This window comes from Schistocerca serialis, chromosome 5 (genome assembly GCF_023864345.2).
Source record: "Schistocerca serialis cubense isolate TAMUIC-IGC-003099 chromosome 5, iqSchSeri2.2, whole genome shotgun sequence".
In the NCBI taxonomy this organism is placed as follows: domain Eukaryota; kingdom Metazoa; phylum Arthropoda; class Insecta; order Orthoptera; family Acrididae; genus Schistocerca; species Schistocerca serialis.
In genome coordinates, this window is record NC_064642.1 from 313,764,169 (window position 1) to 313,836,257 (window position 72,089).

General features: G+C 41.2%; 1 protein-coding gene across 1 annotated transcript; it reads left to right on the top strand.

Annotated features, from left to right (window-relative positions):
• Positions 1–5,037: 5,037 nt before the first annotated feature.
• On the top strand, positions 5,038–44,210 carry LOC126481918 (uncharacterized). The gene is made up of 2 exons (XM_050105877.1): positions 5,038–5,604; positions 42,750–44,210. Exons 1-2 carry the CDS (start codon positions 5,038–5,040, stop codon positions 43,812–43,814), a joined length of 1,632 nt encoding a protein of 543 aa, XP_049961834.1. The 3' UTR covers positions 43,815–44,210.
• Positions 44,211–72,089: the final 27,879 nt, after the last annotated feature.

A 72,089-nucleotide genomic window follows, 5' to 3' on the forward strand; every position in this document is an offset into this window, starting at 1 on the left:
CTTAAGTATTCATCACTGTAGGCTTCCCCAACATTTGGTGTGTCTCTGTGAAGGTTTTCTCAAATATCACACAAAATTTAATGCAGATGTTTTGCTCCTCTAACTCTGCCATATTGAAATTCACAAACTGTGGCATACAATGTTCTACTCAATATAGCATTGATCAATAACTAGACTGAGTGAGGCGGCGCAGTGGTTAGCTCACTGGACTTGCATTCAGGATGATGACAGTTCAAACCCGTGTCTGGCCATCCTGATTTAGGTTTTCCGTGATTTCTCTAAGTTGCTTCAGGCAAATGCCAGGATGATTCCTTTGAAAGGGCGTGGCTGATTTCCTTCCCCATCCTTCCCTAATCTGATGGGATCGATGACCTCACTGTTTGGTCCCCTCCACCAAACCACCCAATCAACAAACAATAACTAACAGACATACAATAATGAACCTTCTGGCAGTTACACATTAAACACAGGCGTGTGCAGAGATGACAAACTACTGTTTCAAATACCGGAATTCATTCTTGAAACTCAACTTTATTGTAATAGGTACAGATGACCACTTGCGATAAATGGGAAATCCAAGTTCAAGTCCCCGTCTGTCACAAATTTGTGTGTCATTTTAGGTTCTAAAAACCTGCATGGAATCACAAGATGTGTGAGTGTGGGAAAATAAATTAATAATCTACGAGAAGAAATAGATACGTGTGTGACATGTGGAAGTTAGGGTCTCGGAAGCATGCTCGGATCGCCTAAGCAGTGAGGTGACTGCGAAGTGGGAAATCCGGGTTTGAGTTCCTTTCTAGCACACCCTTTCATATGTTGCTTTATGTAGTACATCTATACCTATTACATTTGAGGTGAGTTTCAAGAATAAATTTCAATATTTGGAACTGTAGTTCATCATCAAATATAAACTCATATCATATGAATGAACTCTGCACTCAACTTCAAAAGCTGGTAACATGATATTCTGACATACTGGATGTAACTAAATTCCCTTGACAGGCATTGAGGACTTATAGTGGAGACCAAGGCAGTTAAGTTTAGCATAGGAACTCGTGCCTGGAAACATACCGTTTTCCTGCAACATGCAAAATACCACAACACACATTCAAACCTCCTTTGTTTTTGGCCCACTGACCAGGGTATTACATACATTACTCACAGATCACATAATGTCCTATGCCCATTTTGAGTTTGTTTAAATGCTATTCAGTTGAGTTTCTGATCTGTCCAGAAAGGATTGTACCTGCTGTTGTTTTTGTGGTCTTTGTTCATACTATACTACTGTATCCACCCAGAAAGGTTTGGGGTACCTCTGTACATGCTTGTGGTTTTTGTTCATACTGTGCTGCTGTAAGTAGTAAGCATTCGTTACAGTACAGAATGCAAGGTGTAAGAATATCTCATTTTAGTGTGGTGTTGACGATGGTGAACTACGGAATACGACCTCTTGATGTTATCATATGGTGATGCTTGGTGCAATGGGAGGACTGCTAGTCAGTTATATGTGGTGCATTTTCCACATTGGCAGACACCTTCACACTCCCTCTTTGCTATGACATGCTAGTGGGACTCGGAGACCAGGTCCATTCACAGACAGCAGGGTCAACTGTTGCTCCACAGTATTGCTGCAGATCCGAATCTGAAGAGGCTATACTCCATGTAGTGGAAGAGGATGCAACAACGAGTATCAGAAATGTAGCAGGTAGACAGAATGTGGATCACCAAACTATCTGGTGTGTTCTGCATTAGCAGCAGCTTTGCTTATACTACCTTCAGAAGGTACAGTCAATGCAGCAGCTGTATTTTGCTTCGCGAGCCAATTCTGCAGGTCATTCTTGCACCATTGTGTAAGTGAGCCCTACTTCCTGTGGGGGATCCTTTTCATGGATGAAGCCAAGATTGCCAGGGAAGGTGTTCTCGTGTGTTGACTGATGACAACACACATGCTACACACCCCCAATGGATTTCAGGAATGATACAGTTTGAACATATGGGCAGAGTTCATGGATGGACATGTGACTGGGCCATGCCTTCTTCCACCACATCTCATGGATGCCATGTACTTGTGATTCCTTGACAACATACTACATGGGCTCTTGGAAGATGTTCCACTACAAGTGTGTCAAAACACGTGGCTCCAGCATGATGGTGCACCACCTCATTTTTCAAGTGCAGTCTAACATCATCTGGACCAACAATCTGGGCAACAGTGGATACGTCATGGTGGCCCAATTGCATGGTTTGCACGTTCTCTCAACTTGAATCCACTAGAATACTACTTGTGGAGTCACATGAAATCCTCGACTTACAAAACCTCTGTGGTATCTGAGGAAGACCTACTGACTGGGGTCATGGCTGCGATGGATGCTGGAGGACCAGGGATTCGTGATTATGTGTACTAAAAAATGGCAAGGAGGTATGGTATCTGTGTTGACATTGGTGGTTGTGAGATCAAGCTCTGCTTGTAGCTGGACTTAGACAAAAAGCAGCAGGAGTCAGACGGCAACATTTGTTGTGGTATTTTGCGTCTAGTGGGAAAACAGTTTGTTTCTGGACATGAGTTCCTATGCTAAACTTATCTTAGTCCCCACTCAGTGAGTTCCTAGAACTGTCTTGGTCCCCACTCAGTGCTACACCTATGGCATGACTACCACAAATCTGGAGTAGTTTCTTCTTCCAAATATGTCCCTAGTCTTCCTGATCCTGCTGTATAATTTTCTACTTTTACTCCACTTTGAGGCTCCTCTCCATTCAATACTGGCAGCTGGATAGCGTTCTGTTACATGTTCTCGAGGCAAAATTAATCAATCCTTGCTGAACACACACTTTGCTTTCAATCACTGTGGGTGGTGTAAAAATGGTATCAGGAGGTCAGTGACCTTCCACTGCTGGGACAGGTCATGGCAGTGAAGCCATGTGTAAGTTTTTGGAAGCGCCATTAAATTAAGTTTCTCTAAGTTGTATAGAATTTGAGTAGTAAGATGGACATGATATAATGATAAAAGGGAAATATCAAGTTTGGATGTTTTCCATGAACGTGAAACTGCCTGTTTTGTTGGCGTATCAATATGGTCTGTCCAACACATCCATAAAGAATGGTGTACAACTTGCACCCATGTATGTGGTCATAAGAAGGTCCTCACCAACAGGGACAGGAGACAAGTGTTATATCCTGTCAATGACAGTTGGGTTCACCTGACAGAAATTGTTACTCTCAGTGACTGACCCGTCAATCAGTTTCAGAATGAACATTACGAAGGGAACTGCACGCTAAGGGGCACTTGGGGTCAGGTTCCTCACAAAAGGCCATTGATCACAGAAAAGGGCCATTGTTCACAGCAGCAGATAACTGAGCTGTAGGCCTACATCTTCATTTGGGCAAACAACACTGAAACTGAACAATAACAGACTGGAGGTTTGTAATATGAACTAGTGAGTAGTGATTTTCCCTCTTTTCAATTGATGCAGGGGGCATGCAGGGAATCTAATGCAATCGACGGTCCAATGAGGCATTTAACCCACAGTAGGTATCTGGAAGGTGTACTTCAGTCAGGAAATGGTTCTACAATGTTTTGGGGGTGGTTTCCGTACCATGACTTGGGCCACTCATTCAGGTTACTGTGAGCATGAACCGGGATCTTCATTTCAACATTATTGGCGGCCAAGTATTGCTCTTCCTTCTGCATCTTCATGACGAGTACACTGTGAACAGACCAGTCTTCCAAGGTAATAATAGTTGTTTCACAGGGCTCCACGCATACACAATGGGGGCTAAGTTTTATTGTCTAACAAACATACAGAGGCACTTTGTCCGCCTCGACTGTCCCATTAAATCACTCTATCTTAATCACAAGTCTGGCATTTTTGTGTGTGTCATCACAAATGCGCAGTTCTATACTTATGCCCCTACTTATTGGATTGTGTATAATTATGAAATCATTACCTGTGCACCTTTGTATAAGCACTTCTTATCGTATTCCATTCGATCATGTTTATTTCAGTAAATAGCACGATAAAACAGTAGGCAAGTTTAACTAAAATCGGTATAATCGCAAATGTTGTTGTCTTTTTAAATTATCCATACGACGCCTGTTGCACGCAAATACTTAAAATGGCGAACAGATATATAAATTCATCGAGCAACACTGATAAACTTTTATATGTCGCGCAGAAACAGTTGTTGCTTAATAGTTTTCTTTCATCTATTAAGTGTCTGTTATTTATTGTAATATTTGGCCTGAAGCCCATACAGCCATCTCTCAGTGTTTTGAAGATTTACAGGTTGCGTTTATCAGTTAATTTCATAATTAGTTTTAAAACTGCGATATTATTTTGATGAAGAAGAGTTGGTACAGTATAGTAGTTGGTAATGGTTGATGACATCGTATTAGTTATATTAAACCGATTTACTGATTCGCATGCAGTTTTCATTCTAAAAATGTGATTGAAAACCCCTACCGTCGTCCTGTCACATTCACAACAATGATTATCTCGAACGTGTATTCGGTGAAGATGGTTACGAATCGATCCTAGATTAAATCTCATCCTTATTATGGAACTTATTGTGTTTACGTATGTTGAGCTGCGTTTTATTCACCTATCAAGTGGTTGCGCGGCATTCGCAGCATTTTAATCGTAATAGAAAAAGAAAACAGGAAAGAGTCCACATTGGAAAACCTATTCTTACGGTTAAATTAAGATGTGTGTACATTCACGCACAGAACTAAATTAGTGTGCACTGCTTGCAATAACTTTATTTTACATTTATCGAGTTATTTGCTACATTTCCACTTTATGTACCGTATTGGTACATTAGCACATTTTCAGTTTAAATGCTCTGCGGCGCGTAAATTTGAAGGTACAGGTACTCGTGCGAGTGAAAACAGTGGCTAAAACAAAAACTATTTTCTTGTATTAAATTACAGCTTCACGCAAACGCATTGTTATTTAACGTAAAATAATAGTCTCGACAACGCGCACGTAACAGACAAAAGATGAACATAACTTAGTTTCATACCACTCAACAACTGCAACATGAGTTCCTCTTCAGCTGACTGTAATAATGAAATTAGTAGCCCGTCATATAAGGTAAATGACAACGATACAGATGAGAACCGAAACGTTGATGTTTGTGATGACGATGACTGCGTTATAATCAAGGTTGTTGAAAAGACGCCCTTATATAAAATGTGTGGACATAAACTACAGACGAGAGAAGATTCAATTAACTTACAGCCTACGAAATCAAAAGAGGGCGGATTAAACAATGGATCTGAGAGCATCCGGCCTAATGATAATATCTTTCCAGCCCAACCTGGGCAGGAGCAACTTAGAAGAAATCCCAAGCGGCTAGCAAAGCAGCTGAACAACAGAAAGAGAAGACTGGAGTCGAAATATGATTTCTCGTATATACCAGCTCATAAATTTGCTCCAAAGAAAAAGAAAATTCTTAAATGTACGAAAGAAATCCATACACATATTGATAGCAGCAACCAGAACAAACTTTTAGCGGAAAGTAAGGATGCCAGAGCGCAACTCCCTTGCAACAAACAAATTAATGAGAGAACAGCTGATAACAATGAAGAACACGCGCTGAATAAGGTAATCTTCGCATTTGAACCAGTAATAACATTGAGAAATAATTTAATTTACTAACCAAAGGCTTTTCAACATATAGTTCGTATTGCGCATTGCCATATCGACAAGCTTGCAGTGAGTCATCAGTTACCGACACACGTCCATTTTTCCAATTGGTGTCCGTTTGAAAGTGTGTCTACGTTCGAATTACTCATAACTGTCGGATACTAGTTGCAGCTTGCATTGGATAACTTTCTATAGACTGAATTTCGTGTGACCAACGGTGAACTGTTTGAGAACGAAAATGTCCGCAACCATGGACCTGTATCACTTCTGAAAGCAACCATCACCTCGCAAAGGCATATTCAAAGATATGAAATTACAGCACGCACATCTCAGAGCGTTCTACCTGAATTATATTTTCTGTTACATACTGAATTCCAGATTCGTCTTTATCCAATTTAATTTTTAAGTATCTTCCATTACCTGTTAACACAAACTTCACTTTTTTTTCAAAACATTGTTTTGTTTCTGGACACCTCCACTTCTCTTTATTTCCCTTGTACCTTTTGCTCTCTATGCCATTAAGTTGTTTTTACTTGCTGTGTTTGTTTTTAGGTCTGTACACCACATTGTGCAGTTATTAGGGTTTTTTCCCATTCGATTCACATATGGAGCCACTAGTTATTCTTTACTTCCATACAAGACTAGCAGATTTTTGCTCATTGCAACTATTCACTAACCATACAGTTATCTTGTTTCTGGTGTTATGTTATTGCCTGTCTACAAAATCAACCAGCTTCTTTTTTTCTTTTGTTCTACTAAGCAAAGTTTTATAGATATATTTGCCTTTTGTCATCTTAGCTTCATTCCTTTTTGCTATTAGTAGCTAAAGAAGAAATTTTTGCCTTGGTAAGTTTGCAGAGCTCTGTTATCGTTTTGCTTTATTGTTTGCACTCCCATGTTAGCAAATTAGGGTTATACACTTTTAAGGTGTGTTAACCAGAAATTTCTTTTTCAGAAATCGAATGAAGGTTATTTCTTGCTAGAAATATTCCTAATACACATCTCATTTAAATAGTACAGTTTTAGTATAGCATAAAAGTGGAGAGATGACAAATTATAAGAAAATAATGGAGGAAAGATTGGTGGTAGTGAGCAGATGATGTCAATTGACTAGCAGATATCGAAAACTTCTATTTTAGTCCACTCTAACATCTGACTGTCATTAATGCTCTACCAGTAGGTTTGTGGTTTATGTGTCAACGGTTAGTCATATTCTACAGACACTAAAAACTGATACAATTAGCATCTCACGGAAGAAGTGTTAATTCTGTACCATTTATAGTATGTAACTCTAGTTAAGCTATTATTGTTGTGCATTCAACTATGTGAATATACTGCTAAGTTTTAAACAATGTAAAATCCAGGATACAATAACAACATTGAAATGGAATAGACTGCTAGTCACCGCATAGAATAATGATTGAGTGGCAGATAGGCACGTTTAGAAGTAGACTAAGCTATTGAACAAAGTCTTCCTTCCCTGCTCCCATTGCAGCTTCACAAACCCCTGACATGCCTCCCTCCCCTCCCCTCCCCCCCCCCCCCCCCCTGTTTCCCCAGCACATCTGCACATGCTCAATCCCATTTTCCCCATCAAGCACACAACCTCTCAGTACTGCACCTAAAAGCCCACAATCGTATCCCTTCTATGTGCCTGCACACTCCCTCAGGCAGCACTACAGCATTTCCCCACCCCTGTCCTGCTATCCCGACCCATCTCACCCCCATGTCTTCTGTACCCCACTGCCAAGATTGCTGCTCACTGCATTTGGGCTACGCTGCCTCGTGATGACAGTGGCCAGGGGTGTGTGACTTATGCATGTATGATTTTTGTTTGTTTGTTTGTTTGTGTGTGTGTGTGTGTGTGTGTGTGTGTGTGTGTGTGTGTGTGTGTGTGTGTTCAACGAAAATAATCAATTTTTGAAAACGTAATTTAACTGGATAGATAAAAAGCCTACTCACCAAGCAATAGATGGAGAATGCCCATATAAGGGTATAGAAGTTTGCAAACTTTTGGAGCCAGCGGCTCCTCCTGGCAGAAGGGTTGAAGGGAAAGGAAGAGGAGGTGAAGGAAATGTCTGATGAGGTTTAGAAATTGGGGAGTTTGGAAAGGTTGCCCAAACTCTGGGCGAGGGAAGACCTACCAGACAGAATGGGAAGGAAAGACTGATTGTTGGGAACCACACTGGACAAGATTTGAAAATCTGAAGGCTTAAAGGTAAAAGATAGGCGTTATGCAATCTAAAAGGGAGTGCAGAAAGAAATACTGAGACGAAAAAAATTGACGTAAATTAAAGTCAAGTGGGTGGTGAGAACAAAGAACATGTTGTAATGGCAGCCACCTGGGAAACGTGTCTGGGGAAGAATCCATATGGCAGGTATGGTGAAACAGGCACCGAGGCCACAACCATTGTGTTGTAGATCATGTTCTGCAACAGGATATTTTGTGTTGTTAGAATATACCTGCATCTACATTTGTACTCTACAAACCACTTTAAAGAGCTTAGCAGAGGATACTTGCTATTTTATGTATGGAGCATGGGTTAGAATGGTTGTTTAAATCTCTTTGCATGCACTGTAATTGTTTAAATGTCTCTGTGTGTGATGAAATTATTCTAACCTTGCCCTCACGATCCCTAACTGAGCAATGCATCAGGGATTGTAGTATATTCCTAGACTCATTTAAAACTGTTTTTTGAAACTTTGTTAGTAGACTTTCTTGGAATAGTTTATGTCTATATTCAGGAGTCTGCCAGTTCAGTTTCTTCGGTATTTCTGTGACACTCTCACATGGGTGAAGCAAACTGGGGACCATTCATGCAGCCCTTCTCTGTATATGTTCAATATCCTCTGTTAGTCCTATTTGGTACGGATCCCACACGCTTGAACAATATTCCAGAATGGGTCACACAAGTGATTTGGAAGCAATTTCCCTTGTAGACTGATTGCATTCCCACAGTATTCTATCAGTAGACTGTAGACTACAACCTGCTTTACCCAAAACCGAGCCTATGCAATGATCAACTTCATATCTCTACATGCTACCTATGCCCATTTATCCTAACAGATAACTTGGTGATAGTGATGTCAATGTAAAAAGCCAAACAGTGTTTACATGACATCTGATACATGACATTTGTTGTTTCACTTGTAGCTCTCCCTTTGATACTGCATATTTTACCAGCTACAGGACTGGCATAGGTGGTGGTAGGAGGGTGGGGATGGTCACAGGGGTAGGAGCCACAGGGTAGGGAAATGGGTGCTGAAGGAGCAGAGGATCTGACAAAGATACTGTGGGGATTGGTGGGATGACTAAATGCTATTTTAAGTGTGTTGGGCAAAATCTCGGACAGAATCGACTTCATTTCAGTTGCTTGGAGAGGTCTTTCCTGGGATTCATAAGCTCTGAAAAAACCCCTGGTTTGGTTTATATTTATTGATAACATCTTTGCCACGTGGACTCATGGTGAGGCTGACCTAAAATTTTTGGAATTTCTAAATACATTCTCCCAATTAAATTTCATATTGTCCTATTCTGAATCCCTTTCCGCTTCCCTTGATGGTTACCTCATCCTCACCGAGGGTCAGCTACACACTTCTGTTCACATTAAACCTACTAACAAACAATAGTACTTACATTTTGACAGATGGAATCCTTTTCTTGGAAAATGTTCCCTCCTATACAGCCCTGGCACTTGAGGCAAACACATTTATTCAGTTGCAGCAGTGCACCACCATTCTCAGTGCAGCCTCCACTGGACTTAATTATCCCACCAGCCTAGTTTAAAGGCAGATTTCCCGGGCCATTACATCCAATTCTGGTATTGTTGATTCCTTTTAAAAACTTAGGAATACACCTCTTGTCACTCATTATCCTGGTCTTGACTGCATTAATCAGCTACTTCAACAAGACTATGATTCTTAATATCGTGCCCTGAAATGAGATCCATTCTGTCCAACATTTTGCTCAGCACACCTACAATAGCTTTTAGTCGCCCTCCCAATCTCCGCAATACCGATATCAAATCCTAAATTCTGGGAAGGGAGAGGGATAGTAGGGTACCTGTGAGGGAAGATACTAGTGCAGCCTATTAGTGTGTGCAGGGTCTTGCTGGGGAAAGGACAGGCCTTAAATGCAGCACTGGGAGGCTCTTCTGTGGGATGAGGGAGGTTTAGGGGGAAAGAGAGAGGACAGAAGTAGTAGATATGGGGGAAAGGAGGTGCTTTGGCAGGATAGATGATGTCTGTAGTACTGGAGAGGGAGCATGGAAGGGGATAGGTAAGTGGGAGATGGGAACTAGTGAAGATTTAAGCCCGGGGAAGTTATGAGAATGAAGGCCACATTGTAGTGCAATTCACATGAACTTGTGTTGGTACGAAGAATCCAGATACGCAGGCTGTGAAACTGTCATTAAACTGAAGCTCACTGCACTGTGCGGCATGTTCCGCAACTAGGTGCCTCTTGGCAATTGTTTGTTGGTGGCCATTCATGTGGACAGACAGTTTGTTAGTTGTCATGTCCACATAGAAACCAGCTCATGGTTGCAGCTCAGTTGGCAGTTCATATGGGCTGCTTTAACAGTTGGCCCTGCCTGTAATGAGATAGGAGATGCCTGTAACAGGACTTGAGTGGGTAGTAGTGGCAGGATGTACGAGGTGTGTTCAGAAATTAAGGTCACTTTATATTTTTATGAAAAAATATTTATTTATTAATCAATATTCATGTTGTCCCCTTCAAAGTAATCCCTCTCAGATACAATACACTTGTGCCAACGCTTCTTCCAGTCCTTGAAGCACTTCTCATAAGCACTTTTTGGTACAGCCTTGAGTACTTCCAGCAATACAGCTTTTATTTCCTCAATCAGTGAAAATCTTCGTCCTTTCATAGGTCCCTTCAGTTTTGGGAACAGGAAAAAGTCGCAGGGGGCCAAGTCCATTGTATGTGGTGGCTGAGGCACGATTGTCATGTTGTCTTGGGCCAAAAAAAGTCTCTCAAGCAACGATGAATGAGCAGGTGCATTGTCATGATGCGTTGTCTTGGGCCAAAAAAAGTCTCTCAAGCAACGATGAATGAGCAGGTGCATTGTCATGATGCGAAAGCCATGAATTGTTTTTCCACAACTCTGGAGGTTTTTTGCATATTGCTTCTCACAAACAGTGCTGAGTGTCGAGGTAATACTCCTTATTGACCGTACGACCGTGAGGCAAAAATTTATGATGCACTACGCCACAGTAATTGAAACAAACGGCGAGCAAAGCTTTGACATTTGATCCAACTTGGCGTGCCTTTTTTCTGTCTTGGCTCTCCGGGATGTTTCCATTGGGACCATTGGTCTTTGATTTTGATGTCATAACCATAAACCCATGTATCATCACCAGTTATGGCCCTTTTGAGCAAATCAGGATCATCATTGATTTCATTCAAGAGCTCCTGAGCAACGCTCATGCAATGGTTCTTTTGATCAAAATTGAGAAGTTTTGGAACAAACTTCGCTGACACAAGTCTCAGACCCAAAACATCCGAAAAAATTGCATGACATGAGTCGATCGATATGCCAAAATCCTCAGCAACTTCTCTTACGGTAATTTCACGGTTTTCCAAAACAATTTTCTTCACAGCTTCGACATTATCATCTGTTGTTGATGTGCTGGGGCGTCCAGAGCGAGGTTCATCATTGGCGTCTTCTTGGCCATATTGGAAGAGCTTGTACCACTTGTAAACATTTTTTGTACTTAGGGCAGACTCACCATATACCCCTGAAACATTTCAAGTGTTTTAGTGCACTTGATTCCATTTTTCACACAAAATTTGATGCAAATTCTTTGCTCCATTTTTTATAATAATCGAAAATCACTGAGCACACTAAAACACTTCCATCCTTCCTGTCTGTGAAAAACAAATGAAGTAGGCTGTACACTTGAACTGTTTGGGATATGTGTACCAACATTTAAAAAAATCAATAATTAAATGTACATTGCCCATGAAATTTGAATAGCCACCTAACTTTTTGAACAGCCCTCGTATGGGACAGGTCTTTCATCTGGGTCTATTACAGGGACATGAGTCATGAGACAAGGCATTGGGAACAGTGATGAAGAAGGGATGGACAAGGATACTGTATAGATTTTGTGGGTTGTGGAATACCACGACAAAAGGGGTGGGGAGGATAGTGGGAAGAGTATTCCTCATTTTAAAGTACGGCAACAGGTATCCAAAAACCTGGTGGAAAATATGATTCAGTTGCTCTAACCCTGGGTGCTACCGAGTCATGAGCAGATTGGGTGGGTATGTAAGATGTGGTTGGTCACTGGAGAGACAAGACAAGTGAGTTCTGTTTCTGGACCAGGTTGAGAAGGTAACTTCGATCTGTGAAGGCGTACTTGGAGAGGGACTGCCTGTCACACTGGTTGTGATGACCATGGGTGACCTGGCTCTGTGCAGGGGACATTTTGGTATGGAACAGGTGGCAGGTGTGGAACTGGGGGTGTTGTTGGTGGTTGTAGTTTATGTGTGGATGGAGGTACTGATGTAACCATCCTTGAGTTGGTAAACATTGAGGAATGTGGCTTGTTGGTTGAGGAAGAGAAAGTGAAGTGGATGGGGGAGAAGGTATTGAGGTTCTGGAGGAATATGAATAGGTTGTCTTCACCCTCAGTCCAGTTCATGGAGGTATTGTCAATGAATCTGAACCAGATGATGGTTTTGGGATTTCTCTACATGGCCCATGAATAGGTTGGCATAGGACAGTGCCATGTGGGTGCCCACTGCCGTTTATTTGTAGACGATGCCATCAAAGGTGAAGTAATTGCGGGTGAGGATATAGCTGGTCATCCTGACCAGGGAGGAGGTGGTAGGTTTGGAGTCAGTGGGGCATTGGGAAAGGTAGTGCTCAATTGCAGCAAGGCCATGAGCAGTGGAGATGTTAATGTAGAGGGTGGTAGTACTGATAGTGAAAAACAGGGTGGCGTGTGATAAATGAACAGGAACTATGAAAAATTGGTGGAGAAAATGGTTTTTTTCTTTTATATAGGAGGGTAGGTTACAGGTAATAGGCTGAAGGTGTTGATCCATGAGAGCAGAGATTCTTTCTGTGGGGCCAAAGCAACCAGCCACAATGGGGTGTCTTGGGTGTTAAGTTTATGAACTTTAGGCAGCATGTAGAAGGGATCAGTGGAAACTTTAGTATCTGATGGTGATTCAGATTTCCTGCCTAGCCCAAGTAATGATAGAGAGAACACATCATAGTTTCTCAGGCTACATATGACGGTCTCAGTTTGCGCCTGCACCGGGAGCCGCAGTTGCATCAAACATGTCAGGTGGCGCTACCCCTAATGTGTGTATGCTGCTAGGTACCACGGCTTGGCTCACCCCAGTTAGTCTCTTGCAAGTCTCTGAAGCCTTAAATTATGCGCCATTGAATAGTATGGTCTTGACCTTAACTAATTTGCATTTGTAATTTGGATTGGTCCCTGGGCTGTTATATACTTTGCTACACTCGGGACTTATTTTGGATATCAGTTCACTTATGAATTTTGCAGTTATTGACCACAGAACCACCCGTTCATTCACTGGTCTCTGTGTTACCACCAGTGCTGGTGATTATAAACTGTGTTTTACCTATGCAGAGTAGGAAGAAAAGTGATGAGAAGTTTCTCACTGTGCAGTTGTTCCTGTGAAACATGGATCCTGAGTTTTCTGAAGTTGTGGCAGCAGCAGACCTTGCTGTTACAACTGCTGCAACACCGACAACAGTTGGAATCTGTCATTTCCTTGTCTCCCCTTCCGCTGTTTGCTTGCTTCAGTGATGCAAACAAGAGTTGGGAGGTTTATTTACATCATTTTGTTCTTCACTGCAAGGCAAGTCAAGTAGCTGACCTCAAATGTCAATGTGTGCTCTTACTGTCCTGTAGTTGCAAACTGTATGAAGTGGTGCAAAAATTACACCGACTCTCTGACCCTTGTAGTTTGACTTTTTCTGTTTGCTGACCTACTATTACGGTCACCAAAGTCATATTGTTGCAGCTAGGCTCAAGTTTAATCTGTGTGTGAAGCAATGTCAGCAGTCCTACACAGCATTGGCTGCGGACTTACAAGGCACGAGACACAAATGTGATCTTTCCTGTAAAAGTGTGGTACATCGTATACAGACTCCTTAATCTATGATGATAATATCAAGAAATTAGTGCAAAAGGTTTAGAGGCATTGGATCTCACCCTGAGTGATGTCTTAAAAACTGCCAAAGCTCACGAAGTAACTGTGTCAGCACAAGCTATGTTTCACGATTCTTCAGGTGTCAACGTTCTTAGTAGTGTTATTTGCCATTGTGCTCTACAATCAACTGATGACCACCAGCCAATATCATCATCTGATTTACTGAGCACCCATTCATCCAGTGGTCAGGCATCATGGGATGGGATTCAGTAGTTAATGCAGGAGATAGTGATCCCCCACCCTCATTGTCAGTAGACATGCGCAAACTAAAGCACTCGATTCACCGTCCATGTGGCCCAAAGCGAGCAGAGGCTCATGCAATATCCCCCTCCCCCCCCCCCCCCCTTTCTGTTGTCGAAAGCCCCCAAAAATGTGTGTGGCATCAAATCATGTCTAGATTCTGGTCCACAACATCACTGGTGTCACTGCCCTTTCTATGATGTCATCTGTTTTGTGTGCTGCAAACTGGAGCACCTTGCTAGTATCTGCCTCGGCCAGCATGCATCGACATTGGCTGTTAGCATACTACATCCCATCTTGCTGGCACTTATGGCAGCAGCAGGCGGGACGTAGTGTCTCATGTTGCAACTGAACATTAATAGGATGTTGGCAGATATCCAGTTGGACACAGGGGCAGCCATATTTTTGATCAAAGAGGACACATACTTGTGCATTGGCTCCCTGCAGCTGCAGTCTCCTCAATGCATGGTGGTGACATGCAGTGGTCAGATCGTAGTCCACACTAAATATAAGAATGTAGCTTGGCAACTAACATTACTAGTAGTTACTTCTTGGATGACAACTAAAATTTTTGGTTTAGACACTTTTGTCAATTTTGGTTTTCAAATTCAAGACCGGGTTAGTTTAGTTTCAACAGTAATCCCATTCACAGAGCTTGACATGTTTTGTGCACAGTTTAAGTGACTGTTTGAACCTTCATTCGGTTGTGCAACAGGATTCTAGGCCCTTGTATCCTCAAAGCAATCAGCAGGGTCTATGTTTTGTAGAGCTTCTCCAGTACCTTTTGCCATTTGCAAGCCAGTTAAAGGAAAACTAGATAGATTGCAAAGTGGGAGGTGTTATATCCCCAGTATCGTCTAGACAGTGGGCTACACCCATAGCTGTAGTTAAGAAACCTAATGGATCACTTCACATTTGTGGTGATTGTAAGTCTGCTGTTAATGCTCAAACAAATTTTGATTTGTATCCACTTCCCCAGCCAGAAGAATTGTTGGCAAACTTGGCCAGGAGCCATTATATTTCAAAGATAGGTCTGGCCAACACCTGCTTTCAATTGCCTGTAGATGAGGGGATGAAAAAGTTTTTAGTTATTAATATGCCTGCGTTCAGGAACCCTTTCTGTGAGGCAGGAAGATTTCAGGGCTCCCCTAACATTATTTCTCTATAGCAGGGACACTAAACACAAAAACTGTGATAGTAGTAGTTAAGAAAAAGCTCATAGTAACACAGATCATCCAGTTTTGCTCTGAACACATTGCCACAGCAGAAATAACAGATGACAGGATGTACAGCTCACGTCGTCTATATATGCTCAGTACTCAGATGATATAGAACCTTTCTTAGACAAAATAAGAGACATTGCATGACACTCAGAAAGAAAAGGGCTACTTATTCTAGATGATATCAATGCAAATTGCCTCTTGTGGAACTCAGATAGAACTGACGACAGAGGACAACTAGTTCTTGACATGGTAAATGAAAGCAATCTCTTCATACTGAATAGGGAGGGACAGCTACTTACCTATGACGGAGATGCTGGTGATGGCAGAAACATAGATCTTTCTTTAGGGAATGCAAAATCTCTTCTTCTAGTCAACACATGAAGGATTTTGATAGAGCCATACACAGCAACCACAACACAATCGCCCTAACGACAGACATATATGGCAATACACATAATATAGACCATGAACAGCAGCATTTACTCATAGGAAGGGCCAACTGGCAAAAAGTTGGAGATATTGTTGAGGTGTCTTCACTACACACTGTTCAAGGCAGTGTAGATTACAAAACCTATGTACTGACAGAGATCCTACAAAGAGCACAGGAAGCAACTATACCATGGTCAAAAACTGGGTGGGGACAGAAACAACAGTGGTCGACAGAACTAACAGGTTTAAGGAAGGATTCACAGGGCAAAAGAAAATAATACTAATGAACAAAGACCTCTCCTGAAGGACAGATAAGACTAGACCTGCATTGTGACGCTAACCTGAAATACCAAATAACAACTGAAGACAACAAGGTAAGACTACTGGACTAATTCCATCAAAACACAGCTACAGAATGACATCTGGGGACAACAATTCAAGATAGAAACAGAACGAGTTAAGACACTGATAGGTCTGTCAACACTAAAACAAGCTGACGGCACAATGACCAGGGGATGGTGAAGCACAGCAGAATATCTCCTGAACAGACTCCTCCCAGGTGATGACCCCACACAAGACAAGCAACACCACGCTGACCTAAGAGAGAGGATTACGCAAACAAACATCAGTGACAGTGTAACCATACCATTCTCACAAGAAGAAGTCGCTATGGCAATCAGCTTAAAAACTGAAAAGCACCTGACCCAGACAAAATACTTCCAGAAAAATTAAAACAAACAGTAACAGAAATCACCTTTTCATACTAACGTGTTCATTGAGGCACTACTAACAAGAAGGATTCCAAACCTCTGGAAAGCTGGTAATATAGTAATAATTAGGAAGTTACAAGAAAAAGAGCCAACAGACCCCAAAACATACTGACCGATCTGCCTCTTAAACACTCTCACCAAGGTACAGGAAAGGCTCATGTGTGACCTCTTTCAATCACACAGAGGCCTCCTCGGCCTAATGCCCCCGCAAGTTGGCTTCAGGGAAGGTAGATCAATAGAGGATGCTGTCAACCAAGCTCTGACGGTAACAAATAGGAGCAGCTTTTGACAACCTGTGGTGGCTGTCCCCCTTCGCCAGGTTATGGGAAATGAGGCTATAAGATCCCCTGTACCACAGCCTCCTCGACTACTGCTGTGGTGGAGTGGAGGGCTGGTACATGCAAGGTTGTCAAGAGAATAATGAAGGGATGTCCACAGGGCTCCATTTGCAGACCAATATTTTGGGACTTTGCAATCGAGCCATTGCTGAACACCCTGAACGTTGATGATAGGTAAGAGGTGTGGTGGCATATGCAGATGACCTGCTCATAGTAGTGTCAGCCAACTTGAGAGTGGCACTAGAAACAAAAGGCATGCAACAGCTTCAGAAAATGAACAATTTTGCAAAGAAAATAAACTAAAAAATAGCACCTAACAAAACTGTATATTTACTGCTCAGAGGGACACTACACAGGAACCCAGTTCTAAAGTTAGACAAACTAGCATACAGAGGAAGCAAGCCATATGTTATCTAGGACTGCGTCTTGATGAAAAACAGACTTCCAACCTTCATATCAAGCTGACAATTGACAAAACCTCCAAAATTATCCACAAACTAGCAAAATTTAACGCAGTCCAATAGAAATTACCTAGTAATGCAATAAGGACTTACCACACTGTGATTTTTGAATCCATCACATGCTTCACCACAAGTGCTTGGGGTCACAGATTGATGATACAGGCTAACAAGCCAACTGCAAGATGAGGTCAATGTATTGTACTCCTGAGAATGAGCGGAGCCTTCTACATCATATCACTATAGGCACTTTGTGTTATGAGGGGGACCTACCCTATAGACATAACAATGCATTATAGAGTTGCACTTCACTGGCTTAAGAAGGACAGGCTCAATAAAGTCACTGAAATTACAGGAACCAACATTACAAACAAGACAAAAATGAAACAATGGTTGTTTCAAACATGCCAGAGAGAGTGGGACGCATCCAAAAAGGGTCGCGGAGTACACTCTTTCTTTCCTGACATACTTAAAGGATTACAACTAAAACATGTTGACCCAAGTCGGGGGATGGTCCGTTTCCTGACAGGCCGCAGGCTTTACCTGGTCTGGCACATTTAAACCGAATGGGACTAACTAATGATGAAACGTGCATTTGTGGAGAAACTGGGACACCAGAACATGTCACACTACTATGCAACACCTTAGCACATGTGAGACCTATACAGAATGATAGTGACAGCACCAGAATAATATGTAATCCTGATGATTAGAACACAATAGCCAATATTGCATTGAACACACTGTATGAAGAATACAAGTGCCAAAACCCATACAGAAGGAGCCATAGACAATTACAAACAACACAACAAACCACATGGGAGGACGCAAGCATGACAGCAGATTTCGAAACCGAGGAAGGAACCAACACGTTAAGCGAACATGATTGAGAAGAGATGAACACGTAAGGGACCCAAACCAACATCACATGACACTGCATGCCCTAACACAGTCACATACAACACAACAGGCAATAACAATCATGAAACAAACAAATTTTCTTTTCCTCCCCAACAACATGTTGCACATTGTTTAAAGAATACTGCACACGAGCAGTAATGTATTATTCATTTTATTATGTGTAGACAGAAATAAATTCTCTTCTTTATATAAAACTACAATCAATGAATTTTATGTATCAAATATATTTTCTGTACAAAGTATGTATAAAACTAAAACTGTAACATATTAAGTTATTTAAGGACTACTGCATTCAGGTAGCAATGATCTACATTCTATTTCTATTAACCAATTTACAACCATAAGTGTATTTCTCATGTAAAGCTAAAATTCATGCTCACTCAGTATTTTATCTGTGTAATACCAGGTGTATGTATCTAAGGTATCACATAGAGGTTGACCCCCACCTCAAAGACGGCTACATCAGTACCTCTGTCCATATCAATCCTGTTAACTACACACAATACCTCCACTTGGACAGATGCCACCCGTTCCATACCAAGAAGTCCCTTCCGTACAGCCACCCATATTAGTCACATCTGCAGTGACATGTGGTTCCTCTCGAAATATACCAAGGTTCTCACTGAAGGCTTCACAGACCGTAATTATCTTCTCAACCTTGTGCAAAAACAAATCTCTCGTGCCTTGTCTTTCCAGTCTCCCACAACCTCCAAAAGTCTCACTGTCTGGCCACAGAGGAGTGTTCCCCTTGTATCTCAGTACCACCCAAGATTGGAGCAACTAAATTATATTTTCCGTCGGGGTTTTGACTACCACTTGTCATGCCCTGAAATGAGAAATGCCCTACCCACTATCCTTCCCATCCCTCCTACAGTGGTATTCTGCCATCCAGCGAACCTACACAATATACTCGTCCATCCCTACACAATCCCTGCTCCCAATCCCTTACCTCATGGCTCATATCCCTGTCATAGATCGAGATGCAAGAAATGTCCCATACCTCCTCCCACCACCACCTACTCCAGTCCGGTCACAGACATTACCTGTCCTATCAAAGGCAGGGCTACCTGTGAAACCAGTGATATGATTTACAAGCTAAGCTGCAACCCCTGTGCTGCATTCTATGTAGGCATGACAACCAACAAGCTGTCTGCCCACATGAATGGCCACCGACAAACTATGACTGAGAAACAAGTGGACCACCATGTTGCTGAGAACACTGCCCAACTCAACATCCTTCATTTCAATTACTGCTTCACAGCCTGTGCCACATGGATCCTTCCCACCAATACCAGCTTTTCTGAACTGCACAGGTGGGAACTCTCCCTGCAGTATATCCTACATTCCTGTAACCCTCCTGGCCTTAACCTTTGTTAGTCATTTTTCTCACCCATCGAGCTCTTCCTTGTTTCTATTCCAGCATTAGACAGCCCTCATTCCACCAACGCACCCAGTCTTCTTACTTCTGTCCTATTCTGCTACCCCCCCCCCTGCACCCTGCCCCCCCCCCCCCGCCCCACCTCTCTCCTGCCCTCCGTCTGACCTCCCAACTGTACCTAGCTGCCCTACCCCCTCTCCACCTTGTCCTTGTGTGCTCCACAGCAGAACTTCACTGTTCCCCACTTGTATCCCGCTATTCCTCCCCCTCCCCTCCCCAGCCTCCTCCTTACCCCCACCCAGTTGCCACTCCCATCATGCACAGCTGCTGTTGCTCGTAGTGTCACTTCAGCTGCCAGAGGCTGCAGTTGTGTGTGTGAGTTGTGTTTGCGCACACATGTGTGTGTGTGTGGGGGGGGTTCTGCTTTCGACAAAGGCCTTGTTGGCCGAAAGCGTATACTGTGACAGTCTTTTCGTTGTGCCTATCTGCAACTCAACATCTCCGCTATATGTTGAATAGCACCTTTCCTTTTTGTAATACTGTTACATTCCACAGTGGATTTTCCATTGTTTGATTAAGGTATCGCATAGAATATATGACAACTACCAACAATAAGACAAATGAACAACTACTGAGTAACATGTAGTGTCCTGACATGAAGCACTCCAAATAATGTATCAAGGCACACAGACACAATAAATATAGATAAACGCAAACTATTTCAGGTGAGAATAGCTCGAGGTTCTGCCGAGACCTTCTTGCCTGAAATAGGTAGAAATAAGCTGTTACCAACCAACAAGCTACTTAGGTTATATTACACATCCAAATATAATATATCACTTCCTTCTGCGTATTGCAACTTATTATCACCACACTTATTGTATTAAATTTTTTCTTTGACATTTGCATTATATAAACTATATTCTCATCAATTAGGCAGAAAAAAATTATTTAGAACTACTTTAACAGTTGTTAAGGATTCAATTCTCTGAATCTAAGAGGAATTTTTATATATTATGCTTTTTATATTATTTATAATAAAAGCATTGACAACTGTATACCAATAAGGTTGTAATAACAATAAGTCTTTGCTGTCACATTTAGAAACATACAATCCACCTAACATTTCAAGGCAGTAGGTTAGTCTGTACTGTTTGTGAAATAAATAAATGTTTCCAAAAGGCAGCTGGACTACCTAGTTGCTGAACATTCCACCCAATGTGATGAGTTTACTTTAAATACAGCTTCATAATCCTTGCCATCTGTATTTTTCGTAATAACTCCAGATTTTCTGAATTACACATGTGGGAACTTTTCCCACAACATTCCCTTCGTGCCTGTATCCCCTTGGCCTAAATCTTCACTAGTCCCTGTCTCCCACCTACCTATCTCCTTCCCTGCTTCCACCTATCTATCTCCTTCCCTGCTACCACTTGATTATCCAAGTCTTCTATCCCACCAACACACCTACAAGTCCTTTGCCCTTCTCTTCTTCTCTCCTTTCCTTTTTACCTGGCCCTCCCCCACCTTTCTCCCATTCACCACCCCTCACAGCTTTCCAACGCTGCACCTAACAGCCCTGCCCTGTCCTCCTCAAGTGCCTGCATGCTCCACCAGGCAGCAATAGTATCTTGCCTGACCTGTACGCTGCTATCCCTTCCCCTCCACACCTCATGCCTTCTCTTTACTCCCACCCCCCATATCAGCAGATTACTGTTCTGTCAGACACAGTCACAATTGCACTCTATCGCTCTGAGACAGTGGCTATGTGTGTGTGTGTGTGTGTGGGGGGGGGGGGGGGTGGGTGGGTTGTGCTTGTGTGAATGTGTATGTGTTTTCTGCTATAGAAGAAGGACTTTGTCCAAAAGTTTTAATATTTTGACAGTTTTATTTCATAATGTCTGTCTGTGACTCAATGCGTCCTCTGTGTGGTGAGTAATAATCTATCCTTTCCACAGTGTTGTTATTTCCTGTGCTTTGTGTTTATTACCCTGTTATGCAGTAGTTCTGCAGGGATTTCATTACAGAGACTGTATACCAAGGAGGGTGTCATGAACTGTTTAACAAGGTACATATCTATACAGTACTTCATCAGTTATTCTTCTAAACTTGACCCACAGCCCTTCTACATGTTCCTGTTCAGAGTAAAATGTTTCAAAATCTCCTTGGAGATATGACACTACTGCTTTTTTATCTATTTTAATGAACATGTATTTGTATTAATTGTGTGTTCTAATTTAGTAATCGTTGTTGCAACAGCTTCATGGTCACTGATAGAAGTTTCATTGGGAATATCCTCTTCAAGCTCCTGTTTGTTTGTCCCCTCTGACATTTTTCCATTGTGAGTGCACATCCAAACTATTTGTTCCATGAAGTTTTGATAGAAAGCATTTAATATTATTTCTCAATGTGTCCTATGACAACCACCATTTACAAAACTGTAATTATCCCCATTGCATTTTGGATGATTAAAGTCTCCATAAATTATGACAGTACATTTGGGAAACAAATGCATTAGTGAGTTGAACAATGGAAAATCGAGCCTATATTATGGAAAGCATAGATTGCTACTCACTGTATAGATGAGATTTTGAGTCACAGACAGGCACACAAAAAGACTGTAAACATGTGAGCTTTCAGCCAGAAGGCCTTACACACACAAGCGCGTGCACGATGCACATACGTATGACCACTGTCTCTGGCCACCGATGCTGGCATTGGTGGCCAGTGGCAGTGGTCATATGTGTGTGTGTGTTTTGTGCTTGCATGAATGTGTGTGTGTTGTCTACTTTGGAAGGAAGCCTTTTGGGGGAAAGCTCACTTTTTGCGATCTTCAGCTGTGCCTGTCTGTGATTTGACATCTCTTGTGTATGGTGAAGCTGAGCAGCAATCTATCCTTAATAGTACTGCTATTGGTGAGTTGAGCATTTCTTTAAAGCTTTGGTTACATTTTCTTTATTTATTTACATGTCATGTTCCATAGGACCAAATTGAGGAGCAAATCTCCAAGGACTTGGAATGTGTCAGTACATGAAATTACAACATAAAAGTAATAACAACAAAAAAAAGTTTATGAACTTGAAAAAAGTCAATCCATAAGTTTAAGTAAATGCAATCAACAATAAACAAGAATCAGCTTAATTTTTCAAGGAACTCCTCAGCAGAATAGAAGGAGTGACCCATGGGGAAACTCTTCAGCTTTGATTTGAAAGCACATGGATTACTGCTAAGATTTTTGAATTCGAGTGGTAGCTTATTGAAAATGGATGCAGCAGTATACTGCACATCTTTCTGCACAAGAGTTAAGGAAGTCCGCTCCAAATGTAGGTTTGATTTTTGCCGAGTATTAACTGAGTATTAACAATGATTGGAGCAAGTAAAGCACTTCAGTGGAAGAGATATTAGTTATTGTCAAACATAAATCATGCATCAGAAAGTCTTTTCTGAAAACACGTTTGGAATATAGTGTTGTGGACTGGCAAGACAGCCAATCCACAGTGACGGGTAACCGAAAGGCACGCGTTTAACTCACGCAGGCTGGCGTGAGGTCTGAAACAGGATACGTAATGAATGCTATAAAGAAAAGTACGTAGCTGCTGGAATACTTAACTTTAATCCTCAATTGGTGAACATTGGTCTTGTTAATGTACATGCTTCATTAGATACATAGCAAAGGATAAATGGCGCCTTGCTAGGTCATAGCAATTGACTTAGCTGAAGGCTATGCTAACTATCGTCTCGGCAAATGAGAGCGTAATTCTCAGTGAACCTTTCCTAGCAACGTCGGCTGTACAACTGGGGCGAGTGCCAGTACGTCTCTCTAGACCTGCCGTGTGGCAGCGCTCGGTTTGCAATCACTGATAGTGGCGACACGCGGGTCCGTCGTATACTAGCGGACCGCGGCCGATTTAAAAGGCTACCACCTAGTAAGTGTGGTGTCTGGCGGTGACACCACATATAGCATTCTACGTAAGTGAAATATCGATGAGAAACAATACAGATAAGAGAAAAACAAAGCTTTTGAAAAGTGGTGTTTCAAAAGAATCCTGAAATTAGATAAGTATATCGTATAATTAATGAAGAAGTTCACTAAAGAATTGGGGACAACAGAGTATTATGATATGACTTGACTAGAAGAAGAGACATGGCGGTAGGACACATCCTGAAGCATCAAGGATTTATCAGTGTGGTAATGGAGGGAACTGTAAGGGGTAAAAATTGTAGAGGGAGGCTGAGAGTTGATTAAAAGAAGCACATTCAGCTGTATATAGGTTGAAGTGGTTTTACTAAGATGAAGAGTCTTGCACAGGATAGATTAACATAGTGAAGTGCATCAAACCAGCCTTTGGACTGAAAATCACAACTACAAAAATATTTTGTTATGTGACCCTCTGCTTTCTAATATTAAGATATGATTCCTTTCATGCTAGGCGAATGGCTTTAATCCTATACAATTTTAGTTTTGCTAGTAAAATTTTATCATCTGTACTAGTGAAGGCCTTGAGAAGATCACATAAAATGCTAAAAGGGTAACTTTCCTGATTTCTTAGGTCATATATTGCTTTATGAAAAGAAAACCGAGCTTCTGTTAAAAGTTTATTGTCAGAAATGTGGTTAAATAATATGTTCTTGGTTGCAACTACAAAAAACAAAATTAGATAACACAGGGAGGAGGAAAATAGGTCTACATTTAAAAATCACTTTCTTATCTTCATTTTATAAATGGGTGTTACTACTGCACAATTCAGTCTTCAGGAAATATGCCTTGATCACGAGGGGAATTGGCAATACCATTATTTCACAAAATCTTGAATGTCTAAACTACCTCCTCCTTGTGCTGCCAGGGCCTGGGATTCCTGTCCAGAAAGATGAAACCAGTCTGGTGGTTTTAGAGCTGCAAAAAATATCATCCGTTACAGTGCTAAACACACAATCTCACTGACCAAAATATATCTTGTTGGGAGGAACTGTCAAAAAAAGTTGTCTAGTATGTGCGTGCATAGAGTGAAGTGTTGTCTAGGCCACTGGTTTGGCTAAGTGCAACTGTGACTGAAATGTTTGCCTACAAAACAACACAACCCAGTCACATATTAGGAAAAGTTTTATTGTCATTTCCTCTCAGCATGATGTTTTCAGAAAGAGAGAGAGGAGCCGGTATTTGCAGCTACTTGAGGAAATGAGGACGCAGTTGGTTGTGGTGACGTGAAACCACCTTGTCATCAAGGCACACGTCTAACAATTGTCAACTACAGGGCCGGGTGATGAGCCCCGGAAGCAAGCTGGGCCGGGGTCCGAAACCGCGAGCCCACACCTCGGAACCACATGAATATTGGGAAGCGCCTGGCAGGACGCAAGATCCGATCTGCAGTAGGAGGAGATGGAGTAGGGTCCGAGGCTGGCGACCATGGAGCAGTTCAGCTGGACTCTTGTCACCCACTGGCGTGGCCCTGTAGATACTGAGAAATAACGTAAGGGCTTCTTCCGGGGAACAGTCCTCCGTGTCCTTCTTCATCTGAGTTTTAAAAGTGCAAACAAGGCACTCTTTGTCTCCATTGGATTGGGAAAGGAAAAGAGGTGTAAAGATGTGGTGGATACCATTGTCATGACAGAATTTGGTGAACTCTTGACTGCGAAATTGCGCGCCATTGTCTGATACCAAGGTGACAGGAAGGTCTTCAATGGAAAATATTTTTGACAGGGCCATGATGGTATTATCTCTTCAATGGAAAATATTTTTGACAGGGCCATGATGGTATTATCTGTGGTGATAGAGGAGCATCAGATAATGAAAGGGAAGTGGGAGTAGACGTCCGTGACGAGTAACCAGTAAGCACCGACGGAAGGGTCCCGCAAAATCCACGTGGATGCGTTCCCATGGGAGGGAAGCGGCCAGCCAGGATTGGAAGGACTGGCGTGGTGTGGGAAGGGATGGGGTGCACTGCTGACAACACCAAACCATGCGCTCCAAGTCCGCCGTCATGCCTACCCAGAAGACATGATGATGTGCGAGGGTTTTTGTCCAGGCAATTCCCCAGTGACCTTGATGTAAGACGTGGAGAATCCAGGACCGCAGGGAAGTTGGTACGATGACTCGTGGAGTGGCGTCATTTTCCGCATGGAGAAGCACCCCGTTGACGGCCACCAGTTGATGGCGGATGGAGAAGAAGAATCAGAGGTCAGCCTGGGTGCGAGGCGAAGGAAGCATCGGCCAGCCACAAAGAACATAGTGGTGCACCAGTTGGAGGAGTGGATTGGCGGCCGTCACTGCGGCCACCCACTCAGTTGTGACTGGGAATGCAGCTAACGCATCCTGTATGTCGTCGTCGACCTGAAAAATTATGAGGTCCGACAAATTGAATGCCGAATCCTGGCCGGAGGGGAGCCGAGACAAAGCATCAGCATTGGCATGTTGGGAGGTGGGTTGGAAATGGATGGTGTACCTAAAACATGAAAGGAATAGGGCCCATTGCTGCATGCAGTGGGAAGTCTTTGTGGGTAACTGGACTGACGGAGAAAATAAGGGCACGAGGGGCTTATGGTCAGTGATTAAGCGAAAAGACGCAATGTAAAGGTACAGGAGGAATTTGGTACAGGCAAACACCATGGTTAGGGCTTCCTCAGTTTGAGAATATTTGCATTGGGCCTCTTTAAGGGATTTAGATATGTACGCCACCAGCATTCTGATCCATCGGGTAGATGGTGCGAAAGGACAGCTCCAACACCGTACTCTGAGGCGTCCGTAGAGGAGAGGAAGAGAGGGATTATACGGCATGAGACACTCCGCAGGAGTGCCGCCTCCGCTGTAAGGTTTGGAAAGCCGAATCACAAGCAATGAAAAGGCACGTTCTTTCTGCATAAGTGATGGAGGGGCACTGCAATGTGGGCTGCGGAGGGAATGAACTTTCGATAGTAAGCAGTTTTACCCAGGAAAGACTGCAGTTGGTGGACATTGCGCAGACGAGGAAGGGCCATTATAGCGATGATGTGGGAGGAGGTAGGTGATATGCCATCGCGGGAAATGATGTGACCCAAGTAGGAGATAGCAGGTTGAAAAAAGGAGCATTTAGCAAGGTTACATTTTAGGCCCGCAGTCTGCAGGCACAGGAACAATTGTCACAGATGACTGAGATGTTCATCCATGGTACAGCCACTGACTATGATGTCGTTGAGGTAGTGTATACAACTGGGCACATCCCACAAGAGCTGTTCTAAGTAACGCTGAAAGATGGCCGGTGCACTAGCGATGCCATACATGAGGCGGTTCAACCGGAACAGCCCAAACGGGGTGTTGATGACAGCCAAATGAGTAGAAGGCTCATCTAAGGGTATTTGGAGGTAGGCCTTGGCAAGATCGATCTTTGAAAAAAATTGTCCCCCTGCGAGCTTGGAGAACAGGTCCTCGGGATGTGGGAGGGGATAGTCTTCAACCTGTCGTTGAGGTTTAAACGTAGCCTTGAAGTCGCCACAAACTCGAAGACGCCCATCTGGTCTCTTGAGGATGACCCAGGGTGTCACCCACGAACTGTAATGGACCGGAGTGATGACTCCCTTCGTGGTGAGATGGTCCATTTCTTGTTGAAGAGACTGCAGGAGTGCGTGGGGAACCTGCTGGGCCCAGGAGTACTTCGGGCAGGCAGACGGTTTCAGCTGCAGTGACGCATGAAAATCTTGAACACAGCTGACGCCCGCCAAGAAGATATCCTGGAATTCCATGCACATGATATCGACTGCCGAGAACGGAACTTGGGAAGACACCAGATGAACATTCTCGTGGATGGCGAAGCCAAAGGTGCGGAAGGCATCCAACCCAAAGAGGTCTTCCATGGCCACATTGTTGACCTCAAGGAAGGTAACTTCCCGGCGAACCGATTTATACATGATGGAAGCCGTGAACTGACCCAAGGGGGTGATCACTTGCTTATTATAAGTAAGGAGGCATTGAGGTGTGGGCGTCAGGGAAGGCGCTCCTGTCTTCGCGTAAGAGAAATAGTTGATCAGTGAGCAGCTTGGAAGATCCTGAAGACTGCTCCTGGTTGACATCCATGGGTATAGGCCCCCGATGGTCATTGGCTGTATGAGGAGTGGGCTACTGGGATTGGCAGACTGAGCTAACATGTCCATTATGGGTAAACACTGCACAATATGCCCACCTGTCAGGGCAATCTTCCCATGCATGCTTCTTAAAGCATCCCAGGCAACTGGAGGCGCTGGCAGTGCTGGTGAGGGTGCGGGGGCCTCCGTGCACTGACGGTCTGCGCCGGACCCACAGAGCTGTCTGAGGGTACAAATTCCTGGGCAGGGTGGCTGCCCTGTCGACGCTGTGCAGAACATGATGGCCTGCGCCGGTCATCGGAAGGGACGGTGGCAACGTCTTCGACCTCCACCAGTGATGCGACGGGCTCCGAGGCGTTGACATCACAGAGGGCCGGCACTTCCGTCAAGGATTCCGAACGGTTGTTGGCCGCCGTAGAGACTTTGTACTTGAATGCTAGATCAATGATCTATTCCAGAGTAGGAGCATATAGTCTGAGGGCGTCGTGCCGGAAAGCCGTGTCAGGGGCGGCCTGGATGAGGTGGTCGCGGACCATCTCGTCCACGTAGGATTCTTTGATTCTTTGGAGAATCGTGTGTTGAAATGACATTTCCGGCTGAGACCTTGCAGCTCTGCTGCCCACTGGTGATAGGATTGGCCAGCCTTCTTGCTACACTGGTAAAATTAAAATTCGACACGGGCAGCCAACACATGGAACTGTCGTCAGTAGTAAGCTGCGAGAACCTCACAAATCTGGGAGAAAGTCAAAGAAACTGGAGGTCGAGGTTGGAGTTTCGTTAAGAAAACATACACTTTGGACTAGTTCCAGGACAAAAAATAGGAACAACGAGCAGTCTCCTGGACAACCTGGTGGATTTGAAAATGCTGCTGGAGCCGCTTCTCGTATATTTCCCAGACTTCTGCATCCTCATCGAAAGCTGGAAACAGCGGGGGCGGTGGAACCAGGTGGTTTTGCAAGAGTTTCATAAATAAACATTCCTGTGTGTCCTGAGACTTTTTGCAAAACTGTTGAAAACCTTGTAGTAAGTCATGTACACTTTGGACCAGCTACTGAAGGACAACTTCTGCCATGAGGAAGATACACACAGGCACCAACTTATTGCCACTTGTGTTGTGACTGACAATTCACAATTTTTCACAAACACAACTTTTAGTGATGTAAGTTCACAAGGTTGATGACTGAACATATGAATGGAAGGTAACAATAACGAAAAAAGTCTCCTAATTGAGGCAAACAAAAGTTCACTTCTAATTTTCCACAGAGGTTCGTGGTAACTCACACACAATAACAGTCCAATTCCAAGATGAAGACGTAATCTTCAACGGTCGCAGTACACGAGGTCGGCATCTGGTGTGAACAGAACTTCGGGCCTGGTTCTAGCCCCTAAATAGCTGTCTCCAGCCAATCAGGTTTTGGCATAGTGATACTTCCTGCAGGCCATGGCTCAAGCTCCCCCTGCAGGAAGTAGTGCTTGGCATGTCTGTTTCCATTGTCTTGTATGTAAATAGCCGGTGTTTACCATGGTGCTTTTGGGTACACCTTGGGCATAGACAACCTCATCCTCTGTGGTGGTATATGGGTTGTTGGCCCTCAGAGGCTACCTTGGCTCCAGTATAACAGGAAACTGGTCATTGCTCTGCATTATGGAAATACAGACTATAAGCAATAGAATTTTGTGTATTTATGAAACAAAAGTCCCTTTGAATGCTTTTACACTTTCTTGAATGAAATCTTTTTATACACATCTTTAAACAAGTTCTTTAAGACTTTCAAAGAAATTTCTGATTACAGAACAACCAGTGTCATTCATTATGGTCTTTTTTGGTTTGGAGCATTGAAAGCAAAAAAGTCACTATACAGAAATGCTCATTCACTGCCTTTTGAGTCCTGGGAAACATACAAGTCTTGTCCTAATTTGATGCCTCATTGGCACTTGTACTTTTAATCAGTTTTCTTGATTCCATTCCTCTAGCTTTTGAAACTCATATGTGTTGAGAGGCCAGACAAACGTGTGGTTCCTGAAGAGGGGCAGCAGCCTTTTCAGTAGTTGCAGGGGCAACAGTCTGGATGATTGACTGATCTGGCCTTGCAGCACTAACCAAAACGGCCTTGCTGTGGTGGTATTGTGAACGGCTGAAAGCAAGGGGAAACTACAGCCGTAATTTTTCCCGAGGGCATGCAGCTTTACTGTACGGGGAGATGAAGAAGCTTGCACAAGATAGAGTAGCATGGAGAGCTGCATCAAACCAGTCTCAGGACTGAAGACAACAACAACAACAACAATGATCAATATCTTTTACATTAGTAAATTACAATACTGTTTATCATAACTGGCAAAAGATGTGATTAATTTTTGTATTGGTTGAAAATATTCATAACATACGCATATCAAAGTACCATAGACAAGTAATATTAACTAGATTAAGTAGATGGAAGCTGTCCTGTAATATTAAAGTTATTTTAAATTTAAAACAGATTACTTAATTTTCTCAACCTTTAATTAGTCAAACACTAAAGGGTTCTGGTCTCTTCGTGTCAGGTATTTCCATTTGTTTCAACTGATTATCACCAACATCTTTTTCATAGAGCACTACTCCATGATATCATGAACACAAAACCTTAAGTGTCAGGTTTATTTCACATAGAAGGTACACACATTAAAGTTATGAAAATAAATTTTGCGGCATTATTTATGTGTTGAGTTGTTAGCCAAATTAAGATTTCAGTTCAGTAGTTTTAGATAACCATTATTTTCCTGACAAGTTATTAAACTTGTTATTAACTACAGAAACAAAATTTTCAAATACACTATTTGGATAGTGCTTCATACACTGAATAGCCAAAGAAACTGGTATACCTGCCTAATATCATGTAGGACCCCCGTGAGTATGCAGAAATGCCACAGCACAACATGGCATGGACTCGACTAATGTCTGAAGTAGTACTAGAGGGAATTGACACCAAGAATCCTGCATGGCTGTCCATAGATCTGTAAGAGTACGACAGGGTGGAGATCTCTTCTGAACAGCACATTGCAAGGCATCCCAGATATGCTCAATAATGTTCATGTCTGGGGAGTTTTGAGGCCAGTAGAAGTGTTTAAACTCAGAAGAGTGTTCCTGGAGCCACTCTCTAGCAATTCTGGATGTGTGGGGTGTCACATTGTCCTGCAAAATTGCCGAAGTCCGTTGGAATGCACAATGGACGCGAATGGATGCATGTGATCAGACAGGATGCTTACATATGTGTCACCTGTCAGAGTCATATCTAGACATATCAGGGGTCCCATATCTCTCCAACTGCACATGCCCCACACCATTACAGAGCCTTCACCAGCTTGAACAGTACCCTGCTGACATGCGGGATCCATGGATTCATGAGGTTGAGGTTGTCTCCATACTCATACGCATCCATCCGCTCGATACAATTTGAAATGAGATTCATCTGACCAGGCAATGTGTTACCAGTAATCAACAGTCGAATGTTGGTGCTGATGGGTCCAGGCAAGACATAAAGCTTTGAGTCGTGCAGTCATCAAGGGTACACAAGTGGGCCTCCTGCTCCGAAAGCCCATAATGATCATGTTTCGTTGAATGGTTTGCACACTGACACTTGTTGTTGGTCTTGCATCAGAATCTGCAACAATTTGCAGAAGGGTGGGACTTCTGTCATGTTGAATGATTCTCTTCAGTCATTGTTGGTCCCACTCTTGCAGGATCTTTTTCCGGCCGCAGCGATCTCAGAGATTTGATGTTTTACTGGATTCCTAATATTCACAGTACACTCGTTGAAATGGTTGTATGTGAAAATACCCACTTCATTGCTACCTCGGCCTTGCTGTGTGCCATTGCTCTTGTGCTGACTATAACACCATGTTCAAACTCACTTAAATCTTGATAACCTGCCATTGTAGCAGCAGTAACCGATCTAACAAATGCACCAGACACTTGTTTTATATAGGTGTTGCTGACAGCAGTGCCATATTCTGCCTGTTTACATATCTCTGTATTTGAATACTCATGCCTATATTAGTTTCTTCAGCACTTCAGTGTATGATACAGATGTTTTATCATAGAAAAAACATAACCTCTTGTATACAAGTATATTTCATTGTTTATACATATCTGTTATCTCATTAAATTCTTTTATTACAAGTTTGTTAACTGAAGAAGTGCATTCACTAAATTAAACTACTATAAAGGCAGGGTCCCCTAATTGTCACTCCTTCACGTAATACCTTCCACATGTCTCATTATTATTTCCTGAACATCTTCATTGCGTATATTTTATTATTACTTGGTTGCTTCATATACATCATAATTTCATTGATTCCTTACTCCATTATTTCAGTTCATTACTAAATTATCATACAATAAATCCATGTTCTGTCTTATTAAAAAATGATTCTAAGGAATGATACTAATAACACTATTTTTCAGAAAACTTCAGCTTCCTCTACGTATAGACAAACCATTAATTAATCCAAATATTATTTCATTTTAAGCGGAATAGTTTTCTTAACTCAAGCATGGAGGATTATAAGCTGACAAATGTTCTTATCAATAAACCTTACTATAGCAACATTACTTATTACATATCAATGTTGTTTACTTTAGACAGAAGGGCAATACTGTGACATTTTCACTGGAAAGGCACTTTAATGTAATAGACAATTATGCTTATTTTTTCATTAACCTGCGCAATCGTAACAGTCACCAGAAACTTTACATTTTTGGCTTACCTCAGTTTCTAAATAACTTTTAACTGAATTAAATTTGTTATTTTTCATCAAAATTTTCATTGCTACTAAAACCAAATACAAAACAAGAAACCAAATACAAAACAAGGCATTTTTTGTAAAAATGTCAATTGACATATCATTGGCTTGCATCCTTTTGCAAAAATTTAATATTTGTTGACATACAAAAATTCCATTACTAAAATAAACGTTTTTATTGTGTAGGAGTGGGACATGGCAGAAGGTGATTCTATTTCACCCACAATCTATTGATGGCACAGTTGCAGAAGGGAGGGACCCGAGAAACAAAATATGGAATCGCCAGCTGGAGCGGGGGAGGGGGGGGGGGGGGGGAGGCTGTACTCACCAAGTAACATGTTCACTGAAGTGCAGTGACCCCGCTACCTATATGACACGTGCAAACAAGGTTGACACTCAACGCGGTGGCTGATGGGAGTGACCGTAAAGGCATTTCCCATTTACAGTTGATTCCATCAGCCACCGCGCCGAGTGTCAACTTTGTTTGCGTGAACAATACACAGGTTCACAATTTCTCTGACTGACTCGATGTTCCCCCACATAGTCTTACAGCAATGAGCAAAATCCTACTTTTATCATTCAAACCTATTGAAAATATGGTGTTCTACTCAACAAAACCGATGAACATTCCACATTATGCAAATGCAATTCCCTTAAATATTGCATATGTATTGAAAGCTACTTTCTGAAAACTGTTTACTTCGTTGTCACTTTCAAAAATCTTAAATACATTTAATACTGGTAAACTGGTAGCAGTCCTGTTTACGTTAGCAACATTTACCTTTCCAAACTTTTCTTTACTTGCCCACACACACATTGTTTCCATTTTATTTACAGTAGTTTCAACTATTTGCATTCCATTCACCTCACTGACAATTACAGAACTCTTACATTCCTCTTTTACAAGCTCATTAACTTTTTTCATCATTCATAACACTCATGTCATCTGAAAATCACACTTACTAAGAGTCAATTAATTGCAAATTCTTTACATTACTATTAATTACACAAGTTTTACTTACTTCTTCAACTCGACAACCTGTCTCAGTACCAGCTTTGTCAACAATTTAATTTAATACCCATACATTCTGTGTTTCAACATTGTTCAGTACATCAATATTTGCATCAACAATTTCCTGAATTACTCCTATGTACTTTACATCAAGACTGTCTTTTTGTTTTGTATCATAAATCACTGTTATCAGAACAAGTTTGCGCTACTTCAGTTAATTCTGCCTGACAAGAATCAGCAAAAGCTACTTATACCCTCTTATTACACTGGTTTTCATTTTATTTTCACTGGACAACACGTCAGTATCAAAAGCATTCAATTTCGATTCCAAATTCTCTTTTACATTTTCTAATTTATTTTCAAAACATACTTTTATTGAATCTATCTTTTTGTTCAAATTTGAATTTAAATTATTAATATCACTTCTGCATTCCTTCTTAATGTCATTCTTAGTTTGATCCAATTTCTGATTCAGTTCATTACAATTTTTGTCCATTTTTGAATCCAAACTACCAGTGTCCCTTTTAATTTCACTTTTGAGGTTGCAGTTATGAGAAGTGATCAGAAACTGAAGTTACAAGACCAATATTCCTTGAGTTTTGTCTGTTATATAGAAATTATTAGTGTGCAGTAATTCAGATGCAGTTGGTAACTGTGCAGTGTTATCCACCTGCCACCACAGCACTAGTTGTAGGTAAACACAAATGTTGACTCATTTGGAAAACTGCTCTAACCAAGAAATCGATGGAAGTTTGTGGTTGCCAAAAAAAATATCACTGACATGAATCGCAGTGGTTGACCCAGCAGGGCTTCAACAGATTTGAACACATCTTGCATGGAGGATTCAGGACAACAGTAGGGTCATGTTATGGCATATGATGGTAGAATTGTGAATGTTATTCAGAAACATTCATAACAATATTCACAATATTCTGCAGCAGTGGAAAGTTTATTGCTGATGGGTACCATAAAATCTGCCCAGCCAATAAAAGGAGAAGCACATGGGGGCAAGTCTGCAACTTTTGGAAGGGAATGGTTTTCTTCATCCCACTGTCATGGGTGGCGAAACATGGATCCATGGCTACACCTTCCCCTTCTGCCCCCCCCCCCCCTCCCTTCCCTCCTCCAAAGACAAAGCAGTTTAGAGTGACGTCATCTGCCGGGGAGGTGATGACCACAATGTTTTGGGTCAGCGCGAATGTCATATGCATCAAGTTTTAGGGAAGAGAGAATTCAGTGACTGCAGACTGATACTGCGAGACCTTGACATGAGCAGGAAGCATTTAGTTAGAAATACCCAGGACTTTTCACCGAGGGCATCATCTTCCTTCATGACAATGTGCAACCTCATACAGAAAAGGAGACCACCCTGCTGTTGAAACAGTTTTGCTGGGATGTCATCGATCACTCCCTACAGCCTGGATCTTGCTCCAGGGAACTTTCACTTATTCCCTCAATTGAAGGAGCACCAAGGAAGGTGATGATTTGCTTCAGATCAAGAGATGAAGCACTTTGTGACAATAAGGCTGAACATATAAGGACACGATTTTTAGTAGGCCAGTATATTCAAACTCATCCCATGAAGCAATAATTGCTTAAACTGATGTGGAGACTGTCTCAAAAAATAGCCTAATTTATGTACTTCAGTTGGCTGTATTGGTTGTATTAAATAAAATGTACGCCTTTAGCTTCTGGTTACCCCTCATACTTTTGAATAGTTTTGATTTTAGTTCACCAAACAATTGTCTATTTAATTTTCTTCATTACACCCTGATTAATATTACTAATATTCAATATTTCCTTTTCTAAACAATGCTCCTGACTCAACGTTTGATTCTAACTCCACATAACTCATGACTCCTACTCCACTTTCCTCTCCTTTAATACCACAATACTCAGTAGATGAAGCTCTTGACTTTTCATCATAAAAAGTTAATTCTTCTGGGAGTCTTTGCCCCCAGTCCTTGAACTCACTCATAAATAGTACATTTTCCTCACTGATTGCTATGCCTTATTCATCAGTGTCAGGCACACTGACTTTAACTTATTTGTCAGTCATTTTGGCAAGATAGTAAACAATACTTGAAAACTTCATCCTTGGTTGCTGCCATTGTCAGTAATTGTTGCCTGCTTGCCAATCATTGTGTGTTCCCACTTCAAGCTGCAATGTTTATATCTGGATTCTGAGCTGATTCCTCATTGATTGATGTACATCCAATATGGCTGCTATGTTCTGGGATTTTCTTTTGGCCACTGCCCATTCAATATAGTGGCAACTTTCGAATTTCTCATTTGCTGATTCCTAACTTGGCACTTACATTACACTGTTTGACAGCTAGTCATCTGCATTTTATTGAACTTAACCTTATCTTTTCTGTTAGTCCATTGTTCTTACATATTTCATCGCTGCTGATACATACCAGATTTCATTTATTAACTGCCCTCTGTCTTTTTTTTCTCATTAATCTTAAAGTTTTGAATCTTTTTTAATCTTGATATGACTGTCAATAAATAACTCACTATTGTTTTAAGTTCTAGCAATCTTAACAACATTAGTTAATTCTGTAGTACCGAAGTAGAAACATGACCTCACACAACAGGCACTGTATCTAAGTGAATTAACATGGTTGCAGACAGTATTGTCATACCTGAAACTCATAGTCTCTTGCTGGAAATCATTTGGTCTTTTAACTAAATAGAGCAATAAGGGACACAACACCATTGATTTAAGATTCATTGGTTTGAACATTTATTCTGCTTAAATTGCATCTGAGCAATGACCACTTTTTCACCATTTCATCATTTGATTAATAGTTTGTACACAAAAATTTATATACTAATTCTCATGTGATCTGATCAGTCCAGTTTTCCTGAAGATGAGGTGGACACTAGTCTACCAAGGTAGTGACCCTATATACTAACTTCCTACAGTGGCAGGATCTTCACCATACTTTCATACAATACTGACTGGTTGTCATCCTGAGTTCAGACATAAAATTGTATACATGGCTTCACTCATAGATACTCATGATCTAGTGGTTAGACACATAATCGCTATCTCACAAAATTCACCAGAAAAAAAGACACTACAACATGAGATATTATTATACACAAATATTCACATGTTCATAACAAATCCTGGACTTTTGAGACGATTGAGAAGGAGATGTTGCTCAAAAATGAACTCTGTCCATAGACTCTTTCATTAAGCAGTTAACTGGTTGGTAGCTGAGCACTTACTCTTCATACATAATATGCTGTCATAGCGGTTTACAAGTGCAGACTTTTACACATGTTTCTACATGATGTGCCCATACTGAGTGTTGTCCATGGATTTTGAAACTCAGATGTTAATTGATAGGTGGCTAGGTGTGAACTCTTTACACATAAGATAGAGAATTAGAAAAGTATTTAAGTTCAAGGTACTATTTGATTGATACACTCTACACCTATGAGGTGGTTTAGAGGGTTTAATTCTTAATTAGTGAATAATCTAAGAAATCACATCTTAATTAGTGGCTTATTTGGATAGCAGATACATTATCTGATTCAGAAAAAGTAAGGTAACGAAAGTATAGCATCAACCCTGGGAAATAAATAAGCCTAAAGGCTCAAATGATAAAAGTATTTCTGGGAGTGGCAAAACTTTAAATGCTATTTATTATTTAGTTAATGAACCATCATAAAAAGTACTGTTTACTGAAAAATGTAAAATTAGAACTTTCTAGTGAGCTCATTCTTTTTGTAAATAAACAGTTATTAGCTCTTACTATTTTTACTATTGTGCACTGTTTACATAACTATTCTTGGACTTCTCATCTCCTTGTGACAGGTTGAAGAAAGTATTGCCATTTTTAAGGTATCTCAACAGCATCCTGACTAAAAAAGTAAGTAACATACTGAAAGTCAGAATGCTTGCCATATCCTGTTCCTTGATGTCCTAGTCTACAGAAAATTAGGACACAGCCTACATAGAAAACCCACAAATACTGAGAGAGACATGCGCATAGGTTCCCACCACTACCCTGAACAAAAATCTGCAGTATTCAGCATTCTGGCAGTAAGAGAGACATTGACTGTGTAAATTATCTGGGGAAAACATTTGCAACAAATACCTATGATGTGAAGTCAGTACCAAGAGATCTGAAGCAGACAAGAAAAGGAAAGAGGAGTAAACATCAGAAGTGTTTCTGCCTTACAGAAAGGGAAAAAGGGAACTTCACATCAGAAAGATCCTCCAACATAAAGGATTAAACCAGTCTTTTTTTTGCAGCAGCAGCAGCAGCATCAAATAAAAGATAATTTAAGATCAATGAGAGGCTGAACATAACTGCTAAAGTCTTATTAAAATTATGATTATATAGGTTATCAAATTAAATTAGTGACTGGATTGAAAATTTCGTGGTAGGATGGACACAGCATATTATCTAGTATGGAGTCATCAACAGATGTAGAAGCAGCTTGAGGTGGGTCCCAGGGAACTGTGTTCATGTTCTTTATTAATTTATTTATTGGTCCAAGAATCAGTTTCGTACATTGTTTGTACATGTGATTTTCTGGTAGACAATATTAATATTAACCTGAGACTTTTTTCAGACAATGCAGTTACCTATATTGAAGTACTATCTACAAAAAAGCTGCACAGATGTGAAATACAATGATCACACAGGCTCAGTGATACATTAATCAAGTGGCAGGCTTTAGTTCATAGTTATAGTTTTCTATGCCTACACTAACAATGAGTCACCATTAGAATCAGTCTGCTCATACAAATTTCCGGGTGTAACAGTTTGTGGGAAAATGAAATATAATGGCAATGCAGGCTCAGTTATAGGTTTGTACCTAGCATACTGGGAGAATACAGTCTACAAAGAAGAACACTTACAAAAAACTTGTGTGACCCATTGTAGAATATTGCTAGAATGAATGGGATCTGTACTACATAGGGCTAAAATGGGATATCATACTGATACAATGGACAGCATGAATAGTCTCATGTTTGTTTGACAAATGGGAAAGTGCCAAGGAAATGATGAAAAACATGAAGAAGCAGACACTTGAAGGTAGAGCTAAACTGTCTAGCAAAGGCCTACTTACAAAGTTTCAAGAACCAGTATTTAGTGAGGAAACAGTAAAGTACTACAGCCTCTTATGTATCACTCCTATAGGGACTAAGAAGACAAGATTAGACTAGAATGAGACTATTGAAACATCCCCCAGGCTGTGGCTAAGCCATGTCTCCACAATATCCTTTCTTCCAGGAGTGCTAGTTCTGCCAGTTTCACAGGAGAGCTTCTGTGAAGTTTAGAAGGTAGGAGCCAAGGTACTGGCAGAAGTAAAGCTGTGAGGATGGGGCATAAGTCGTGCTTGCGTAGCTCAGATGGTAGAGCACTTGCCCGCAAAAGGCAAAGGTCCCAAGTTTGAGTCTCGGTCCGGCACACAGTTTTAATCCGTAAGGAAGTTTCAAGATTAGACTAAGTGCAACATGCGCAAAGGCATTTAAGCACTGATTCTTCCTGCATTCCACATGGAAATGGCATGAGTAGAAACTATAATGCATGACGCAGTGGGATGTACCATGTTCCATGTGCTTCACAGTGCTTTACAGAATATGGGTATGTTTGCAGTGTACAAAATTAGCTTCAAATGTAATAAAGTATACATAGAGAAGACAGGTCTTGCAGGTGAAAATGTTAACAGGTTGACTATTGCATGCATAGTAATTAATGTTTCCTTGCCGGCGTCGTGGGCACATGGCATCAGGCACGATTCTCTGCTGTGGATGGCGGCAACACAAACAATATGTGAGCCTCAAGCAACACAACAAGTCAGCTGTAGCTGAACATAGTGAAAAATGTGGTCAGGCTATAGAATTGCTAAATTTTATTTTTCTACAAGGGATCAAGGTCAGGGAGGCAGTCAAGATTGCTTAAAGTCTAAACAATTTTAACTGCAACAGCAGCTTTAAACTGTTTGTGGCCTGGCTGCCTAGCCTTGCTCTACAGGTACATTTCTAATGTATCCAAACAAACACAAACAACTCTTGCCTTCCCCTCCGGCCACTAGTAAACCAGTAAATACTTCCATGAATCACAATGACATAGTTCATTATTCAGTCTTTAACATGTATGGTGTTAGCTGCAATATCCGCATGATACATTCATTGGACATTTTTCTGCCCAAGAGGAGGATTAACATCTATGGTGATATATTAGAAAAAAAAATTGTCAGTGCAGTGCCATCAGTTCCTGGAAGAAGGCTTCACTGAGAAGGCTGAAATGTTGGATCAGAAGATTCTGCAAAAAATGACATGGTACCAATTCCCGAGCACATTTAACATCAAATAAAATGATTTACACATAACAAAGCCAGAGATTAATGGGCATACACTTGATGAGGCTCCATATGTTAAATTCCAAGGCATCAAGATAGATAACAAACTGATGTAGCAGCAGCATGTGAACAAGTTGACCATAAAAATCAATTCTTCTTGCTTTGCATGAAGAAAATTCTCTCATTGAGTTGGCTTACAGGTGGTATTACTGTCATACTTCTCATATTTTCATGCAGTTCTATCCTATGACATAATCTTCTAAGGCAATGCAACTAAGTTCAGGCAATAATTTATTGTCCAGAAATGTTTAAAGTTCTTAACTGAACATCTTGCAGAAGCCTCTTCATGGACTTAGGTTTCTTACTGTTATGGGCCAATACATGTGTTCCCTAAGGGTATTTGTAGTTAATCATGAGACTAAATTTAGGATGAACCATGCAGTTCATAACCACAATACTAAAAGTAAAAATAATTTCTGTGTAGATATATATCCTTATCTAGACTCACACGGAAGTGCCATATTCTGGTGCAAAAGGTACCCCACCCATAAATATGTATTAGGTCTATAACTTTGCTTCAACCATTTTTTCTCAAAGTTCAAGGCTTCATTGTGAAAGACTGACAAAAAATTTATGATTCAGTGTATTAGCCATCACTGACTACTACTTTCCCCCGTCTTTTGGGCAGCATATGATTCCACGGTGGAAGAACTGGGTGTCTTTCTAGGAGATCCATGAATCAGTCCAATTTTGCACTTGTTAATATGACCAGAATTGCTGGTCAGCAGGCTGTGTGCCATTGATCGAAAAAAGTAGTAGCCAGAGGGAGCAGTGTCTGGAGAATATGGAGGGTGGGGTAGGATTTCCCACTTCAGCACTTCCAAGATTGTACAGCTTTTGTGAAGTGGGGTTAAGCAATGTGAAGCTCCAAAAACACCATTTCATGACTATGTATTGTGGCCATTTCCCTTTCAGTGCTCAGTTCAATCTCAACAACTGATTTTGATAATGATCTCCTGTGATTGCTTCAGTTGGTTTCCGTAGCTTTAAAAAACCTTCTCTCTTCCACCACTGTGCCAGTCTTTGACATCAAAATCACCGTTCTTGAAGCATTGAAACAAGTCTCTGCCCATTCTTTCACTAATAGGTGGCTCACCATAGGTCTTACCCAGCTTTTTATGAGCCTCAACCATAGAATTCTTAACATTAAAGCACAAAACTGAAACTTCCTGGAAATGATGAGAATTGGGCTTGTAAGTTGATGTATTTAGTTGAGAATAAATTCATGATGCAATCACTAATTGACTGATATTTTGATGGTGTTATGTTTACATATTCCTAAGCTTATTGTATGACACTTTTAACATATCACCTGGAACACCATTTGCTGCTACTGCCATCTATTGCAAAATGGCAGAAGGAGCATTGTAGACCTAATACTTCTTTAAATTTAGCAGCAATCAGTATATATGACCATCTTTTTGTGCCGGCCTTTTTGTGTTAGAAATTTGAAAACAATTAAAAAGCTTCAGGTGTGTTGCCTCATCTGAATGACCTGTACTGTATGATGCTTAGTAATATGCCTACCAGTTCATGAGAACTACTACTCAAAGTATATAAATCTCCTTGGATGAAAGAGGACATCATTTCTGGTTGGGGCACACCAGTTATAATTCCCATTACTAGAAGCCTAATTCACAAGATGCAAAGCTGTACCAACCCCTGCATATTTTCATCTTGCACTGGTGAAAGTATTGACCATAGGATAAAGAAAAGTTTTGACTCGCAGAGGTTCGTACCCAAATCCCAGTATGGTTTCCGATAGGGCAAAGGTACATTTTATCAATGGAAATCCAGATTATGTGTTGGAAGTAACAATATTTGTCAGCATTTTTTGTCAGTGTCAGCAGAGTTTATAACACAGTACTGCCTATACTATTACAACAGTTCATTTCTGGAGCCTGCTTTCCCACTTTTCTTTGGCTTCCAGGAATTATTATCGGGTGGAAAACTGTGCATGAAATACAAAAATGAATTAATTGGTCCCCAAGTGCTGACCTAAGGATTGCCGTAAGGAGCAATTCCAAGACATCTTCTTTGTGTAGTGTACACTCAAGAACTGTAAAATACTTTTATATAAACAATAAAGTTGTTATGTGACAATGATATTTATCTTGACATTTAGACATCAGTGGCTTCACCATGTTGGAGAATAAACCTTGTTTTTCATTTCATATTCAATTTTTCAGACAGTTGTACACATTTAAGAGACATGTTGTTTCCAGACTGAATGAAAGCAGAAATGTGAGTGGCAGTGTCTTACTACAAACTAGTCATTGTTAATTTTGCACAGTGATGGCTTCAATAAAATGATCAATATGACATAAAAAAATTAAAAAAGTTTTGTGAACACTTCATAATTTTTGTACTGACTCTAACATAAACTTAATAATACATTGTGTTGGTTGCTTAAGAAGAGCCATTGCACTGAACGTATTGTGAACCCTTTAACAGTGACGTTATTGTAGGGTAGATCACAAGCAGGGGAAAGAGAGTACTGAGAAAGTCCCAGTCCATTGCAGAAGATTCAGCACTAAAAAAACATAATACACTTGAAGAATAACCCTGTCATGTATAGAAGTATCTAAGCATGGTCTGAGCAGGACAACTAGTAAGCACATTAGCATACACAATTAGAATTATTTGTAGAAGAAGATGTGCACTATTCTGCAGGTTCCACTTTCATTACACTCTCAACAGAAAATTGGAAGCTAGGTGCAGTAAACCATAGATTTTGAAGTTCTGATGGTAGTTCAGAGCCTTCCCCAGTACCTATAATATAATATTTATTTTTCTTCTTGGGTATTTACCTCTCTGCATGTCTTATTTTAAGTCTGCTGTGGTTTAATTTATATATATATAGCATTGTATCACTGAGTTACTTTGGCTTATAAACAGGTGCGGACAAGATCTCGGTGTACAGAGGCAAGTGAGTTTGCACCACCGTCTCCTGAAAAATTGTGGGAATGGAGAGAATGGCCAGCTGAAGGGATGCATGAACGGCCTGTCTACCAAGATTCACAGGACAGAAAACATCTCCAGGAGGTTGCTCATCATGCTCTCCATGCTGTGTTGGCTTTCTGTGTCATGGTATGTAACCAGAAAACAACCTCTGAGAGTGCATATTCATCTAACAAGTGTTTAAAAAACTTTATTTCTTCAAAAAAATATTCTGAGGTTTGTGGAAGTAAGTGCAAGCATGATAACTGTTCCACTAATGATCTGATTTTGGGAAAAGAAGTATTATCTCCATGTTACACAAAGCCATCGACAGGATTTTTTCAGTTAGAAGAGCAGGTACATGTTAGCTCTCATGAAACAGGTATCACAAAACTCCTCAGTACTGAAGAAAATACCAAGGTTAACAATGAAGTCAGACGTGTCAGGGACCAAAAAGTTCATTATGGAAAAGAAGTGGAAAATATTTTAAATAGTAGTAACAGCAGCACTGTTTCTGGGGACAGTGGTGACCTAATCATAGCAGAAAATGAAGATGAAAATGAACAAGAAAGCATTACACCTGTACTTCATACAGAAAAATCGTCAGATTATAAAGACAAGATTCTAACAGTAAAATTGAATGATCATTTAACATCAGTAATTAAACAAGAGTTCATTTCTCAAGCATCTTGTACGGACCTTCAAGAGGGACATCAAGATAAACCAGGAGTATTGAGGGACCAACTTTGTACATGGAAAATGTCTGTTCCAGGTGCCACCAGATCAGAGTTACATTTTCTGAGACAAGACATGAAGAATTTATTCACAGAAGAACTGCCCAAAACTATGAATGATAATGTGACATTAGAAGATTTGCAGGACCTTATTAATTACACAGCATTGTTGTATTGTTTAGTGTGTTCTGTGCCACAAAGTGCACTTGCACATTACATAAATTCTTTGACTCCTTCCAGTATTCTGGAATGGCTGTCTGAAGTTTCACAAAACATGCAGATAGAATGATTATCTATTTTTGCTTATCTCTATCATACTCATTTCAACATACTATTCCCTTTTTTAGAACATTATTATTGTGTTGTAACAACTTTGTTTCAAACATTTAAAAGCTTGATTGCATCATAGAAGGAAATTTGTGCTGACTGTTGGTAATATGTGACATGATATTTGTGGAAATCATAAAATGTCAAACCTGTCTGAAATTTTATGTCAATATTGTTCTTAATAATCTTTTTACCAAATTATACTCGGAGCACATGCCTGAAGATGGTATTTTTTGCAAGAATGCTGGATGCTTGATTATTGTATAAATCTATTGAGCTAAGCTTTACGTTTATTCATTTGTCTTAGTAAATAACTATTGATTCAAGTATACTCAAAATTTGTCTTACCTAAGTTCCACTCTTAGAACCCAAATAAAATTTAACATAAAATTGCTTCATTATAAATTCTTTATTTGCATAATTATGTTTTCCTTGTGTAAAAATGTAATTCTACAATATCAGTGAATAAATCATAAATGCGTCACATAAAATTTTTTGATTTTGTTGATTTTGTATAGGAGTACTGAGGCAAAGCCACTATGTAACAAGTAAAGATAATAACATATAGAAAACAGGTAATGATTGTAGTCACTAGTCACTGATTACTATATTAAAAAGACTCAAAGTATTCCAAACAAATTCTTGTGTCCAGCAAAACTATTGCCTCTTAATGCCTTTCAAATGTGTGCTTATACATGCAAACAAAAATATAGCCAAAATTCTTGACATCATCTAATGCAGGTCTGATAAACGCTTCACAAAAGTAGCATCTTCATCCCAGGACTTACCTGTAATATATGAATATTTTTGTACAGACTACCATCAAAATTTCAAAAATAAGACTTATTGGGTGTTAGTGTACCCATAAAAATTTATACAATGTTAATCCTTGCACACACACAACAAAATAAGCTTTATGACATAGTTATACCCTCTCCTTTCCGATCAGGCAGTTGGTATGAGATAATGCAGTTACAACTCTTTTTAGGTTCCATGCCCATCAGCATCACTCTGTGGCATAATTTCCCTTGTGGGTTCAGTGAATAATGCATGGATGTTGTCATGGTAAATCTGGACTTATAGCTAGGATTGGTCAATGCCTCCAATACTGTAAACTCTCTGCATGCTTCAGCAGCCACTACTAAGCATCATGGTGACGCATTGTGTGTCATATGTCATAGGGAATGGGGACCTTGGCTTTTCTATTGAAACCAAGGGTTAATCTTGTGCTGTGCTGCATAATTATGGGACGGATGGCTGTTAAGTTGAAACATTGTGTAAGTCTTGTCTAGGTAAGTGGATCTTTGTCTGGATCAACATTTATTTTCCTAGCATCTTGTGGGATTTATAAGGATCCTACAATTTCAAAACTGCATGATGTACGATGAATGGCTGTTGAGTTTAAATGTTGTGTAAGTTTTGTCTAGGTGAGTGGAACTCTGTCTGGATCATCATTTATTTCCGTAGCATCTTGTGGGACTTCTAAGGAGCCTACAGTTCCAAAGTGAAAAATTGCTAGTGCCGTAGGAAGGTCTGTAGTTAGTAAACATGTACAACGCAACAAGAGAACTCGTGAGATTAGTCCACCTGAGGATGCTCAACCGAAACTTGGAGCAAAATATTGTAACAAAATACATAACAGAAGTAAGACTGTATTTAGATTCTCCGGAAGAAAGAAGATTTAATAGTATGCTTCTCAGTGCTCAGCTGAGTTGTTATTTCGATTTTGTGCACAGTATTTCAATGACCAACCCTACTGTCTTCTTCATTTGCTGCAAGCTGTACACATAAGAACACAACTCACAGCACCTAAAAAAGATGACTAGGTTGTTCATCAAAAGATTGTGCAGAAAATGGGATCAGCAGCTCAACTTGTAACATACTGCTACAAAATGGTATTAAATATTGAGGGTGAAAACTGATCTTGTAGTTTGACTGATAATTGATTCACAGAGGATCTTAGAAAACACTGGTGTAATTTATAGGAAATGTTACTTATCTTTACATCCTTTGTTATGGCTAGAGATGGTTAAAGATCTTACTTCTCTGCAGTTCAGATTAATTTTAGGTTCTCCAAGCACGTGGAGTGTCAGGTATGGACTCTAACTAAATAAGGTACATCAAATTTTGATCAATCTTCATTCTATATTATAAGTCTTTAACAAACAATTGAAAATCCAGAAAGTAAGAATGTTGTTTGTGTGTGAGTTGGATTTGCGTGAAAGTGCGTGTCTGTGTTGTCTAATTCAAAAGAAGGCCTTTTGGCGGAAAGCTTACTCGCTTAGTAGTCTTTTTTTTGTGACTGCCTGCAACTCATCTCCACTATATGGTGAGTGGCAATCAATCCTTTTCATAATATTTTCATAAGTCTTTATCAAATATATTAATTTTGGCAAACTAAGAAACTGAGCAACTGCAACTCTGAAGCCTACTAACACTTAGAGCCTAAAACTGAAACATTGTGATTGAGGGCTTAGGTCAGTTTTGTGTAACACTATTGTCATGTCTGAAAAAATGTATTTACTATTAAGATTTACAGTTGTATAAGAATTTGGATACATAATTTGGTTCATAAAATAGTACTGACATGTTTCATATAAATAGAATTAATGGTCTCAGCAGCCAGAGACAGTGGACATGTGCATGTGGGTTGTGCTTGTGTGAATTCGTGTGTGCTTTCTGCTTCAGAAGGACTTTAGGCCAAAGTCTCAAATGTGTAACAGTCTTTTTGTTGTGCCTGTCTGTGGCTCAACATCTTCTCTATATGGTGAGTATCCATATATCCCTTTCGTAGTATTGTCATTATTCCATCCTGTTCTAATAGAAAATTTAGTAAACTGACTATCCAAAACAATAAAGTAAGGAAATTTCTAGTTGGTATTTTACGTAATGATTTTTGTTGCAACTATATTCACAGAATCTTGATTTGATGACTGACATTATACAACTGTTGTTTCCATAACTAATAATTTGAAGGTGTGATTTCAGGAACTTATGTCAAATCAAGTTTCTCGAGTTTCTTTGAAGCTCGAATTGTAAATCCAGCAGACAGCCTTTTTAAGTGTAAACACAATTATAAACTCAAGTTCTAGTGAAATTAAGTATGGCAATGTTAACAGCAATTTATGAAACATTTTAGTTGTACCACAGCCTGTGTATTGGGATATGCACCAGTCCCAGCACTGAACAATTCATAAGAGTGTTTTACAGCCTGTCATGTTACAAACTGAACACTTGGTGATACCATTATAACACAACCGTTTACAACCTTAACTTCAGTAAAAGGACTGGGTTGTATGGAGATATCTTTAATATGGAAACTATTCAATTTGAGAAAGAATGAGAGCCTGTATAGTAGATAGCACAGAAGGATGCTGTGAAGGCTGAGGCAGGGAGTGGAGAAACTGCCTGTCTCTGTTTTTTTTTTCTGCCTGATAGATGGCCATGGTCAGTGTTATTGGCTGTCCAAAATATATTGCCTTACCAGAAGATGTCGCTGTCAGCTTTCTTGTGTTCCATTGTTTGCCATTTATAATTTCCCATTTCCTTTTACTTTTTTACACACACCACCACTGCCAAAGAGGGAAATTCTAGTTCTACTACCTCCTGCCGCAGAAGTCGAACACGCGCCAGAGCAAACGGACGTGGCCAGCCCACAGAGGGCTCCGTGTCCGCGAAGGCTCTTCCGCGCAGCGGCTCTCGCGCAGCGAGGGCGCCACCGCTACACCACGTGCAGACCACGGCCAATGGCCGCTCCCTCCAGTTTCGTATATAGGGACCCGTTCTGCCCTAGTCCAGTCAGTCTGGTACTCACTCTGGATTGTGTCTCTATCTTGGCGTACTGCGTTCTGGTCGTTGCTCATTGTTGACATTTGCCTGGCTCTGGTTCCGAGTGGATTTACTGTTGATGTTTGGTGTTGTGGTTTCTACAAGCCTCCGTTGTTTATCTCTTCCTTGTTGTGTCGTTCATAGTCGGTTGTTGTTGGTTGTCGTTGGTCTGTCGTCCGACTCGTCCTTGTGTCTACCCGGTGGTGCGTGCTCCACCGCAGGCGGCTTCCCCACCTGGCGGCTCCGATCCGCAGCCCTAGGCGTTCCCGCAGTTGGTTTTGGTTACTACACTAGTGGCACTTGTGTGCAGATATAATGCCCTTGCTTTAAGCAACAAACAGCCAAGAAAACCCTACTTGATGTTGTTTCAATTGGGTAGAACAATATGTGCATTGTGATGGAAAATACACATTTTAGTAGTTGCATACATAGTATTAATAAACTATTGATAGAGCAGCCAGATAACACATATATGCAAATGGAGGATTTGGCCAATAGTATCCTGGAGGTATCAGTGTATTAAAGAGGTTGTTGGAAGAAATACGTATTTGTTGATGTAGTTGCATTCATGTAAAAGTTTTTAGAATCATGGATACTATTCTGCTCTAGAGTACGTCACCTGCTGCCATATTTCTGTCAGTATAATCTTCTCAGCAGCAGACAGTAGTACTCACAAACATCAGAAACGCACTCCAAGGGAAAAAAAATGATTTATTGTAGGGAAAGCTTAACAAACAGGAAGCCAACAATGTGTTGGTCCACCTCTGTCCCTTATGCTAGCAGTTGTTTGGCTTGGCATTGATTGATAGAGTTGTTGGATATCCTCCTGAGGGATATCGTGCCAAATTCTGTCCAATTGTCACTTCATATCGTTAAATTCCTGAGTTGGTTGGAGGCTCCTGCCCATAATGCTCCAATTGTTCTCAATGGAAAGAGACCTGGTGACCTTTATGGCCATACCAGGGTTTGGCAAGCATGCCCACACACATGGTGAGAGTTTCTACTGATAGTCTTATCATTAGAAACTCTCACCATGTGTGTGGGCATTATCTTGCAGAAATGTAAACTCAGTATGGCTTGCTATGAAGGGCAACAAAATGGGGCATAGACTGTGATCAATGTACTGCTGTGCTGTAAGGTTGCCGCGGATGACAACCAAAGGGGTGCTGCCATGAAAATAAATTGCATCCCAAGCCATCATTCTGTTTGTCAGACCACATGATGGGTGACAGTCAGGTTGGTGTTGTGCAACTATCCAGGGCATCTCGAGACATGTCTTCAGCAAATAATCTCATTGAGTGGAGTACAACTGTCTTCAGTGATGAGTTTCACTTTGCATTGAGCACCAATGACCAGTGAAGATGTATGTGAAGATTCCCCGAATAACATTGGCATATCAACCTGACTGTTACGCGCCATACAGGCTGACAACCAGGAGTGGCAGTCTGAGGTGCCAGTTCTTTTCATAGGAGTATCCCTCTGGTTGTCATCCATGTGACCCTTACAGCACAGTGGTATGCCAATAATACTGTAAGCCCCTTTTTGTTGCCTTTCATGACAAGCATCCTGGGCTTACTTTTCAGCTAGATAATGTCCACCCACATATGTCGAGAGTTTCTACTGCTTGTCTTCATGCATGCCAAACCCTACATTGGCCAGCAAGGTTACCAGATCTCTCCCCAGTTGATAATGTTTGGAGCATTATGAGCAGGGCCCTCCAACCAGCTCAGGATGTTGACAATCTGATGTGCCATTTGGACAGAATTTGGTACAGTATCCCTAAGGAGGACACATAACAACTCCATCAATCAATGCCAAGCTGAGTAACTGCTTGCACAAGGGTTGGAGGTGGACCAGTGCATTACTGATTTGCTCAATTTGTCAACCTCTTTCTCTTGAAAAAATCATGCAATTTTTCTGAAATTGTAATCATTTTTTTGTCTGCACATGTACATCACATCTATTGATTTCCATCCTGTTGGGATACGTAATGCATCATTTTTGTTGTCTTAGAATGTAACATGATGCAGTTTAACAGTGAGCTGTAAAAAGCACGGGCATTTATAATACCATTTAACAAGTGCAAGCTCTAAGAATATGTTAAAGCAAGGTTCACCTGCCATCTGGTGAAACAAAAAACTTATCTTTGTGATGTCATTTGTAGTGATGGTGAAGAAACAGACACACAGATGCCCAGAATTAGTACAGGGAGTTAGACACTGGCAACTGATGAAAGTTTCAAAACCTGCAGCTGCCCCTCCACTTGTGAACATTTGATAACAGCAGAACAGATCATGTTCCCAGGCAGACCACAGAACTTAACTGATACCAGTATTGTAAAATCTGCCAGGATCCTTCTATTGGAGTAATCAAAGAGAATCAGGGATGAGGAATTGATAACACATTGGATTATAATATCTTGCGCCAGGAAAAGGAAACTGTACCCAGTTCAGAGGAGAAAGTAACCAAGAACAAAAACTCCTTTCCCACAATTTTTTAATATCTTCTTGTTTATAATCGAAAGGCAAAACATACATATTATGTCAAAAATGGTCCAGGAATAAAACAAACATAATTGGAAGCATTGTTAAGCAATAAACAAATAAAAACAATTGTGCAAACAACATTGAACTCTAAGAGAACAGGTGTTGCAGAAATGATGCCACATGGATGTCAACTATAATGATAAATTCCTCATAGTGAGAGTCAACATTGCAACTTATAATAAACAACCGAATACAAATACATTTTCATGAATTTTGATGTGCTCAAATTATTCAAGGAACCAAGAACTGGATGAAATTTGAAGTAGAAAGCTCTGAAATATTTAGTGAGTCATAGAATATGTATCGGAAAGATGACAAAAATATTGTCCTTTTTTGAGGTCGAATTTGAGAGTGACTTTGAAGTTATCTAGACATGTGTAACAATTTTAGGTGAAATCAAGTTAATTGTTAGATGTGTTTTTATCAACTGTGACAGTTTTCGTCATTCAAAGATAGTTTACACTTAGTAGTGCAGAAGTGCCCTGATCTTGCAGTATTAGTTGAAGACTACTTTAACCTAATGAGTCTAAACTGGCACATCTATGGATTCATTGCAGAGGGTACAGACAAACCAATCTTGTGGTTGTGCTTGAACATGTTTTCTGAAAACTGTCGTGATCAGCTAGTTCGGAACTCCAGACGCAATGGTGTCAGTATAAAGACTGGGATTATTAACGATGTTCGGATAATAGTGGTGACAGTTACTAAAAGTTAATAAATCAATCAAGAAGGCTAGGAGAGTATATTTGCTAGAAAGAGCAGATAAGCATTTGCCGACATCCCACACAGAAAATGAATGGACATCATCTAGTTCTATTATGATGGACATAGAGGAATTATAGTCAAAGTTTAAACAGATTGTAAATTGCACTGTGGAGAAGTATGTGCCAAGTAAGTGGATTAAGGGTGGGAAAGAGCCACTATGCTTTAATAATAAAATTTGGAAATTACTGAGGACTTGAAGACTGTTGTACTCTCAGTTTAAAAGAGAACCCACAAATGACAACAGGCAGAATTAGTGGAGATTCGTGCATCTGTAAAACGATCAATGTGTGAAGCATATAACAACTACCATCATCATATCTTCACAAAAGATATTGCTGAGAACCTGAGAATATTCTGGTCCTATGTAAAATCACTAAGCAGTTTGAAGGCTTCACTTGTTGATTAGTCTTGTGCGGCAATAGAAGATAGCAAAAGGAAAGCCGAAGGTTTACATTTTGCTTTTAAGAAATTGTTCACGTAGGAGGATCATACAAACATACCATTGTTTGACCATCACACAGCCTCCTATCTGGAGGACATTGCAATAGGCATCCCTAGCATAGAAAATAGCTGAAAGAGCTGAAAACAAATAAGACACCAGGTACAGTCATATCCCAATTCAGTTTTACAAAGAGAACTCTATGGGCCCTTACTTAACTTGCATTTATCATAAATCTTTCGCTCAATGCACAAGTGACTGGAAAAGAGCACAGGTGAAGAATCTGATAGATAAAACATATATGTTTAAGGAAATGTAAGGCAAGTTATTTGGTCTTAAGCGTGCCGTAGTGCAGTGCCACCCCTCTTCAAACAGCATTCTTCTGTTGCACGTCACTGTATTTCGCTCTGTGGAATTGAAACGTGTATATTTTGTACTGGATGCCATCAAACTATATTCAGGACAGTGGACATTAAAATGTCCTGTTTTATTTATTTATTTATTTTTTTTTTTTTTGTGGCGCACAACTACACTGGTGATTAGCGCCCAGACTAAATTATGAATGCCTAAAATTTCATCCAGAGTACATGGCAGGCCAAGGTCAATGTGCAGTGTATGAAAATTCGGACAGGATGTTAAAATGTGGCATATCGTCAGCAATTGCCCACATGGGCGAATGGTGCTGGCGCAGCTGTCAGCAGATGGTGGTGGCTGAACCAGCAGTGTCCAATCCGTAACTGGGCCAAAATCACCTCCTCCTGCTGAGAAGGGCGTGAAGAGGTCGTTCAAGCCGTGGGGAGAGGTTTCAAGGCCCGAAGCTTGTTTTCAGTAAGTGTAGACCAATCGGCATGCCACAGCGATAAAATGCACTGACAAATGACCCTGCTAAAATCAGATGAAGACACACAACAAGAAGCTGTCCGAGGCTGGAGGACTGCAGCCTTGGCCGCGGCATCTGCAGTGTCGTTCCCAGGGATACTGACATGGCCAGGAACCCACATAAAGGTAACTGGAGAACTGTCGTCTGCCAGCTGCTGAAGAGAGCGTTTGATCCGGTGCATGAAAGGGTGAAGCGGATATGGATCACTGAGGCTCTGGATGGCGCTCAGAGAATCAGAGCAGATGACATAAGCAGAATGTCGGTGGCGGTGGATGTAAAGAAGAGCCTGATAGAGGGCAAATAGTTCACCTGTGAAGACCGAACAATGGCCATGGAGCCGGTATTTGAAACCATGTGCCCCGACAATAAAAGAACACCCAACACCATCATTCGTCTTAGAGCCATCTGTATAAATGAAGATCGTATTAATGAACTTCGAACGAAGTTCGACAAACCGCGAGCGGTATACTGAAGCTGGGGTAACCTCCTTTGAGAGCGTGCTTAGGTCAATGCGAACGCGAACCTGAGCCTGGAGCCAAGGTGGCATTTGGCTGTCGCCCACTCTAAAGTTTGCAGGGAGTGGAAAATCAAGTTGCTGAAGGAGACAACGAAAGCGAACTCCAAGGGGTAGCAGGGCAGGTACATATAACCCGTATTGACGGTCGAGAGAGTCGTCAAAAAAGGAACGTTAAGATGGGTGGTTGGGCATTGATAATAGCCGACAGGAATACCGACAAAGCAGTATATCGCGTCGGTAGGTTAGTGGCAATTCACCAGCTTCAGCATGAAGACTCTCAACGGGACTAGTATAGAACGTTCCGATCGCAAGACGTAACACCTGATGTTGTATAGAGTTGAGGCAGCATAAGATGGACGGCCAAGCACAGGAGTATACAAAGCTCTCATAATCCAGCTTTGAGCGGACGATCGACTGATATAGGCGAAGTAGGATGGTTTGATCCGCTCCCCACGACGTACCGCTAAGAACATGGAGGACATTTAGGGAACGGGTACAACGGGCAGCCAAATATGACACATGTGGAGACCAGTTAAGTTTCCTGTCAAATGTAAGACCTAAAAATTTTGTTGTCTCCATGGATGGGAGAGCAACGGGACCGAGATGTAAGAATGGTGGGAGAACCTCTTTGTAGCGCCAGAAGTTAATACAGACCGTCTTCTCGGCAGAAAAACGGAAGCCATTGGCGACACTCCTGGAGTAAAGATGGTCAAGACAATGCTGAACACAGCACTCCAGGAAACATGTGCGCTGCGAGCTGCAATAGATGGTAAAATCATCCACAAAAAGGGAGCCTGATACATCAGCTGGGAGGCAATCCATTATTGGATTGATTGCTATGGTGAAGAGAGCGACGCTCAAAACTGAGCCCTGTGGCAACCCATTCTCCTGGCGAAAGGCGTCGGACAAGACAGAACCCACACATACCTTGAACTTTTGATCCATTAAAAATGCATCAATAAAAAGAGGGAGGTGACCACGAAGGCCCCATGTATGCATGGTGCGGAGAATGCCCACCTTCCAACAGGTGTCGTAAGCCTTATCCAAATCAAAGAACACAGCCACTGACTGGCGCTTCCACAAGAAGTTATTCATAATGAAGGTCAACAAGGTAACCAGATGGTCAACAGCAGAGCGGCGCCTACGAAATCCACATTGTACATTGGTAAGTAGGTGTCGAGATTCTAGCAGCCAAACCAAACGAGAGTTAACCATTCTTTCCATCACCTTACAGACACAGCTGGTAAGGGAAATGGGTCGATAACTGGAAGGCAAGTGCTTGTCCTTCCCCGGCTTAGGAATCAGGACAACAATAGATTCGCGCCAGCATGTGGGAACATGACCCTCAATCCAGATGCGATTATAAGTACGAAGATGAAATCCTTTACCGCAGGAGAAAGGTTCTTCAGCAACTGAATATGAATAGAATCAGGCCCCGGATGGAGGACCGTGACCGGGCAAGTGCACTTTCGATTCCTGTATGGTGAATGAGGCATTATAACTTTCATGATTCGAGGAGCAGAAGTTAGGTGGCCTTGCCTCCTCTGCCCGTTTTGGGGGGAGGAAGGCAGGGAGCGGAGCTTGAAACCTCTGCGAAAAATCAGCCAAAGGCATTGGAGATATCCTCAGGGGCCACAAGGACGTCATTCGCAACTGTCAAGCCAGAAACTGGTAAGTGGACCTTAGTGCCAGATAGCCAGTGCAGGCTACCCCAGACAACAGAAGAAGGAGTAAAATTGTTGAAGGAGCTTGTGAAAGCAGCCCAGCTGGCTTTCTTGCTTTCTTTGATAACACGATGACACTGCGCACATAATCGTTTATAATGAATACAATTCGCCATCGTAGGGTGGCATTTAAAGGTGCGTAAAGCACGTCGACGAGCACGTATAGCATCCCTACATGCTGCGGTCCACCAGGGGACCGGTACGCGACGTGGAGAAGAAGTAGTATGAGGGATGGAATATTCAGCAGCAGTGAGAATGACTTCCATGAGGTGTGCGACCTGACTATCGCAGCTTGCGAAGTTTTGATCCTGAAATGTCGCCCTGGAAGAGAAGAGCCCCCAGTCTGCTTTGGAGATGTTCCAACTAGTTGAGTGTGGAGATGGGGTATGATGCAGGAGATGGATAACACAAGGGAAGTGGTCGCTCGAATACGTATCAGAAAGAGTCTACCACTCAAACTGACATGCAAGTTGGGTAGTACATATAGAGAGGTCTAAATGGGAATAGGTGTGAGTTGTGTCTGAAAGAAAAGTAGGGGTGCCAGTATTGAGGTAGACAAGATTGAGGAGGCTGAAAAGATCTGCTAACAGGGAGCCTCTCGGGCAGGATGCTGGAGAGCCCCAAAGGGGACGGTGGGCATTGAAGTCTCCAGTCAACAAAAATGGTGCAGGTAGCTGAGCAGTAATTTGCATCATGTCTGCCCTAGTAACGGCAGACGACGATGGAGTGTAAACAGTACAAATGGAAAATGTGAAAGTGGGGAGAGTAATTCGGACGGCAACTACCTGCAGATTGGTGTGCAATGTGATGGGATCATAGTAGATATCATCCCAGACCAGCAACATAACCCCTCCATGAGCCGGAATACCTGCCACAGGGGGTAGGTCAAAATGCACAGAGGTATAGTGTGCCAAGTCAATATGATCACATGGGCGTAGCTTCGTTTCCTGGAGAGGTACTACGAACTGACAGTGCAAGCGTAGCTGCAACCTTAAGTCCTCTCGGTTGGAGAGAATGCCGCGAATATTCCAATGAAGAAGTGTCATCGTGAGAAGAAAAAGAAAAAGGAGAAGCAAGAAGGGGTCACCTCGAAGGCCGCGGAGGGCCTGGCTTCGAGCAAGCACTGCTGCCGCTATCAATAGGAAGAGAGTCATTGTCCATTTTTTCAATAGGTTCATTGGCCACCATGTTAAGATGGTCGGGAGGGGGAGCTTCATCGGCCGGTGAACGGCCAGATGTTTGGCGACCAGCAGTGCGGCCAGGCGAAACAGATGATGGCCTGGGGCGGCAACCGCTGGGTGGCGCAGGAGAAGAAACGCGCCATGGCGGAGAAGGAGAACTTTTCTTCCTATGGGCCTTCTTGGAAGGCCGTTTAGTCGAAGTACTGGTCGATGGCTGGGGGTTTGGGGTATGTAAGAAGTCTTCACAGGACGGTTTCTTCTTGAAGGCCCATGCAGCTGACTTCTGGGTCTTAGTCTTGGCAGAAGCTGATGAAGGTGCTTGTGTCTTAGGGGTGACGGGAGGAAGAGGAGACATTGACTGGGCGATCTTAGCACTGGCCGAACGGACGACCGTAGTGCTAAAGGTCAGATTGCGTGTCTGCTTCGCGACCTCCCTGGTAGTCCGAGGAGAGCCGCGGACAGTACTGTATTTCCCTGCTGGGAGCAGTGTGGGCTTCCTACTAGCAAAAAGCTTGCGAGCAGCCGAGGTGGACACTTTCTCTGTGACCCAAATTTCCTGTATACAGCGTTCATCCTTGTAAATGGGACAGTCGCGAGAGGACACTGCATGGTCACCCTGACAGTTCATGCAACGAGGAGATGGAGGTGGACAGTCACCCACATGGGCATCCCTGTCACAAGTGACACATTTAGCCACGTTAGAACCAGACTGACGGGTGTGGTTAAAACGCTGACACTGGTAGCAGCGCGTAGGTGTCGGGACATAGGGGCGAACAGAAATAACCTCATAGCCCACTCTGATGCGCGACAGCAGAAAGTGTCCGGGTCGGTACACGGTCATTGTTGACCATTTTCATAACCCTATGGACAGCCGTCACGTCCTGCTCAGCAAGGAAAGACTGAATCTCCTCATCAGCCAATCCATCGAGTCATCTAGTATATACCACACCCCGCTACGAATTCAAAGTATGGTGAGCCTCCACCCAGACAGGGAACGTGTACAGTAGTGTGGCCCGAAGAAGTTTCTGTGCCTGAAAGGCACTCTGAGTTTCCAACAACAAGGTACCGTTTGGCATCCTGGTACAAGATTTGACAGGTCCGGCTATGGTATCTACGCCCTTCTGAATAACAAAAGGGTTGACAGATGAAAAATCCTTTCTGTCCTCAGATCTAGAAACTACGAGGAACTTTGGGGCAGGCGGTAGTACTTTTGTCACTGGTGGCTGGTCAAGTTTCCGTTTTTGGGCAGAAGTCGAGAGAGAAGAAGAATAGAAATCCATTGCGGATGAACCCCAAAGATTGCCAGCGTCTCCGATGGCGCGCTCCTTCCCTGTGGGGACCCTCTCAGAGGGCGCTCCCGCCTTAGGTGAATGTTTACACCCCAGGTGACACCTCCTGAGAAACGGACGGAGGGACCAATCGGCATGGTTGGAAGGTGTCAGCTCGGGCAATCACCCCTCCCTGGGCCTGGCCTTTACCAGGGGGTGTGCACGGGACCTACTTGTCTACCCAGGGTGGAGAATTACGCTTTACCCCGTCACTGGCTAAGCGTGCGAACGCGTGGGTCGGCCTTCAGGCATGCACAGGGAGGAAAGAAGAATAGGAAAAATAAAGGGAGAGAAAGGACAGACTGTCTCAAACACCGAGATGGGGATCATATGGTGGACAAGAAGGCAAGGAGAAGGAGGCAAGGAGAAGAAGGCAAGGTAAAAAGTAATGAAGACAGTGATAGAGGGAGAAGGACAAAGAAAGGAAACAAACAAAGGAAGGAAGAAATGAGAATAAGCGATAAACCAAAATTACCACAAATGTAAGTCGTTGAACCATCCATCTCCGGACGCAGGCGCAAACTACCCTCTTGAGGGGGAGGGACTCCTTTTAGTCGCCTCCTACGACAGGCAGGAATACCTTGGGCCTATTCTTACCCTGGACCCGCAGGGGGAAAATGTCCTGTGCGGTGCCTCTCCTGCTCCCAGTCGCCCAGTTTGACACCCTGCCCCTCTTTTTTTTTTTTTTTTCTTTTTTCTTTTTTTTTAAAAAAAAAAAATACTGGATGGGATTATTTGTAATCGAGAGGACAAGAACTCAAAGAAAGTTTGCAGTCTTTATTGCCTGTTAGCTAATAACTTTCTTTTTTGGGCGACGTAATATTAAATATAGGATACATAAAACCAGTAAAGATAAGAGTAATACAGTACACATTTCTTCAATCCTTAGCTCCCAGCATTGTTTTATCTCTAATCTTGCTACAGCTTTACATGGCGTGCTTTCCTTTCTGTGACAGAATCTATTACCTCATCAAAGTTCGTCAAACGTTTTCCTACATGAATAATCGAAATATCGTTGTCTGCTGTTAATACAAATAGTACCCAATACTGATTACGTCCATTTTGTCGCTGTCTGCTAGATAAAACAAAATAGGCGTTTCTAACACTGCAGAAATTGTAACACACACCTAATAATCGATTCTGTTCTGGTACAAATGCTCATTTTTATAACACGACAGAATATAATTCACGAAGACCAACATAAAATACCTATTAGGCCTACTACAAGGAAAAAGCTTTATGTTAGAAAATAGTTTCACATTTCATTCATACGCTCAAGTTTCTCGAGCATGAGATTGAAAAGTAGCAGTACGAGATTTTTATATAAATTTGGAATCGTCATATTCTTCCCCCCCCCTGCCATGAACCATGGTCCTTGCTGTTGGTGGGGTGGCTTGCGAGCCTCAGTGATACAGATAGCCATACCGTAGGTGCAACCACAACGGAGGGGTATCTGTTGAGAGGCCACAGACAAACGTGTGGTTCCTGAAGAGGGGCAGCAGCCTTTTCAGTAGTTGCAAGGGCAACAGTCTGGATGATTGACTGATCTGGCCTTGTAACAATAACCAAAACGGCCTTGCTGTGCTGGTACTGTGAACGGCTGAAAGCAAGGGGAAACTACAGCCATAATTTTTCCCGAGGGAATGCAGCTTTACTGTATGATTAAATGATGATGGCGTCCTCTTGGGTAAAATATTCCGGAGGTAAAATAGTCCCCCATTCGGATCTCCGGGTGGGGACTACTCAAGAGGATGTCGTTATCAGGAGAAAGAAAACTGGCGTTCTATGGATCGGAGCGTGGAATGTCAGATCCCTTAATCGGACAGGTAGGTTAGAAAATTTAAAAAGGGAAATAGATAGGCTAAAGTTAGATATAGTGGGAATTAGTGAAGTTCGGAGGCAGGAGGAACAAGACTTCTGGTCAGGTGACTACAGGGTTATAAACACAAAATCAAATAGGGGTAAAGCAGGAGTAGGTTTAATAATGAATAGGAAAATAGGAATGCGAGTAAGCTACCACAAACAGCATAGTGAACGCATTATTGTGGCCAAGATAGATACGAAGCCCACACCAATACAGTAGTACAAGTTTATATGCCAACTAGCTCTGCAGATGACGAAGAAATTGAAGAAATGTATGATGAAATAAAAGAAATTATTCAGATAGTGAAGGGAGACGAAAAATTTAATAGTCATGGGTGACTGGAATTTGAATGTAGGAAAAGGGAGGGAAGGAAACGGGGCTAAGAAATGAAAGAGGAAGCCGCCTGGTAGCTGACACTTGGTTTAAGAATCATGAAAGAAGGTTGTATACATGGAAGAACCCTGGAGATACTAAAAGGTATCAGATAGATTATATAATGGTAAGACAGAGATTTAGGAACCAGGTTTTAAATTGTAAGACATTTCCAGGTGCAGATGTGGACTCTGACCACAATCTATTGGTTATGACCTGTAGATTAAAACTGAAGAAAATGCAAAAAGGCGGGAATTTAAGGAGATGGGACCTGGATAAACTGAAAGAACCAGAGGTTGTACAGAGTTTCAGGGAGACCATAAGGGAACAATTGAGAGGAATGGGGGAAAGAAATACAGTAGAAGAAGAATGGGTAGCTTTGAGGGATGAAGTAGTGAAGGCAGCAGAGGATCAAGTAGGTAAAAAGACGAGGGCTAGTAGAAATCCTTGGGTAACAGAAGAAATATTGAATTTAATTGATGAAAGGAGAAAATATAAAAATGCAGTAAATGAAGCAGGCAAAAAAGAATACAAACGTCTCAAAAATGAGATCGACAGGAAGTGCAAAATGGCTAAGCAGGGATGGCTAGAGGACAAATGTAAGGATATAGAGGCTTATCTCACTAGGGGTAAGATAAATACAGCCTACAGGAAAATTAAAGATACCTTTGGAGAAAAGAGAACCACTTGCATGAACATCAAGAGCTCAGATGGAAACTCAGTTCTAAGCAAAGAAGGGAAACCAGAAAGGTGGAAGGAGTATATAGAGGGTCTATACAAGGGTGATGTACTTTAGGACAATATTATGGAAATGGAAGAGGATGTAGATGAAGATGAAATTGGAGATACGATACTGCGTGAAGAGTTTGACAGAGCACTGAAAGACCTGAGTCGAAACAAGGGCCCCTGAGTAGACAACATTCCATTGGAACTACTGACGGCCCTGGGAGAGCCAGTCCTGACAAAACTCTACCATCTGGTGAGCAAGATGTATGAAACAGGCAAAATACCCTCAGACTTCAAGAAGAATATAATAATTCCAATCCCAAAGAAAGCAGGTGTTGATAGATGTGAAAATTACCGAACTATCAGTTTAATAAGTCACAGCTGCAAGATACTATCACGAATTCTTTACAGACGAATGGAAAAACTGATAGAAGCTAACCTCGGGGAAGATCAGTTTGGATTCCGTAGAAACACTTGAATACGTGAGGCAATACTGACCTTACGACTTATCTTAGAAGAAAGATTAAGGAAAGGAAAACCTATGTTTCTAGCATTTGTAGACTTAGAGAAAGCTTTTGACAATGTTGACTGGAATACTCTCTTTCAAATTCTAGAGGTGGCAGGGGTAAAATACAGGGAGCGAAAGGCTATTTACAATTTGTACAGAAACCAGATGGCAGTTATAAGAGTAGAGGGACATGAAAGGGATGCAGTGGTTGTGAAGGGAGTAAGACAGGATTGTAGCCTCTCTCCGATGTTATTCAATCTTTATATTGAGCAAGCAATAAAGGAAACAAAATAAAAATTCGGAGTAGGTATTAAAATCCATGGACAAAAAATAAAAACTTTGAGGTTCGCCGATAACATTGTAATTCTGTCAGAGACAGCAAAGGACTTGGAAGAGCAGTTGAATGGAATGGACAGTGTCTTGAAAGGAGGATATAAGATAAACATCAACAAAAGCAAAACGAGGATAATGGAATGTAGTCAAATTAAGTTGGGTGATGCTGAGGGAATTAGATTAGGAAATGAGACACTTAAAGTAGTAAAGGAGTTTTGCTATTTGGGGAGCAAAATAACTGATGATGGTCGAAGTGGAGAGGATATAAAATGTAGACTGGCAATGGCAAGCAAAGCGTTTCTGAAGAAGAGAAATTTGTTAACATCGAGTATAGATTTAAGTGTCAGGAAGTCATATCTGAAAGTATTTGTATGGAGTGTAGCCATGTATGGAAGTGAAACATGGATGATAAATAGTTTGGACAAGAAGAGAATAGAAGCTTTCGAAATGTGTTGCTACAGAAGAATGCTGAAGATTGGATGGGTAGATCACATAACTAATGAGGAAGTATTGAATAGGATTGGGGAGAAGAGAAGTTTGTTGCACAACTTGACCAGAAGAAGGGATCGGTTGGTAGGACATGTTCTGAGGCATCAAGGGATCACCAATTTAGTATTGGAGGGCAGCGTGGAGGATAAAAATCGTAGAGGGAGACCAAGAGATGAATACATTAAGCAGATTCAGAAGGATGTCGGTTGCAGTAGGTACTGGGAGATGAAGAAGCTTGCATGGGATAGAGTACCATGGAGAGCTGCATCAAACCAGTCTCAGGACTGAAGACGACAACAGCAACAACAACAACAACATATTCTTCCCTAATTTGTGTGATGTCCCCGTTTCTTCTCCTTCCTCGTTCTAACAAACAGTCTTGTCCTGACTAATTCTAGAACTATTCCTGCCTTTGTCAAAACTTATTCGCCGATTAACTTCACTAACCCTGCCAGAATCATGGCTTTAGTTATCCCTGGTTATTCTCCGGTTAGGCGCTGTTATGTTCGTACAAACAATTTTCCGCGCTACTTCCAGAATAGAACTTAGGGGCTGCTAGACGGGGACGGTACAACTGGCCCTTATTAGTGTAGCGATCTGGCCAAAAATTTTCTGACAAAATTTCATTTTCCTGGATACACTGAGAATATAATACGTGATCTTTCTTACCTGTTATTCCTGTTAGTTGTTTATTTCCACTCTGGTAGTCTGAATCTATGGATTTCCCTAATAATTATAACAACGCTGATCATTCGCAAACCCAAACAACAACATAATCAGACAGCGATCAGCGTTCACTCATTCGGCTTTACTCTGCTCACCTTGTATAACCCAGTCCCCTTTTGCCTGCAGGGAAGTTTATTTCTAGGTGCGACGAGGATTCCCCTGACAGAGACATCACATACACTATGCACGCATTCAAAAATCAACTTATGATGTTTTTTCCCATGGGACCAAACTGCTGATGTCATCGGTCCCTAGGCTTACACACTACTTTATCTACCTTACACTAACTTACGCTAAGGACAACACACACACACACACACACCCATGCCCAAGGGAGGATTCAAACCTTCGACGGGGGAGCCGCACGAATTGTGACAAGTCGCGTCTCACACTGCGCGGCTACCCCGTGCGGCTTATGATTCATTCAGAAATCAACTTACAGAGTGTGTTCAAAAACCAACAGGGATGCGCATCAAAATCATATGAGTAATCGATAGACCAACATGTGCTGGATGCTAGGCGCTTTGTGAAACAAGGTTTTTTCTCCTCAAGAATATGAATTTGGCGCCCCACCTTCCACCCCCACCCTCATAGATCAGGGTCCGCTGTGCATGCGTGAATCTAGCAGCTTGGGCGCAGCAGTAAAATGACTTCATACATACATTGCCATCTACTGAGGCCTTCATGTTCTAAGACACTTATGCTTTTGTCTCATGATCTTTGGTGAACCTTGAGCACTACTTGCTTCTCAGTCTTCCTGATGTAGATATCCTGATAATTTTTGGGGTGGCTAGTGAGATGTGCTCTTAATTTCCTTCTGAATTGTCTTCCTCAGTGGGCACCGAAGACAAATGTCATATACTCCAAAAGTGAAGCCAACACCCCCACAATTTCTTCTACAACCCTTCTGGATTTTTTAAAAATTGTATGCTAGTTTATTATGACATTTACTATGAGGAAATTAAATTCACTTATTGTATAATGAATCTTAACAATTAATTCAATATAATAACCACAGACTATGTTCACATAACCATATAGTCAAGTTGGACCAGTAGTGTCATTCTGAATTAAATAAAATTATTTTGATGAAAATGGAAATCCTTTTTAAGGATAAATTCAATTCAATTCAATTTATTAGTGTCCTTGTAGTACATCATCAAAATGACATAGGACTTATCAATAAACATTACAATTTAAAATACATGTACATGAAAATTTATAATTGAATTTACTTGTCACTTAGACATTACAATTTTAATAGAACTATAAGAACATTAACATAAAAATATACAAGTAGGATAACAACGTACAAAAAAAAAAAGCTAGTAATTCTCACATCGAAGATTATTTCCATTCTTACATTAGCACTGTTTCACACTTTCATAGAAACAGCAAGTATTTAAATGTGAGCAATTACACATATTTATTATGTCAGGGAAATATTGTCAATGATTCATAAACTCTTCAATACTGTAAAAACTATTGCTCAATAACATGTTTTTTAATTCTCTTTTAAATATGTGCAGTTTTGGTATTATTTTCAGTTCTTTGGGGAGAGCACTGTAGAGGATTTTGGGTTGGTATAGTACACTTTTGTGATACATAGCTGTTTTATGAATTTCTCTGTGGAAATCATTCCTATTCCTTGTTTCATAGTTGTGAAATTCTCTGTTTAATGTAGAAAATTCCTCGTGTTCTTTTAAGAAACATATTCTTTCATATATGTATAAGAATGGTAGTGTCATGATTTTTAATTCTTTGAAAGCATGCCTACAAGAGTCTCTATATCCTATACCTTTTATTATTCTGACTGCCTTCTTTTGTAGCCTAAATGAATGTTTTGTTAGACTGTTGTTCCCCCAAAACTGTACACCGTATCTTAATAAACTGTGCATGAATGAGAAATAAACACATAACACTGTTTTAATATTACATGAGCTTTTAAGCATTCTAAGTGTATAACATGTTTGACTTAATTTTTTGTTCAATGATATTACATGCTTTTCCCATCTTAAGTGTTCATCAAACCATACTCCCAAGAATTTAGTCTATGATGCTTGTTCAATCTTACATTTACCCTGTTCTACTGTAAGGTTAGTTTTTATTTTATTTGTAATATGTCTGAAGTTGATCCACATTTTTATTTTTTTTATTTATTTATTTATTTATTTATTTATTTATTTTTTTTTTTTTTTGCAATGAGTCTGTTTTCATTAAACCATCTGTCTGCTTCGTTTGTTGCTAATGTGACTTTTTCCTGTAAGTCAGCTTCACTATTTGCTTTAACAAACAAACTTGTATCGTCAGCAAACTTGGTAGGTCATTGATAAATATTAAAAACAGTAATGGCCCTAATACAGATCCCTGGGGCACTCCGTACAAAACTCTCTCGAATCTTGATGAATATGTCCTAGCTGCATAGCTTATCTCCACCTTCTGATACCTGTCCAACAGATATGATTCAAACCATTTGTGGGCAACTCCACGTATCCCATAGGCATATAACTTCCGAAGCACTAACTTATGGTCGATGACATCAAAGGCCTTTGATAAGTCTAAAAACAATCCACAATTTAATTCCTTTCTATTTATGGAATTTAGAACAAGTTGCAAAAAATTGAAGATAGCTGTTTCAGTTGATTTATTTTTACGGAAACCATTTTGCACATTAACCAATATTCTATTCTTAATAAGAAATTTGTATAGTCTATGATACATTATCCTTTCTATTATTTTTGAGAAATCTGACAATATTGATAAAGGCCTGAAGTTACTAACATCATATTTGTCACCGTTCTTGTAAAGTGGCTTTATAGTTGACATTTTAAGTTTTGATGGAAACACCCCTGTGTTAAAAGATTCATTTATAATTTCAGTGAGATGTGAGGCTATGTTTCTTGCACTTTGCTTAATGACTTTATCAGGAATCCCATGACATCCACATGACATTTTATTTTTTAACTTATTTATAGCATTTAGTACCTCTGATTCAGTTACTGGATAAAGGAACATCGTCATGTCATTCATGGGGATTTTTACCTTGCTATTGGAACTGCATTTAGTTTTAATTAAATTTATGGCTATATTTGTGAAATGTTTGTTAAATATGTTGGCAATCTGAAGTGGGTCCTTAACTGTTTTACACCCACTTTTAATGACAAAGCTGTTATCTTTTCTTTTTTGTCTACCTATATTTTTATTTATTACCTCCTAAGTTGACTTCATTTTGTTGTTATCTGGAACATTTTCATTACTCGGGCATGACACTACAAGACACACTTGAAAAGATAACTCTTTACCTGGAATGAAAACTAAAAATATGTTGCTTATTGTAATGTATATATATATGCAGCAGTGGAAACAAAATATTACAATTAGAACATTTTTGCATGCTGAAAATGATGATGGCAATGATGATGATGATGATGATGATGATGCTGGTTCAAATGGCTCTAAGCACTGTGGGACTTAACATCTGAGGTCATCAGTACCCTAGAACTTAGAACTACTTAAACCTAACTAACGTAAGGATATTGCACACATCCATGTCCGAGGCAGGATTCGAACCTGCGACCTTAGTGGACGCACGGTTACAGGTTGAAGCGCCTAGAACCGCTCGGCCACAATGGCTGGCTGATGATGGTGTGTGTGTGCGTGTGTGTGTGTGTGTGTGTGTGTGTGTGTGTGTGTGTGTGTGTGTGTGTGTGGTGTAACAGTGGTTGTTGAAATACCAGGCAAAATGTTGTGTTCTTAACAGCTATGCTACAGGATATTAATTAGAAGCAAAAGAAAGAATGGAGCACCTGGAATGTTAATTGGAGATTCAGTAACATTTTTGAAGGTAGGTACTTATCTTAACTGAATGGAGAGTTTAGATGTATAAAATGGGAAACAGTGAATTTAATTGTTAGCTTATGCAAATCTCCAGTTAGAGATGTAACGCCTTTTATTTAAAAAAATAACTGAACTACTTATGAACAAATAATAAAGTCTAAAACAAGTCTATCTCTGGCTGTTTCACCATAAAAATGGCAGACACCAATAAACATATCACAAGAGCAATTTTCAATATCTTAAGATAACGGAATTTACATTGCATGACTTACAGCCCCAAATGGAATGGCGCCTGCTTGTATAATATCACTGTTAATTTTTCAAGAACTATGAATTTCATTTATTCATTTATTTTTTTATACACATATTCTGTCAGTTTTTTGGGTGTGTGATATGCTTGGAAGCGGAATGAGTTTCGAACATATATACATAGATTCTTTAAGCTATAATGTAAAGTAGCTTAGAAATTCTGACTTGTTACATTGCTATAACCATATCAAAATAAATGAGGAACCAACCAGAATAACACCTAACTCACAATCCTGCATTGATCATGTTGTTATGAATCTAGATCGGAAAGATATAGTGGTGTTGAGTGTTAATTAAGTAAATAAATTAGTGAAATCAAAGTGAACTAGGTAATTAGAATATAAATGGAAAACTTGGTTTAGTTTAGAGAGTTACATACTGGCATTCAGCGTGCAGAACAGCAGAACAGAAGAGACAATGACCATGAAGTCAGCAGTTCCACATAAGCGGGCGCTGTCGATTCAGCCGTCAGGGCATCGCCCGACCGGCTCACGTGTTTCTCAGTTGTCGCATGTGAGCAAAGGCCCTCGCCTACATTCCAAGAGCCAATGACCGACGTTAAGAAGATTCTTCGAGAAGCTTTTCAACGTGACGGAAGAGGCAATGACCGGCTCACGTGTTTCTCAGTCGTCACATGCGATCAGAGGCCCTCGCCTACATTCCAAGAGCCAATGACCGAGGTCAAGAAGATTCTTCGAGAAGCTTTTCAACGTGACAGAAGAGGCAATGGCCGTGAAGTCGTTCACCTCCAGTGAACTGAAGTGAATAAATACGCGAGACGCGGTGGGCCCGGGAGATGAAGACAGTTGAAGACGGATGAAGACAGATGAAGACAGACGGAGACGAAGACGAGAGACGAAGGAAGAAAAGAAGAGTAGCAGTAGTTTTCAGTCAGTTTCGGTGCTGAAGACCGTCATGCAAGAAGAGACTGCATCATGCACAGACGCACCAAATCCGCCGCTGTAATGGAATAGCAAGCAGCAGCCGCGGCGCCAGAAGACAGAAGATAAAAGGTATTTGAAGTCTGATTTTTACGTACCCGGGTGACTCGTGAGGACGGGAAGGAGACGGCCTCACCTCAGCAGTCACCTGTGAGCTGGGATGAAGACCTGACAGCCGAAGACTGGCAAGCGGGAGTCCGTGGTTCGAGTTCAGGACACTGGCCTTGCCCTGCCGCGCCGCTACGCTGGTCGACGCACAACACACGCGGCCGCTTAGAGAAGAGAAACACTGGGACGTCACATTCAAGGTATCACCATCCGATGCACGACGTCGCTCGCAATAATTAAACGGGCCACCTCGCGCTGCGCGTCTCCGGTCAGCTGGGCGAGACGGCGACACGAGACACACACCGCTACGCGTAATCAGACGCCGCCGCCGCCGCTGCTGCAGCAGAAGGCTACGCAAACGACACGGCTGCCGCTCTCCGAACCAAAACATCCCAGTAAGATACAGTTGTACGAAACTTTCAATAAAAGTTATCTTATGTGAAAATGATGTTTCATTCGACCTCATACCCGAGCCAAGGGAGAACCCACCCTTCCCACATGTTGTAAGAGAGAAAAGTTAATTTATTTAATATTTTCACCCTGACAGAATGCTTTAGAATGCTCATCCTGACAATTGACAGCATCCAAAGAGAAAATCCAGTTACAGAAGTGTTACATTTAGTAACACAACTGTTACATTTGATGTCAGAAGCCGTTTTAGTTGTTACATTTGGTGTCAGAGAAAAAACCCTTGGCTCAATATGAGGTGTGAATGACAGTCACTGAAGGTCCACAGTTAGTACTTTTTAATGTGTGAAGGGATAGAGGTTTGCATAGCAGTCGTAATATTTTCTTTATTTAGAAGTGTATTTTCTCTCATGATTTTAAGAGTTTGTCGGAAATATTTAAACATCTTTTAAATTCAGTATAGGAAGATTGTGTAACTAACAGTTTGTAAAATGATGACACGAAATCGTACAAAGTCAGAGTCAGCACCACAAGCGGTTTCTACTGAGGAAGCTATTCAGATCTTAGTTAATCAGATATAACAGCTTAAAGGTGATAATAATGCATTATTTAAGCAGTTGTGTGAGGTTAGGCAAACCAGTTCAATCCCTCCCACCCTAGATTCCTCAGCAGCAGCCTTAGTAACTCCTTTTTCAGGTAAACCTGGCGAGGACATAACAGCCTTTTTTGATGATTTAGTAGCAGCTGCAAAGTTAGGATCATGGTCAGATGAACAGCTCTTACAAATGACAAAGTTAAGATTGACAGGAGAGGCTAAAGCACACGTCTTATACCATGAAGAATTACAGAATGCTCCAACATTTGAGGAATTGAAGAAAGGATTGCTTAAACGTTTTCAAAAACAGAACAGCTGTAGATTTTATAGGGAACAGTTAAACACTATCACTCAGAGGCAAAACGAGTCGTTAGAAAGCTTTGTAGATAGGATTAGAAAAGTTAATATTAACACATATCAGTTGACAACTAATGATGAAGCAAATAAAGTTATTTTACAAGAGGCAGAAAATAGAGCTCTGGATACATTTTTACGTGGGTTACCTCCTGAAACGTCCCGTCGTGTCAGGGCAGAGTTTCCTAAAAATTTAGCAGAAGCTGTATCTGTGGCGACAGCTTTTGAAGAAATTGACATTGACACCAGATACAAGGAGAAGCGAAATATATTTTCAGCAGGAGCACGATGTTTTAGGTGCGATCGACACGGACATATAGCAAAAAACTGCAGACAACCTCAATGCACTAATTGTCAAAGAATAGGTCACACATTCAAGGAATGCAGGTCTAAGAAAGTTTTTGGAAATAGAAAGCAGTTAAACTCAAACGGGAATGTCGGAGCCGCCGCCAGGCGTTCCCAATAAAATTTCATGCCATTAAGGCGAATGTGAAGGCGGAATGCTGTTTATCTGCTACCATACAGGATAAAGAGGCAAGGATACTGGTGGATACAGGCGCAAACGTATCAATAGTAAGTAATGAATGTATTGGAGAAAAGAAATATGACCCTCCAAGGTATAGATTGAGTGGAGTAGGAGGAGGTACAGTGAAGTCATTAGGATGTACATCATTGATTTTCTATATTCACGGTGTACAATTTCAAGAAGATGTAGAAGTGGTAACAAAGGTAACTGACGGGTACGACGCGATCCTAGGGTTGGATTTCCTGAATAAACATCACGCTAAAATCGACCTCAGACAGCAAACTGTAGAACTTAGCGGAATAGTGTTTCAGCTAGGTGACACCGCTGCAAAGGGCCCTCTGCCGCAAGATTTCCCTAACCGGAAGGCGAAATCAACTATACTGCGTGCAACGTCCTTGAAGGTTGATTCGCGGGATCAGATACCATCTGGCTCAGGAAAACTTCTCTGGATGACCGTTGACCATGAAGTACCTACAGATACAGTGTGTCTAATAGAGCCATTAGAGGAAAATGAGGAATTAGATGTATCACATTGTTTTGTACGTAGGAGTGTTGTACGGGTTCAAGACGTTGAGGGAGAAAGAAAAGTACTGGTACATATTGACAATTTTGGAGTGGAGGACAAAGAGTTGCATAAGGGAATATTAGTAGCTACAGTCAGTACTTTTGAAGAAGAAGATTTCATTTCGTCAGATATTAATGATGGTCAGAAACCAGACGCCTATAAAACCGCATTGCGCCAGAAGATTGAGCATTTGAAAGGAAAGGATAGAGACACGATAGAAGCAGTTTTAGTTGAGTTCCAAGATTTATTTAATGCAGAAGGTCCATTGCCAGCAACAGACATCACACAGCATAGGATCCCAACAGGAAATAGCCCCCCAGTTTATAGGAAGCCTTATAGAGTTGCGCATCACTTACAGCCAGTACTGGATGAATTTATAGAACAGCATCTAAAAGATGGAATTATAGAATATTCTGATTCGCCTTATAATTCAAATATCGTAATTATTCCAAAGAAGTCTCCCGACGGTACGAAACGATATAGATTTTGTTGTGACTACAGACACCTTAACAAACAAACTATCTCAGATGTTTATCCTCTTCCCAACATTACAGATATCATTGACAGTTTAGGTAACAGTAAATACTTTTCAACAATCGATCTACATAGTGGATATCATCAATTGGAAGTTGCTCCTGAAGATAGGCATAAAACAGCATTTTCTACCCCTGGAGGCCACTGGCAATTTAAAAGAATGCCTTTCGGTTTGAAAAATGCACCAGCAACTTTTCAAAGACTACTCGATGGAGTATTGCGGGGACTCAAAACTCAGCAATGTTGTGTATATCTAGACGATATTATTGTATTCTCCAGAGACATTAATGAACATGCTGTGCGTCTGCGTAATGTTTTTCAGAGACTTAGAAAAGCTAAATTAACATTAAATATGGAAAAATGTAGTTTTGCATTGACAGAGGTTACATACCTAGGGCATGTCATTAGTGAAAAAGGAATTAAACCAGATCCTCGATTAATTTCGGCAGTTAAGGACTTCCCAACACCACAACGCGTTAAGGAGGTACAAAGTTTCATTGGTCTCGCATCGTACTACCGGAAATATGTTCAAAATTTCGCTGAAATTGCCCGACCCTTAACCCAATTGTTGAAAAAGGGTGCAAAATTTCATTGGTCTGAAGATTGTGAATCAGCATTTCAAACCCTTAAAGATAAGTTAACACAAGTCCTGTATTAGCCTACCCAGATTATAATAAAGAATTTATTTTATCCTGTGACGCAAGTGGTCATTCAGTAGGAGTTGTTTTGAGTCAGAATATTAATGGCGCGGAACACCCCATAGCCTATGCTTCGAGACAACTAACAACGGCAGAAAGAAATTATTCCACAACGGAGAAAGAATTGTTAAGCGTTATTTATGGCATCAAATACTTTAAATGCTACTTGTATGGTAGGAAATTCAAGGTCATTACAGACCACGCAGCTTTAAAATGGTTGCTTGGATTAAAGGATCCATCTAGTCGTCTTACCCATTGGGCCCTATGTCTTTCCGAAATGGATTTCGAAGTTATCCATAAACCAGGCAAAAAACACACGAATGCAGATTGCCTAAGTCGGAAAATAGCACTTTTGGAAGCAACAGGCCGAGATACTGAGGACTGGAGAAAGGCACAAGATGAGGATACAGAATGTAAAAAATACGCAACTCAAAAACAATTTTGCTTTGAAGATGGTGTATTATGCCGTAAAACAAAACTTGGACCGCGAATTGTTGTTCCCCAACACCTTAGACAAGAAATAATGGCAGAGGCCCACCATCATATCGTTGCAGGACACGGTGGACAGCGGACAACCGAAAGACGTGTAGCAGAGCGATTTTGGTGGCAAACCAGAAAGCAGGATGTTGCGCAGTACGTTCGTAATTGCATTGCGTGCGCACAACGAGCTGAACTTTCTCGTTCAAAAATACCCTTACAGAGGCTTCCCGAGGCTTCATGTCCATTTCAAATCTGCGGAGTTGATCTCTACGGGCCATTTCATAAAACACCTGCTGGTAATAAGTATGTTCTTACAATTATCGATCACTTTTCACGCTATCTAGCTATGGTGAGTCTCCCAGATCAGCAAGCAAATACAGTTGCCCAAGCTTTAGTTAACAACTGGATACTTAAATTTGGAGTACCTGAAGCTATTATCACAGATCAGGGATCTAATTTTATGTCTGAATTAATGAAACAGCTATGCCACTTATTAAAAATACGCAAATTACGCACAACTCCGTTTCACCCTCAGTGCAACGGGCGCACAGAAAGAGTTCATCGGACAATTGGCAAGATGCTTAGTTATTATATTAACGAACAACATTCTAATTGGGATACGTATTTACCAATAATCGTGTCGGTATACAACGCCA

What these genes read in the sequence shown, in the direction of transcription:
- LOC126481918 (XM_050105877.1), top strand. Translation starts at nt 5,038, where the DNA reads ATGAGTTCCTCTTCAGCTGACTGTAATAATGAAATTAGTAGCCCGTCA. An exon ending in AAGAACACGCGCTGAATAAG is followed by an intron (nt 5,605 to 42,749) that starts GTAATCTTCGCA and finishes GCTTATAAACAG; the next exon opens with GTGCGGACAAGATCTCGGTG.